Here is a 72,089-nt window from a genome sequence, read left to right as displayed (position 1 = left end):
GTTATCTCCCCACTGTGGGGTGATGTGGTAAAGCCAGGCATTGTAACGACAAGTCCTGAGTGTTTCCTATGATGGCCGTAGCTCTCTGGAAAATTTGTTCTGCTCTAGGGGGAGAGGTTCGGTTTGCTCTATACATTGCATTAAAAAATCAAAACCTTCCAAACCTAAAGAGTGATAATGTTAAGTGTAGACATGATAGTCAATTATGAAGAAATGACAAGATTTTTTTCTTATTTATACCTGTTTCGAGGTTTTTTTATAACTTCATTGGAAAAACCAATATATAAACTTTTATGCTTTTATGTACACAAGACTAACACAGTACGCACTCAAAAAAAGTAGGTAAAACGATGGAGCGTGCAAAGCGCGAGGGGACTGCGGGTGTTGATTTTTGCACACCATCCCCTTTCCCCCCAAGGTATATAAACCAGAGCTGAGAGTGTAGGATCAGTCTTACTCAGGACTTCAAAAGAGTCAGACGCAAGAAAAAAAAATGGCACAGGCGATCGTAAATTACATTGAAAATCCTAATTATGTACCACCTCAGAAAGGATATGCATTGCCAGACACACAGAATCTAACTGGATTAAAATTGGTGCTATACAACATACCAGAGCTAATCATATGGAGAAATTTTGTGCAATTTATTCATGAGATTGCTTCCACGTGATTTATTTCTCATTAATATTCATAAGATACTGAATAAACTCGAAATTCCATTTCTTTAAATTTTTATGTTAAAACCTGCAAGCCTGTTTCGTTTTGTTTTTTCTTTACGGCTCCGTCATAGTTATATGGGTAGAAATTTGTGTGAATAACAGCTGACGACTCGGGACACCGTTTTCCCGATATAAAGTAGATCACGCTGATGCAAAAAATTGCCGTTTTCAAATTAAAAAGGCAGTCGTAACTTTTCATGGAATGGTAAAACATATGTATTTTCTAAAAATAGGCTCTCTCCTGCACCTCTTAATCGGCGGAAGAACTCTGTCAAATTGTAATAAACACTTACATTTCCTCATTAAAAATGATTAAAAACACAAATTCTGTGCTCTTTCCTTCATTAAAACAATATACTCTCGCTTCGAATTTTCAATCAAAAAAGCGGTCGCAACTTGCACTTTGGTATCAACAATCTTGTCATTTCCGGTAGAAGATAATAAGAAGAATGAAACCATCGGCAGAAGAACTTTATCCGAAATAGTTAAGATATAAAAATTCGCGATTTTTTGTATTTTCTCCATATAAACCTTTATAAATTCGACCGCCATTATAGTTCCAAAATGGCCGATATGCAAAACAGCAGAATGAACACCATTTCTCCATATGTGAACAAAGAGGACCTCAGCATCTTGACCACTACTTTGGATGGAATTTTGAATAGCCTCCATGTGTTTAAACAGAAGGTCACAAGTGAATTTTGTTTGTTACGTGCGAAAATGTCCAGATTGGAGGCAAAAAGTAACTAGCATTCAGGACAGAGTGAGAGCCCCCTACAAGAAGAAAAAGAGAACACAGAATAAACAGGAGATAAGAAAAAGACCAAAGAGACGGACCCGTGCTTCATATGTAAAGAGTTGGGTCATTGGGCACCTGACTGTCCCAGAAAAAAAGCAGGAGCAGTATTACAAGTGTGGAAATATTGGACAATGGGCCAGTGACTGCCTGGATGACAGTGAGGAATTACTTAAAGAAGTGGGAAAAATAGAGAAAAAGACCAGTCTGCAGGGGAAAAAGAAAATTATTTTGAAAAATTTTCCCTACCTAACGACCCAACTTTACTTATCTTCAGTCGGGTTGGGCAAACACATTTTTAAAGATGAGATCGGTTCATAATTCAACAGAAAGGACAAAATTTCCTTGGTCTTGGTTTTGAAGTTTAGATATGACACTGGTTTATTTTACAACGAGAATCTAAATGTATTACATAGATAGCTTCTGATTTTAAGAGTTTTAATCTGACCTCAATAAAAATCATATCTGGGGTAACTTGCTGGTAACGGAAACAAAAATAAGCTTTAAAAACACTCACTTAACCACAAAATTACTAGTAATTATTCATCCCCACCATTGGAATTGCCGTGAAACACCTTGTTATTAATTGAACCAACGGAGAGTAATAGGAATATTTCTCTTTCGTTTTTCAAGGGCCATAAACAGTTAGGGAGTTGTTTCAAGAAGAAGTTTCTGTGCGTTAAAAGATGAAAGTACTGATATCATATTTATAAATCAAGCTAAAACCCGACTGGGCGTCTTCATATAGATAACGTTTATTAAAAAAAAACTTATATACAGTACCAACCAGACCCAACCTGACACCTAAGCAGTCCCAGAAAGCAGTCCCCGGGACTGCTTTGGGACTGCTCTGGGACTGCTCTGGGACCGCTGTGGGACTTCTGTGGGACTGCTCTGGGACTGCTCTAGAAAGCAGACCCAGCAGTCCCTGGGACTGCTTTCTGGGACTGCTTTGTTCACTCATGCATGAAAAAGGTTCTGAGTGACATGATAGCTCCGCCCCTTGTGTATTCTGAATTTGCAGGCTCCCTGTTGTTGTTTTATTTACTTTCAGCAGAGAGGTGTTTAAAATAAAGAATTTAAAAAAAAAAACCAAGGATTTCTTAGAAATTTTTTAATAAGTAGAGATAGATTAACATGTAATTACTAAATGTCTTCAGAATTTACACAATTGTAGTCTAGAGTTAATTTTAAAAAATGAAAGTAGTTAAAAAGGGAAGAAAGTAGTTAAAAAGGGAAGTCAGGAGACGACTTTTATTCCTTAAATTAAACTTTAATACAGGTGTCTGAAAAAAAAATCTAGGCCTATTTAATGAATTAATGCTAATTAAAACTTCAATACAGGTGTTTTGAAAAAAAAAATCTAGGTCTATTTAATTAATTGATGCTGTCAAATTATGTACTCAAGTTTTGCATTAGCACTATTTAGAAAACAAACAAACTTGTCATTACAGTAAGATATTCAGAGGGACATACTGTACTGGATTTTTTTTAAATTGAAAAGGCTAAAACCATGCTAAAAAAGAGCAGGCTATTTTTTTTTTACCGCCCTCAAATAAAACCTAATAATTTTTTAAATGACAATAAAATAAAATTATTCTACCATTCTTTAGTCATTTAAACAATGTGAACAATTATTGGGGGATTTATTTATGAATTTGTTTTTGATTTATAAACAAGTTATTAAAAGAGTAAATTTATAAAAATAAATAAATAAATAAATAAATAAATAAATAAACATTTGAAAATATTGGGAATTGTGACTTATTTCTTATTTGTTTTGTTTGTGTTTCCCTGGCCAAATAATAAAAAGCAATACAGATGTATAAAATGCTGAGGTTTCAATCGCCCATGGGCATGACTAGCAGAAAGTCAATGCATATTATTTTGGGTATCAGTGTTACACATCACTGAACACGCTGGTCAACAATGACACTATTTTCAATCTATGCACTGCAAAAAATCATTGTTTCAATAAATGTGTATAAATTTATTTCGGGATTAATTTATTTTGAACATAATCTGAGGGTTCCATTCGCGTGATTTACAGATGTACACTCGAACGTTTATATAATAAGAGTGTTATTGTTTTCTGTTACATAGAGAATCTAACGATAATAAAATTGGCAAGTCAGTGAAAATAATCATAACTGAAATATAATACTCGGCAAAATTTAACAAAGAATTTTTCAAAAGTTCCAGTACTTAAGAAAAATGCATTCAGAGTATAGTATGGGAATCGGCCTTATTCTATAATTATAAGATTTATTTAAAGCTAGTTCTGATAGAAAATAAATAACTGAAGTTTAATTTTCTATAAAAAAAATAAATAAATATGGAAACCAATATCAATCACAGAAAATTAAGAAATTGAATTATTTTGGTGAAAAATTAATATACAACATAACTGATTTTAAATATTCAGGTTATTAGTAGGTGTGAACGTCTTCTTTGTTCAATATTATTTGTTTCTATACGCCTAGTGTTATTTTTTAACAGTTCAGAAATAACTGTCGCATGAGAATTGTAAACATTTGTTGACACTGCTCAAAAAGAAATGCATCATCAATTTCAACTGCCTATTATAGTTACATTGTTTATTGGTTATCTCATTTCTGAGTAAGCTCCGCCCATTAAATCAATTAATCCCGCCCACTGGGACTGCTGGGACTGCTTTCTGGGACCGCTGGGACTGCTTTCTGGGACCGCTGGGACTGCTCTGGGACTGCTTTAGCAGTCCCAGAGCAGTCCCAGAAAGCAGTCCCCGGGACTGCTCTGAGACTGCTTTGTGTCAGGTTGGGTCTGGTTGGTACTGTACATGTAGCTATAATTTTTATTTGAAACTAAGTTATGGTCTATGTTAAAATGTTATCAATCACACTTGGCCAGACCAATGTAAACTTTACATGAAGTGGTAGTACACTGTTTTGTGATTTAAATATGTAAATACTAGGTATATTTCATAAACTTGGAAGGGTTGTAAATATAAACAAAAAAACAGCATGTGTCAAAAATAACTTTTTGGACAGCCATGGCCATAGTATAAAGGACTTTGTATAAATGTAATAATCTGAAAAGTTGTGTATTTTAAATGGCAGTTGAAATTAATTATCCAACCCAAATTCATTCAAATTCATTCACATATTAAAACTCAAGCCAAATATTACAACTCTATTGGTACATGTATTAATCTAGTGGTCTGTTTGTTTGTTTATTTCTTGTTTAACGTCCCTCTACAGAATTTTTCACTCATATGGAGACGCCACCTCTTGCCGGTGGAGAGCTACAAATTTTGATCTATACTCGGCACTTAGGGCCATTGAGCAGTGAGAGATCTTTTTCGTGCCAGCACCTACTTCGACACGGGACCTCGGTTTATACGGTCTCATCCTAAAGACCGGTCTCCACGTCCCACAGTAGGATTCGAACCCGCGACGTAAGGATCAACTCCTTACTCCGTGACTCTAAAGCGAACGCTCTAAAAAACTAATCTAGTGGTATTAATACCGTTTGCTTAATTATATGTATTACAGTTCAGAAAAAAAAAAGTATCTCAAGAAAGGGGAGTGCTTATGCTATCACATTAATGATGATTATTTTTGTATCGGTCATCTTTTTAGCTTTAAATTCAATACATTTTATTTTATTAATATTTTTTTTTTGTTTATAAGCAAATAATCTTTAAAATGACTAGAAAACCGAAAAAAATTAAATAATATATGTGAAAGTTGCGCCTGTTTTATGATATAAATCCAAACTTTAAAGCTTCCACTACACAATGTGGAAACCACCTTCAAAGCAAAAAATATGCATGTGTAAAGAAATCAGGGGAAAAAATCTATCATTTTTTACAATTTTAGTTGCGTTTAATCGATACTACATTAGTAATATACTGTATACAACAGCATGCTGGTCTAAAGATGTAAAGGAAAACCTCATTTCTTCACTTAAAAAGCAATTGTTTTCTTTCCCAAATATTATTTACTCGGATCTGGACATCATAAAATCGAATGTTTCTGTTTCTAGAGATAATAACATACATTTTTATCAAAGCCATGCAGTTAGACTAATACGATGAAGAAGAGGACTCAGATTACATAAGCTGTCAAAAGTTGCTTGACACTGCACTTCTACAAAATATAATTGATACAAATGCTATGTTACATTATTCCCCTCATGTAGTAAAACATTTTTAACAATTTATTTTATTACACTCCCACAGAAGCAGAAAGTACTTGCTAGATATATAAATAACGAACCCTACGAACTTTAAAGCCATTTTACAACCCTTGTCCAGAACAAAAATGCACGCAATATATTTTGTCAGTTGTTATATTCTCTTATTAAAATCTAACTTTGCCTTTCCACCACAAGCAATCAAAAATGAGATTGACACAAAATCCCATAGCTGCATTACGCTAATAGGAATCTACAGGACAGCTGCAGAGTTTTTGACCAGGCATAACTTTGTGAACAATACAGGACAGTCTACATCCCAAATAGTAAGGGACTTCTTTGGTACAGGTATGTAAGTCTAAATATGTATTCGAATTCCCTTACAGTGTTAAAGTTTAATTCCACTGTGGTTTTTTCAAACGGGCTTAACGATTATATTCAGAGTAAAGATTTAAGATGACAAAACATGTATTGCACAGGTATGCAAGTCTAAATATTTATTCAACAATTTTTCCGTTATTTATGAACATGCCATCGTCTGGTCACTTTAACGAGCACAGATATTTGCTTTTAATTTAATAAACTCTCTGAATTTATCATGTTTGAATAACTTTGGCAATACGTCATCACTACTGGACGAAAAAAGTGCTGAAAATCCCAAATTTTACTGATAATGTTTGATAATTACTGATACGGTGCTGTTCTTGCTGATAAATACTGATATTTACTGTTATTATTACTGTCGTTGCTGATAATTTTAGTTGTTTCTGATAAATACTGATAATTACTGTCGTCTTTACTGTTGAGTCTAATAAATACTGATAAATACTGTTGATGTGCTGTCGATGCTGAGATTTACTGATAATTACTGTGGTCTTTGTTCTTAAGCTGGGAAGGGCTAAAGAAGAACTGAGGGCTGTAAAAACCTTCAATTATTTCTTTCTTTTAATTAAAAATTATCATTACGACATTTTCATATTTCTTTAAATGTTCTGCAAAGTGACAAAAATTACGCTGATCTCATTTACTACAATACGATTGTGAAAATGTTGACAAGAAATAAATGAAACCGCGTATATTAAGCAAATGTTTTCTACCAATCTATGAAAATCGTATAATTTATCTGTAAGCAAGATAAATGGAATTTTATTAATGTACTGTAAATAAAAAGAAAATAAGGCTATCTTTTAAAAAGATTCATCGCCGCCCTCTCCCGACTCCAAGATATTTGGGTAAGGAGGTCGGTGATGTTTTTTTTTTCAATAATAAGAAATAGTTCTTAATGGATGGGAAAAAAATCGGAATAAAAAAATATTTCCTGCAGGTTAGAAAAGTTTGATTCGCACGGTTTCACTCCGTCAACTAGTCAAGAGAGGACGACATTTTCTTTTTAAAGATGACCTTTCATATAGCTATTTTTGTTTTTTCTTTCTCAAAGACATTTATTTTTTTTTATTTTGAAATGTTCGGTTTTCTGGTCTCTGTCAAGATATTTGAAAATTTGCTCGAAAATGAGAAATTTTATGCATTTTTAAATTTAATAAAGAGATGAAAACAGAGGTGAATATGTTCAATCTGGAGGCACAGATTATTTATTTATTTATTTATTTATTTATTTATTTATTTATTTATTCATTTATTTGAACGTAATATAGGCATTTTAGATTCTTCCAGAATATCTCTTCTACATCTACATGTACACGATACATACAAGTGCAACCGGCAGATTGGGGGCTGATTAAAAATTAGTGCATGGTCAGAATCCCCAGTGTCAGAGCGAGGGTACACATGTGTTTATTTTATTTTGATGTTGGTCTCTTAAAATTTCATGACACGAAAAATTTTTATTCAATAAGTTTTAAAATCTCTTTAATTTAATTTTATGGAATGTGAAATAAGAAATGGGACCTAATATAATATGTTTACTTAGTAAAGTACATGTATATGATGAAATTGATCGATTTTAATCTTGTGTGGTCAAAAATTGCATGGAATAAATTGATCTTCATTGTTCAAAAATCAAAGATCAGTCTCTGATTTGGCTGTATTGTGTACAAGTCTTCCGCCCCGGGGTAGAACGGGGTACAACTTGTATATTACTTGTAAATTGTAGTGGTCAGCGTAACAATGGGCACTAATTACCTATTGTTCCTCGTCTGCGGCCACCGGTGTACATAATAAACAAACTACCTATACTGTACATGTACTTTCTTCTTTGAGCAGGAAAATCTTTACGGTCGCACGAAAAAAAAAATTATCCTGTAATATTCAATTTGTTGACGAATAAAATTGAAAATTGAAAAAAAAAAAAAAAAAAAAAAACAAAAACAAAACTATTTAGCAAAATAGGACATTGCAGTACTAAGATAAAAAAAAGAAAGAAATGAAGTTACATGCATATACATTGTACAGATTTAATATTCAATAATTATTTTAATTCACATAAATCTATCTTTGCTCAGTATTTAATTTTATTTGTTAGTTTAATGCACATTTCCTGACATGCTTGAGATAAATTTAAAAGAAAATCCCGGAGAGGGGGCAACATGTATTTTCAATTCGGCATCTCGGTTAACGATGGTTTGGGGCCCGTGAAACGGAGACGAGAAATTGATACGGAACATTTGACTTCATCTTATAATTAAAACATTATGCAAAATGTACATATAAATTTAAAAAAAAAAGATGGTTTGGTGAAAGCAATCATTGAAATTATATTAGCATTAACTGTTCACAATTCAGAAACAGGGAATTAAACTCCACATCGCTCAGAATCCGTGAAAAAATCTTTTATGAATTTTGAATGACAGTAACATGACGTTATTTATCGCACTCAAGAATAAATGTTATAGTTCTGAATTTGATATCTTTCATTGATTCTCTAAAATAATTTGATTCATGTATATAAAAAATATGTAATAAGTAATTATAACAAGTATGACTTATTAAACATAAAACTTAAGAATCAACCTTGCGCGTATCAGTTTTAAATTAACAGTATTTCACCCCACCCCCCTTTTTGTGCTATAATAAAGCATAATCAAGTCGGTTAGCACCCAGCCTATACTGTTCGTTTATACAAAGGTCTCCGACAAGGAGAAAATGGAATTAAAAAACCATTATAATCTCTGTACAAAACTATTTCTAATTTTACAAAATTCATGTCGCTCGTACGATTCTCAAAACGAAAGTAGAACTTTTACACGTGGTTGACATGTGTGGTCCAGAAAAGCAATTTAGCTAGACGGCATTAATGGACGAAAGTAACTTCAAGTTTTGTTTTATTTTATTTTGTTTTGGTTTTTTTAACTGACTGACCGCATATAACATGTATGAGCAATTATTTATTGATCTCCGCGTACGTCCATAGACCTAACGCAGATTTATGTACTATTAACAAAGAATTAAAGAAAGACGTGTATTTCATTGATTGAAAATCACACTGCATAAGATTTATGATTTATAGTGTACTGATGGCTTAACAATAAAAAAAAAAAAAAAAACGAAAGATAGAAAGCGTCGATACTACACAATGATATCAAATTCGCATCCAGGACATAGAGAACTAGCGCGCAATGGCTATATGTATAAAAAAGAGATTATTCTACAAATTAAAGATGTTTTATTTTTATTATTTAAACCTGTCACATTCTTCAATAAAAGGACATAGTGTACACAACATAAAATCAGAATAGATTTTTTTGTGAGATATATTTAATACTGGCTAAAGTGTCATCTTAAAATGAGAGTTGTATGTAAATGGGGGGGGGGGTCTTAACTTATAGAGCTCATACATGTTCAGTTCTCCACACGAAAAAATAAATTGACAATAACAACCATTGACTATATTAAAGATGCCCTCTAAAAGCTTTTGATGACAATACAAATATACGTGGAAAAAATATGAGATGGGATTTTTTTCTAATCTTTAAAAATAAAAACTTGTTTTAAAAAGCACTTGGGGAGAAAAACCACTGCAATAACAACACAATTATTATTTACCGCAGATATTGAAAACTTTGTGAAAGGAGAAATATAAAGGTAAAGAAAAACACAAACATTCATGATCTGATTTTAACATTATGATGTAAAAATGATTATAATAAAATCAATACATGAAATATGAAAACAAATAAAATGTGACTTTTTTCTAGAATAATTTTTTTTTGTTAGAATACTGTAATGAATTTGTTGATAAAATACTTTCTTTAAAACAAATAATCATTTCTTAGGCAATTTTAGTCCTTTCCCAGATTAAAAACAATGACCACAGTAATTATCAGTAAATCTCAACATCGACAGCACATCAACAGTATTTATCAGTATTTATCAGACTCAACAGTAAAGACGACAGTAATTATCAGTATTTATTAGAAACAACTAAAATTATCAGCAACGACAGTAATAATAACAGTAAATATCAGTATTTATCAGCAAGAACAGCACCGTATCAGTAGTTATCAAACATTATCAGTAAAATTTGGGATTCTCAGCACTTTTTTCGTCCAGTAGTGCATATATACCACACACATTTTCAAAAGAAATACATCTCATAAGTAAAATGCAAATAATTTTAGCATAGCTTGCATGGTAAACTGAGACAAAAAGAGATAATTTATGAGGGAGTAATAAAATTTAATCCAATCAAGAGTTATCTCTCTTATCAGAGAATCAATAAACCTTAAGAGTCGAAAAGGTTTCTATGTTCTCCGTTTACTCCATAAGAAATGTTTGAATGAAAGAACAAGATTTTGCAATTTAAACATTTTTAAGAGATAGGCATTCATGTGAAAAAAGAGGTATATTTTCTTCTATAAAAAATGAACTCAATTTCAACACCAGATGATTTGAAAATCTAGCTTCAAAAGATATAATTGACTGTTGTTTTTGTAGATATTGCATTGCATTTGCAGATTCAAACTCATACACTGAATTTCTTCGGACAATAACTAAAATTGTTGGGATTGAAAATGACATTCAGGTTTCCCTTGGAGATGTTGCATTTTATCATGTACATGGAAAACAAATCAATCTAGGTATTTTTATTGAACTTTGAGCAAACACATCTAACTGTAAAATCTATATATTATATAATTTCAAATGTGCACACGGATATACTTACATGTATTTAATTATTTTTTTTCTTTATCAGTCGATTGTTCATTCAAATATTGTATTATACTATTGAATAATAAGTGAATAATGTAAAACGAGGAAATGAATAATAAAACAAAACAAAATTCAAAATAAGAAAACAAAAATATTTTGACAAGTATTTCTGAGATAAAGTATCTCTTATAAATATAAATTACTGTCATTATTATTTTTAATAAAGCTTTAACGATATATGTATTAATAAACTATTAATTACTTATAAAGCCCATAATTATATTCGATCACTACGGCGAATGATTCAAATCCAAGCACAGGCCTCAAACCCAAGCATCGAATTAATCCGAGAAAAGATCGGATATGCCCTTTACACACTTCAAGAGTTCTACAGCAACACAAATTGGGTGGAATTGAATGAAAACGAAATTTACAAAGAGTTTGGTATGAAAATGCACTTTATTAATTAAAATTAAAGAAATGTATTTAAGACGAACTTTTAAAATTATTATCTAAATGATTTTATGACTGCTATAATTTTAAAAATAACTTTTTTCAATGCTTAGTTAATCTATCAAAAGAAATCAAGTACCATTTCTTTACCCTTCTTTCACTTAATAACATGTAACTAGGTAGCATTTTATAAATCAGATTTATTTTGCATTCTTCTTGTCGGGAAATATTCATGTTGTAGGTCAAGAAAATGTAACTTTGAGTTGGATTGCTGGTAATGACCAAGAAACTTGTGCTGACTGTTACAAAGATGCAGAGTAAGAATTAAATCATTGTATTTGAATATATTTGAACTATTATAAAAAAAATAAAAAAAAAAAACTTGAAAATAACAATTAAAACAAAACATGGTATGGCTTTTCAACCAACCTTTTTGATAAAATAAAGACCAGGCTTGGAAACATCCCAGACAACCGCTATTCAATTAAACTGTATCTCGTCAATTTTCATATTTTGTGATTAGCGATTAATAAAAGTATTTTTTCTTTAAATGGTCACTCTGCATGATTCTACACACAAGTATTCTGGAGTTGATATTAAGAAATGCTGTTGTATTTTATTCACAATACCACTGTACATTTAGTTAAGGTCTTTCGACAACCTGTTTGAATTCTGATTGGAACGGCTACAGTTCTTAAGATGGTCTGTTTTTAGATTCTTATAATGCATATTACATTCCAAAACGTCTTACTGTAAGTTTTCAATTCAACATTTCGATAAATCGATGAATTTTAATAAATTAATAACAAATATTGTCATTCAATGTCAATTCCATCACAGTGAACTCCAAATGAAAAACACCAGATAGTCTGCCAAATATGTTTATTCTTTGATATGTTGGGCAAAAAAGATGTACAATATATTAATGCATGCTTACTTCTCCTCGACACCTGTTCCCAACCTTTGTGTTTGCATGAGTCAGTGTTTTTACCTTGCTCATATTCGTATCCTTTACTGGTTTTATTATGTTATCTTCTGCTTATGCATTTGAGTAAATTTGAATAAAAAATCTTACATGTCGGCAGGGGATGCTCACTCCTCCATGACACCTGATCCCACCTCTGATGTTTGGAGGTCCGTGTTTGCTCTGCTCCTATTTTGTATTGTTTAATGGACTTTTGAGCTTGAATACTGTTCGTTATCTCCATATATTTCATGTCAAGCGAATTGATTTTTGATATATATACAGGGTTGTTTTGAAGACACCGTGAGTACGTTCTATTTCCATTAGTGAACTCTTCAAAATTAGAGGCGCGTTTGGTCGTCTGACTGGGATAGCATGACGTTGCGGATAATACAAAGAATAAAAGAACTAAAAGACATCTGTAAGAGAGCGAGAGCCCTAAATTTATCATCCATTAATAAAAAAAAAAATACGACATTTCCGAGGCATGTGTATTGTATTTAGAGGTACCATACGATAAATAGATACATACGATCAACAATAGATATAAATTGATATCGTTGTCATTCCTACGCAAGTGAGTTAAGGCTGAGTATAGACGTTTCTATGAAAATTAACTAATTAAAACGCATAAGGGCTATACTTATTATACAGGAAAGGTTAAAACTTATTTTCTAATGCAAACTTGGTAACTGCGACAAGTGATAGCCAGTACACATTATGACGTCATATTGTGACGTCATTGCTCTCTACTACACAAAATTATAAAGAACATCAACAAAAAAGCTTCGGCGCAAGGGTAGACCCTATTTATTTTTACAAAAACAGGGTCTAATTAGAATCAGAATATTCCAAGGTATTGTGATATTGCTGCACAAATCTCGACAGATCAATTGTTTAGTTACTATTTGTAAAGTTTTGAGTTGAAATGGGGTAAAAATTCACAGTCCAGCGTAAGTTTCCTCAAATTTTTATCAAACGAGAAAGTGTATAGGATTTGTGCAGCACTTTTATTAATCTTTAGAATATTCTTCGTAGAATTATGCATTATTTACTTAAAATTAAATAGTGTATGCCCTTGCGCCAAAGCCGTTTGTTGAAGGGTTTTATTACTTTGAGTACTAAAGAACAATGACGTCATAATATGACGTCATAATGTGCATTAGCTATAACATGCCTTGGGAACTAAGTATGTATAAAAAAATGAATTTAAGCTTTCTCTGTATAATAAATACACCTTTTTTGCATTTTTATTAGCTCATTTGCATAGAAACGCCTATACCTAGCCTTAAATCACTTGCGTACTCTTGATGTGTATAAAGTTCACAACAATAAAATATTTCATTTGCATTTTCTTAGGATTTGTTCATCGACATTAAACATATTGTTTACATGTTTATGTTACGTTTGTCCCAGAAATCCCGCGAGATATGTACATTTTCCGACTTTTTCACAAAAGAGCGCACTAAAAAGTATAACTCTTCCATAGTGGAAATAGAACGTATTGCAAAAGATATATGTAGTTTTCCTTACAAAAAGGGAAAAAAAAAAGAATATGTGAATTTATAGTTGCTATCTTAACATTTCAAGAATTTGCGATGTTCTTAAATATGAGTTTTTCATCAAAGTTTACCGAAATGTTATTAGAATTTTTTTTTAACATTTAAACAATAAGCTGGATTGCTTATGTTGTCAAATTCATGACAGATTGAAATTAAAGCATAATGGTTTTAAATGTATGACATGTACCTATTTCAAGTAGCCTTTCAAATTAGAAATTATGTGGCACTTGTAATTGATACATCATAAATTTACCACTGTATTTACTTTATAGCGGCATGTACACGTGTACGGATAACACCATAACAACATTGTTAACAAGTGGCTATAAATCTGGTCAAGATATCGTAAAAATCCTCGGTAAGTATGATAACATAACATATATTATAAGAGTATATATGTTTTATTAAGAAAGTGATTTATTGGACGTCTTTAAATATTTCTTCTTTGTTGAACAAGGGGGGTTCTTACTGTTTATTACTTAAAAGTTCGACAATTGTTAATATAAAAATTAATGAATATAGAAGCAGAAAGATGCATTTCAAATGTTTGCATTATGTCCCTGTGGGGGAAGGTCGTGTACGGATGCAGTAAATAAGAAAGAAAAATTAAATAGCTGCAAAAGAAAACATTCTTCTGTAATTTTTACATTTATAAATTACTTTTCAAAAGTGTCCTGTAGAGAAAAGGTGTCCAGGTTAAATTTAAAGAATGAGTAAATGATCTTTGACGATATAATTAGATTACTAACTAGACAATGTTGTTTCAAATTTTTAAAGTAGGAATGTAGAAGGAAAGCAGACAGGATTTCGGCTTAATTCAGAATTCAATAGAAAAGGATAAAATGTTTGAGGACTTGGTCTTTTTTTTTAAGAAAATAGAAATAACATTTTTGATAATCTATGCAAGGAGACGCACAAGAGAAATGAAGCAATTAAAAAGATATAATTATGTTCAAGGAATAAACAATCTTGACTTTGGTATATGGATCGCTTTAAAACCAAAAATAGAAAAAAAAAAAATTGATGAATGATGTAGATTAAAAAAAATTCAGATTTATCAATGAAGATATTTCTCGTTGTACGTTAGAAATAGAGTTAAAGCTAGACGAATTATGTTTTAAAACCTAAAAAGTACATGTATCTTGTTATTATATTGACTTATGTGTGAAAACTTTATTTTACAATATTTTACACTCTTTAGGTTTTGATTTAAAACTATTATTTTTTCATTGTATGATAATTCCCTTAACAATTTTGCTAAGTCTGTCTACAATCTGTCTACAATCTCTCTGCATAAAGGATAAATATTAATATCGTTTAACACCTTTAACATTAAAATGGCATAAACATGTACAATGTATCTCCCGAAAAATGCTGCTCATGCGCACTTTAAATGATGGAGAATCCTGTTAATATACGTTGAAGTAGATCCTCGTATGATAAATGTTGTAATATATTAACATACATTTGAAGTATATTCTTCAATAGAGGAGAAAAGGGTGAAGAAAGACTAAAGAGTTTGTTTGTTTTTGTTTTTTTTTTAAATTCTAGCACATGCTTTTAGATCAAAGACAAAATGCGAACACTAAATGAAAATACCGGTATTATTTTTTTTTAAAAATCCTTTCCTTTTTTTCTCTGAAAATTGCTTTTTGATATGCTGATTAAAGAGTTTGCTTTTAAATTGTTATTAATATTTTCAGGAAAAGGAAAATGTAGTATAGGTACATCTAATGACGAAAGTAGAAATATTCGAGCAAAAGGAGGTATCTACAAGGGACGTAGTACAAAAGAGGGGGCTCCTCATTATTATCTTCACACACAAGCAGTTGAGGCGGCAATAAGAGCAACTACGTATTTTTTGATAAATGAAGGTAATACTTTTGAGAGCAACGATTTTCCATACCTTGCTTAAACAATAGTGGTATTGCTTAAGCAATTTTCAACTCAAAATATATCACTCATTTTGCTTGAAATTTCCATTACTGATTTCACTTAATCACAAGACATTGTTTCTTTTAACTTCAATTGTCCACACGTTTTTTCCTACCTAATACAGATAATAGTCTTTATCATAGTATTTTCCTATGAGTAAGTATCTAAACCATATATAATTTTCATGTTTTAATCTTTCTTTTTTCAGATGTTGGCATTATTAATGATCTTGGAAGAGAACTTTTTCAGGATGTGTTTCACCTGAAAACCAAGGAATCTGTTGTAGACACGTCATTGACTTTTGTGATCGATGTCACTGGATCTATGGGCGGTGACATAGCTACAGTTATCAAATCTCTAAAGACAATCGTTCAAAATTCACGAACATCGAATTTCCTACCGTCGAAATATGTCTTAGTCACGTTCAGTGATCCTGTTTAAGTAACAAAAAATTGTATTTTTTTCTTAATTTGTGAAACATGGATATTTATTAGACAAGACTAAACAAATAATATACACACAGTATATGATATTTACAGAGTCACTAACGAATGGAAGGGAAACTACCGATTGGTTGGAGATGATTCAGTGGATAGAAGATATAAGTGTTAGTGGTGGAGGTGATTGTCCGGAATTTGCTCTGTCTGGCATGCTTAAAGGTATGCTGTTCGCCTTTGTATATCTATATTGAGATCTATTGGTCAACGATGCCCTTTTGTCTTTCATTCACATTTCCTAAGCGGAAAACTAATAATTGCACATAAAAATGTTCATAGGGATAGAATTGTCGAGTCGAAACTCAAAAATATATCTCTGCACGGATGCAAGTGCCAAAGATTCGGACAAAACATTTGAAGTTATAAGTGGTCTTCAAACAAAATCCATCAGTCCTATTCTTTTACTGACTGGTAATTGCGGGTCTATTTTGGGAAAGAGAAAAAGAGATACATTAGGTAAGATATTTAAAAAAAACAGAAAAGGAAAATAATTATGAATGTACATCCAAATGAACAAATCCATAAAGAAACACTGAAACATTTTCGGATAGTTACATATTATTTCCATTTAAAGTGGCAATTGAAAAAATCACGAATTTTTTTCTTTACAAAAAACTCAAGCGTTTCCTGGCCTAAGATATTCTAACGTATTTGAAAGAATTGCGGAAGAAACCGCCGGAACACTTTATTACACAAATAGTGCAGAAATGGAAGAAATCATCGTTGAAGAGATTGAGGTATGCTTTTAAAAAAGCAGCAATTCAAATACTTATATACTTAGATATGCACATAAAAAGTTATTATCGAAAAAGTTCTCGCTTAATTTCAAAAAATTAAACTAAAGAGATTTAAGGAGATAATATTTTTTACAGGATACGTTTCCATCGTCTACTGTCTCAGTAAAGTGGTTTGATTTGGATCCTGCAAATTCGCAAAAAAACTTCACTGAAATTGTCGTTGACAATACCATAACCTTCCTACAGATTGAGATACAAGGCATACTTTCACTTAGTGACATTTCTGTTCTTATGCCAAACGGTATGACATCTAAAGAAAGATGTTTGTTTTTTTATAATACATTTGCTGTCTTCAGGTCTTTGAATAATTGAATTCAATCTTTGATAAACTTCATTGGAGATCTGAAGCCACTCAAAAAGAAATTATGAAACTAAATTTTAACTCGAATTATTTTTACAATGTAGATTTATTTTAAGATTGCATATGTGTTTGAGCTTAATTTGATTGCAGGCACGGAATCAACAACTTCAACCATTAAAGACAAAACAGTCAGAGTCTCAACATTGGTAATGCATTAGAAGAATGGTTTTAAAAATGCCTTTCTGTCAATATGATTTCAAATTCTGAAAAGTATTTCCATTCTTTTAACATTTCTCAACGATAGAATCCAAGCACTGGTGTGTGGAAAATCATCAACCTAGGGGGCACAAATTTGTTTGTTAACGTCACTGCACAGAGCCAATTAGACTTTGATGTAGTTCTGTTAGAGACATCTGAAGATGGAACCTCTCATCAGATTACTGGAAATCCAATATCAGGTTTGGCTTGAGTAACTAATTGAAAATAATAATAATAATAATAATAATAAAAACTATTCATATTACTTTGACAAGAAATTAAACTTGCTTCGAAAATATCTGACATTAGAAGTAACAATTTTTCACATTTTAATGTATGATATCAACAAATGCTCTCCAACACTCAATGGTGATTTTTAAGAAAGACTTGAAATATTTGATTTTTATTCCGACGCTGTAATAACCCGTAATTGCTTTTCTTCACAAGGTGGACTGCGTTTGTTTTTCTGTTTGATTTCTTGCCTTTTATTTCAATTCTTTTTTTCTCTGGTAATTTGTGTTTTTGTATAATATTTACAATTTCTTGCCAATCATGTGTGTATAGATAAATAATTTCAATATATCTTATGACGCGGAATGTAATTTTTGCTGCATATACTATAATTTGAGCAATCGAGTCATTTAAAATTGTATCCTTTTTTAAAGTTTTAGAGTTTAAAACATCTTAAATATAGATAAAACAGCATTGAAAGTAAAGTTATGGAATCGTTAAATGCAAGAGCTTTTACGAAGGTTAATCCAAAAGCAATGTCATAATTGATATAAAATCTTTAATAATGAAATGTTATTAACAAAATATTACTTACTTATACCTCTGTCTATTTTGAATTTTGCCTTAAATTTTCAAAAAGTTATTTTTTAATTTTTTTTTAAATATTAAGATAAACATAACGTTAAGTCTAGCGCCGCATGGCAAGATTATTACCGGCGTCGTCATGACGTTACTTTTTGACGCTCATTTTCAGTTTATCCACAACTCTTTTCATCCTTTCACATGATTAGTCTATACTTTAATTTCACTATAAAGCATCTTGTTTTGAGTTGTATTAAAATTGTTTGTACGCTGTCTAAATGTTATTCCTAAATTCATTTCTTTTTGCATAGATCTTAGTTGGGAATTAAGTGTGCTGAACATTTTTGAGTGCCGAAGATTAACGTCATAACGACCTCAGCACATTTTTGACATTTTTTGAGCGATAGACGAGACCCAACGTTGTCTTCATTGTTATATTTTCAAAAGTACTGCATATATCTGAATGAAATTTTGAGGCAAATTTAAAATAGTTAGGGGTATTGGTTTATAAAATTTTGTTGATGACCTTCGATTACTAAAGTCGACTTTATAGCAGTTGTGTTAATTTTGGATCAACCCTGGTATCAGCTTATGAATGCTCACAATTTTTGATAGTTCTACTTCAAAATTAAGGTTAGAAATAAGAACTCGGGCAAAATAGGATTAATGATTTGAGAATTTATCTAGATCTATAGCATGATATACATGTACACTTGAAATTGCATTATTGCATAATTATTTTACTTCAGGTCATAATTATACGGTAGCTCTTGACATTCAGAATTTACACGATAATTCGACATGTGATTCAGTTATGTTACTGAACGAGAATGGATCCATGATTTATCAACTGCATGTTGAAGGCCTCAAAATAGAAGACATCTGGCGCTTTTATGCTCCTCTCAGCATGGTTCTTTCGCCGGTAAGACATATATGAGAACAGTGAGTTATACAGACTGTGTATATTTGGTCTTAATTTATAAAAAAAAAAAAAAAAAAGAAAGAAAAGGACACAACAGACTAAACAGTAATCATCTAGATATTTCTTTGTAGATATATTCTGTGCTGATAACTGGCCGTGATTCGCAAGGAAATAAATTTATACGTACGAGACAGTTTATTATAAGGCCTGTTGGGATAAAACTCGATTTTAGTCCCTTCATAGGTAAGAATTTGTTTTCAAAAATATCCTTTCTTTGCTATTATATTAAATAAATTTTTTTGTTAAAAATATTCCTAAAATTAAGAGTTACTATATATCAATTGCTATTTGTAAAGGAAACTGATTCTTTTTATTATTTTAACCAATACTTCTATTTCTACGGTAACTTCATTTTATCATTTGATATGAAATGAAATAAAATAAAGGATTATGTTTCATTTACTGTTTTTCATCGTATTTGAACAGGAGATTTGCCATACAATGCCACAGAAATATTTGTCTACAAGGTTCTTAATTATGGTGAATCAAGTTCTGAAATTGTGGTCACAGTGTCTGATGATCAAGGTTTTGTTTTGGATCCAGCCTCTGTGATTTTTGCACTTAAGTCAAGAGAACAAGGAAATGGCAATTTTACAATCCAAGCAAACAAATATCCGAGCATTGTGTATGTTATTTTGTTAAAGAAATCAGATGCTTCTTTCGTTATACAGGTTGATAAATTTGTCACCTGTTTGCCATGAAATTGAGATTAAAAATTGCTTTGTATTTTTAGCAAGATAAACATAACCGTGACAGATTTTCATTCCGGTGAGATGCTGCAGATCCATACAAGGTCATACTCTGTAAGTTTGTAATGATGGTTCACCAAGGTATTGTATATGTATATAACATGTTTCTCACTATATAAAAACTTTAGAATGACCTTATCAAATTGAATTTGAGCTAGCGAATCTAAAGACGTCTTTTTAGTCAAATGGGCTTGAAGACGTGTAATGCGAAGGCATTTTCCGCGTTACATTGTCGATGTTTAAACCTACAAAATACATTGCTATTTACAGCGTGGTTTTATAGAAGACAAAAATTATTTTCATTTTTTAATATATCTTAGTGAAGATTTAGATTGCAATAAATCATATAATGCTCTTTCTATCGAAATGTTGTGTTCAGAATGACAAGGATCACTCTTAACATATATATCTTTCACTTCCAGATGTCTTCTATACGTACATGTATTAGACAATGTTACGTAATTTATCATGAAACATGTCTTTAATTTAGATTGTTTTTAAAACCTTATACTTTATGACAATGTAATATAATACAGGTTTCAGATATAAGGAGACCGATTTGTACCTCACTTGGATCGAATTCACCGTTCTGTCCACCAGAAGCTATGAATACTGTTAACTGTTCCCTATACGGCTGGAATGTTACATCTTCATTGGATTTTTCCGGTGTAAAGCTTTCGGTTATTGAAGTGTCAAATAAAGAGGTAGATATTATCCATGATGATATCACGGGAGTAGAAAGGGGACCCATCAATATCATATTAAGGTCTGCAATAAAGATATTGTCTTCTTATCTAAAAATGTTGACATGTCAAAAAAGGAGCAATATGAGCGATATAAAATAAATACTCCTTGCAAAGTATATTAACCAAAATAAGTAAGCATAAAAGAAAAAAACATAAAACATTGATGGTAACAGTAACCAAAGACATACTCTATGCAATGAACTGTTAACAATGCTCTAACCTTTTTGCATTTGCATTAAATTTCTACTTACAATTTTCCTAATTAATTCAGTGGTCAGTGCTGTTACGAAAAAGTAGTCTTGAGTGCAACTGACGAAAATGGATTTCCTGCAAGATGTGTTTACGTGTTGTCCAATGAACCAATGAAAGATATGCAAGACTTTGTTACAGGGCAAAATACACCTAGTGAGGTAAGAAAAAATGTATTTTAAATAATTATTAAGCTTATTGGTATACATATTTTGTATTTCAACTCGAGATCTTTGGGATATGTTACATGGAAAAGATGAGATTTCCTTCATTAATGATTTTTTATCATATCTGTTTTTTCTTACTGTTTGTCTTCACTACTGTAATTTTATAAGAGGGTTGTAAAAACAACATTTTTTTCTCCTTGTCAACTTGCTTCGGATATTACTTCTTGATCACAGACATATCAAAGATACTTCCCCATAGATACTATCGATGTATATGTATTTGGTATTTAATTCGAGAAAAAATATAAAAAATATATAGCTTTTATTGATGAGTTTTAACATGCATTTTATCATGTTATCAAATAAAAGGTAGACAAAATGTAAATACTGAGATTTTGAAGTGAGTTAATGTTTATTGTTATTTAAATAGGTGATTATCACTCATTTAAATCAAATTATAAATTGTGACGATTCAGTAAAAAAAACGACTTCCTAACGGTCACGGTAGCTTAGCTAGGCATAGAGTGTTTGCGTTCGAATCTTCATTTCCCCCGCCGTGTCAAAACTAAGAGTCTGAAGTAAGCATAGGTACTGAGTAGTGCCGAGTATGGGCTTAAATTTGAAGCCCTTCATCAATATTTGGTTATGTCTTAATATTAGTGAAAAAATCTCGAACGGAATCAAAACAACGTACAATCAATCAAGCATTTAATCTGGCTTCAATTGTACTTTAGTTGGGTCTAGTATATTTTGTCAATTTCCCAAGAATGTAAAAAGGTATTTGTATACTATATCACTGTGTAAAAAATATGAACCAAAGTTGATCGTTACCTTTAATAAACAAGCTTCATCCGATTTTTTTTTTCCTTAATTTTAGCAAACTTATGACTGGGCTTGGATTTTTACCTTCACCATCTTAGGGATAATCTGTGTGACAATAATATTCGCAGTCATTGCTTTAGTGTATATGAGAAATGCACAGAAGAAGAGTGAAAATTTTACAGGGAAGATCGAAGGTCATTATAATCTGGAGTACTCGTTTGAACACAGTCCAGCACAAATGTAGTCCACTGTAACAGAGTGATGTCCTTATAAACACGACATATACTTTAATATGAACGTGATTGTTCTGTGATACATATGATTTTTTTTTTGTATTTAAAAAAAATAGGCTTCAAATGTAAAGATTTTCATTTTTGCATGCATTATTTAGATATTTTGGCCTAGAAAAATTATCGTTATTAATTTGTTTGTAACATTTCAAAATATTCCAGAGACAGAATAAAACTTACATTGGTAAATCAATATTTCATTTGTTTTATATAATTGATCAAATAAACAGTTGTCAAAATTATCCTTCCTTATCGGACTCACATTTCTATAAAAAAAAAGTGATTGATGACTCATTATCTTTGTAATGGTTTAGAATAATTTTCAGATTTTTTATTTTATCAGACAAAGGATGGACATTATTGAACATAGAAAAGCATTAAAGATTTGGATGTCTCACCAAATGGTTACAATTTGTGTTTCTTATTATATTTCAAGATTAATGAGTTTTCTTTTACCATTAATCTTCGATAAGACATTGTCGCCCGCGTGGCGCAGTGGTTAGAGCGTCTGCTTTAGAGTCGCGTAGTAAGGAGATGATCCTTGCGTCGCGGGTTCGAATCCCACTGTGGGACGTGGAGGCCAGTCCTTCGGATAAGACCGTATAAACCGAGGTCCCGTGTCGTAGTAGGTGCTGGCACGAAAAAGATCCCTCACTGCTCAATGGCCGTAAGTGCCGAGTATAGGACAAAATTTGCAGCTCTCCACCGGCAATGGTGGCGTCTCCATATGATTGAGAAATTCTCGAGAGGGACGTTAAACAACATATAATCAATCGATAAGACATTGGGAAAAAATCGGAAAATCCACATAATCCCCCCCCCCCCCCCTTTTAAGCAGAAAAATGCTAAACGTAGTATCACTGCTGCAGAATTCAATCTAGCATAGCATGAACACTATTTTTTCAGCAAAGTATTTGATATATAATTATGTTTCTATTTTCAATGTGATGCGCTTGGTGACCCTACCTTTTCACTTGAGCAATTTAAAATCTACATAACCTTAGAAGACTTATATATTAATTTGTCTAGTCATGGTTTTGTTATTCTTTGGAAGAAGATTTGATAGCAAATATTCTATTCTCTAATAAAATTTTGCGGCTATATCCCTGATACCACGATTTGTATAAACTTGAATCTAAAGTAGTCATGTGTCCATAAGCAACAAAAAATCGTGAAATAGCAATATAAGAAATTTGCAAACCATAAATCACGAAAAATTAACTATGATGAACAAAAATAATAACTTTAGGATAAAACGTATTTATTATTGATAATTATTTATTTAAAAAAATATTCAATTCCATATGAAGACCTACAGATTACTTCATTTTGTAATATATATACAATGTACATAAAATATTGGAATAATAAACAGTAATCAAACTCAAAAGTGCATTGAAGAACATACAAAATCGGAGCAGAGCAAAAACGGACCTCTGAATAACATCAGATTTGGAATCAGGTGCCATTGGGGAGTAAGCATCCCATGTCGACCCCTCACACCGCCGCGTGCTCATTGTCATGATCGGGCAAACGAAAAAGTCCGAGACAATTCAGTGTTTAAATGATGGCTTAACAATAAATATGAAAAAAAAAGTCAGTCAACATTCGACTTAATAACAGATTGTATTTGGTTTTTGTGTCGACCATCGAAATTTCGAAATGATGACGTTAAACGAGACTGTTGATATCTTTGTATATTCAACTTATTTGTCAATAGCATAAAACTCTTTAAACAATATGGTTATGGGAATGGATTTATCGATTTTTTCAACATTACTAAAAGGAAAACATTTTAAAAGTTTCCTCTTAACAAATGAAATGGGATCTACTTTGAGTATTCCGAATATACATATAGCTGACTCTTCACTATTTTTTTTTTTTTTTTTTGGGGGGGGGGGGGGTCTGAATTCGTTGTTTTAAAATCAGGATCAATGTTTTTGCTGCTTTTTGTATTAAATCTTAGCTTCTATTACTACAACAAATTATATTCAATACATTTAAATGTTATGTTGTTTATGTTCACAAATGTGGCCCGAAACAAATGCTATGGTCTAATTTAATGTTCATTCAATTTCTTGATTTTTTTTCTTATTCTGATTTTTTTTTTTCATCTTATCGAAATTGCTGTAAACTAAGCAATACAGAATCTAGTTAGAAACCAGGAAAACGAATAAACACAGGATGAAATTACACCATTCAGTTGACGGAATGTTAACTCAATGGCCACTGAGTGGCCACTGAAAGGTCACTGAAAAGATCCTTTCCCGTGACTTTTCCGTTTTCTTTCAGTTACCATTCAGTCGACTGAATGGCAGATAAATTTCAGTGGCCTTTCAGTTATCTTTCAGTTGTATCTTTTTATTAAATAATCGGCTTATTTTTAATCTTAGAAATTTTACTTCACGTTTTCTTATTATGATGGTATTAAATTAATCTATTTCCGAATAAAAAAAAAAAAAGGAAAAAAAAGTTAATATAAGAAAAAAAAATCTTGCAGAAAGCAGGGGTCGAACCGCGGCATCCCGCTTGATAGTCTTGTTGAATAACATGTGATTTAAAATCAATATATTTGTAGAAATGGAATTGGGGCAACCAGTTCACCTATAGTATCGAGGAGCTGGGAATGTGTATATATCTTGTATACATTTTGTATATTCTATGTTAATTGTGCGGATTTTTTGGGACTGACTAATTAATTACACATCTCTTATCGGCATGGTGACAATTATCGGCGATGGTCACCTGTTTTTTGTTGTTGTTTTTTTTTTCCAAAGAGATCTTCACCTCGGAAAATGTTGTAAATTCTTAAAATGATATCTTTTAACGTGCTATATTATCGTGCGATTTTAAAATCAAGAAACAAAATTTACAATTAAGGTTCTTCAACAAGAGACATAAATTATTAATTCTGTTTATGTAAAATAATTTTTAAACGATATCTTTTAAAAGCTAAAATATTATGCGATTTTAATGATTAAGAAAGAAATTTTACAGTATTAAAGTTTCTTCCAGAAAAGGCATAAATAATTCTGTGTCGTCCTTCATAAACATATATTTCCTGGAAACCGCATTATACACTGTGTTAGATGGATATAAAAATAATGAAAAACAATTTTAAAGCTGAAAAAAAAAGATTTTTTTTTCTTTATTTTAAGAGCATTTTGACCCATATTCTCGATCTTTTTTTTTTCAGATTGACTGTCTGTTTATTCATTTAACAACTTATCAAATTGAATGAGCTTGGGAAAATATTCATCACATATTTAGAGGTTTTACAGTAAGAAACAATAAGACAATTTTATTCCCGTTAATTAAATTCTGATACGAATATTATTTATCATCAATTGAATATTTTTTTTCTGAATCAATTTTCATGAAACAAATTAGAAATTCGAAAATCATTTTGAATTTTATGATTCCACAGTTGAATTGTAATCTTTAATGTTAATAAAATTATAATTAGACATAAATATTATAGTTAATAATCACAATTTAACATTTTAGTAAACAATTTAAAGACAATTGAACATCTAACCATTACCAGTACTACGTATCTGAATTTTATCACAATAAGAAAATAAAAACACATTTAAAAATTTGAATAATTTTATTTAAAAAACTTTTAAGGAATAATTACTAATAAAACTAATAAAAGCCAATGAAAAGGTCGTTGAATTACGATGGAAAGGTCACTGAAAGACGACGGAAAGGTCACTGAAATGCGACTAAAAGACGACGGAAAGGTCACTGAAAGATAACTGAAATGTGTCCGCTGAATGGTGACTGAAAGATACATGAATTGTGGCTGAAAGGTAACTGAAAGTCACTGAAATGTACCTGCCATTCAGTGACTGAATGGCCACTGAAAAGTCACTGAAAGCCGCCTTTCAGTTTAAACTGAAAGGTCTCGTTTCTTCCTGTGAAAATTACAATGCAGCGACTACTATAACTACGAAATAAAAATCATTTCTTAATCCCCTCTAAGGATCCTCAATTTCTAAAAATCTTTGAAAATCTTATAGTAAAGACAATGGAAGAATTTCATGATTATCTGTTAAGGGACTTTGTTCATCGTTGCCCAAAAGAATCATTGCACAACCCTATCAAAGGACAATGCATACATTGCATTACTCACTCTCTCTCTCTCTCTCTCTCTCTCTCTCTAATCTTGCAGGCATTGAAACTCTTTAAGGCCAGTCAAGGCAATTTGAATTCTCACACAAGGGCCAATGCAGGCATTGCACGACTCTCTCAATACCCAGAACAGGCATTGGGGGATTGTAAAGAGACAATGCTGACACTGAGAGGCTCTAAAGGGCCGATACAGGCTTTTAAATACTTTTTTAAGATCTAATGCAGGCATTAAGAGACTCTCTCAAGAGGCAATGCAAGAATTGTACGTCCCATTGTATACGCATCTGAAGCAGAAGAAATACCCCTTTTTAACTTATGTAAGTATTCTATTCTTTTCACAAATATATGCTAATTTTGTCAAAAATATTTAATGCAGATTTCCAGAAATCATTTTATGATGGGAATCCTTATTAATCCATTCTAACCTTATTTACAGTGATTCCCTGCAAGATTATCTTATTAGTCCCCTACCAGTGAAACTGGAGGGGACTATAGGTTTCTTCTTGGTTCGTCAGTCCGTCCGTCCGTCCGTCTGTTTGTCTAGCTGTCCCTCTGTCTGCCTGTCAGTCTGTCCCACTTGGTTTTCCGCACTTTGTTCCGAAACGCTTGCACATATTGAGCTGATTTTTGGTATGTGAGTGTATCTTGATGAGTTACAGATAAAGTTTGCATGTCGTTCCGCTTCATTGATTTTTGACGGAATTACGACCTCTTCATTTTTTAAGGGTTTTCCGCAATTTTCTTCTAAACGCTTGCAGATATTGAGCTGATTTTTGGTATGTGACTTCACTTTGATGAGTCATAGATCATGCTTGCAGTTCGTTCCGCTTCATTGATTTTTGACAAAATTAATATATTTTCAATTTTTAACGGGAACCAGATTACACTTGGCGGTGGGGGATTAGGATTGCTAATGCAATACTCTCAGAATGCTTGCTTTTATATAAACGAAGAACAAGCAAAAACCAAGCTTCTTTGAGGCGATGTTTTAGGAAAGGTTTATAAAATATAGCCTTGGACATTCTCATTACATGTACACTATCAGAACATTGCCTTTCTGATTCCCACTCTATTTACAGTAGATTTATGTGTGCGGTTCTCAATGTTTCTCCTTGAAAAATGAATTCTAAGCCCAAAGTAAATCTCATTTACGGCATTATGTACAATATCAAATGATTACATTTCATTATCTAGTCTCAACATAATGTATGAAGCAATATTTATGTTGTTCATGAAATGTCATGTATACATTCCTATCAAAAATGCTTCTGGAAAAAGTTTTCAATTTAACGTATTTTCCTGACTCGGTAAAGAATACATTTGATAATAACACATATTTGAGAAAGCTATACAGCAAGTATTAAATATTCTTAATTTTAAATAAAACTTGAAATTAACAGAAAGCAATCAGATGACGGATAATTCACAATATTGAATTTAAATAAAAACTTAAGGAGCTTAAATGGTATGCTATAGTATGTCATCATGCGAACAGAAGTTGCCTCTTCTCTCAGATTCATCGTTGTTCAGTGTAACCATAGATTCCATTTGCGATTCATTTATTTATACATTGAACTGTCTACGGATTTCTCCGTTTTTACCCGATCATGACAAGGAACACACGGCGGGTGTGACCGGTCGACAGAGGACGCTCTTTCCTCCGTGGCACCTGATCCCACTTCTAAAATTTGAGGTCCGTGTTTGCTCTGCTTCAAATTTGTATAGTTCATTGGACTTTCGAGATTGAATACTGTTCGTTATCTTCATATTTCATTCATCACTTTTTCATCTGTTAAGAAAATAACATACATGTATTTAAGAATCCTTAGATATACCAGCCTTTGTTGTTGAGAAATGCCTGATTTGTTTGACTTAACATTGACTTGGCGGCCATAGCCTGTATTGGCAGACTGGAGTTGGGCAATGTCTGTATTGATAAACCATGGAGTCGGCCTATAAGTGCAATCCCTGCATTGAAGAAATGTAAATTGTGTATATTCTGCATTTGCATACAATTGTGCAATTTATATAGCATCGCAACAATGCAGATTAGACAACTCAAAATAGCAAAATATTTTCAATAAAAACCTCTCAATCTGGAATTTCATTTTAATTGTTTCACCAAATTAGCTTCGTCCCGCTTAAATTTAAAAAGTAGTATTTTATCATTTCAATTTTGCGCTAAATGAAAGTTGTTTTTTTTAGTGGAAGAATGAGCAATTAATAACCCAACCCTAAGAAGACGAGGCAATGTATTTGACTTAAGAAATAGTCTTGGCAAATAAAAAATCTCATATTCTATAATATCAAAAAATAACTGATATGAGGTTGGACATCACATGTAATTTTCCAAACTTTGTTTTCTACCACTGATGGTTTTCGACCTTTTTAGGTCCCCATATTCAGGAGGAAGAGAATTCGAAAGACAGTAACTGCTTCATCAAACACTCAGGACAGTTCCATAATTTTATAAAGTATACCAAATGGCTCACAAAATAGCGCATTTACAAACATCCAAAATATTCGATTTTTTATCATATTAAGTAAATCTAGGTATAAACAAATACAAATTATACCAGTACCTGGCAAAAAATAGGGATAATTATCTCAAATAAGATCAATGAAATTTATAGAATTTGTATAGGATATATAAAGAACTATCGACTGAGCTTTCAAAAACGTAAGATTTTTGTATTTGAAAAACTTAATCCAGATACATCTTGAAGGGGTTGTATTCTTTTAATATCATAGTATACTCTATTATTAAAATCATTTTGGTTGCACTTGGTCTTCTTTTTAAAAATTGATTATATTACTCAGTTATACTATTTTCCTAAAGATTCTAAAAGCTATATATACATGAAAGACTGTAAACGTGATTTATTCAAGTCGTGTACGCTGAATTTTTTTTTTTTTTTTTTTTTTTTTTTTTTGCTTGAGGCCTCCGGTTCAAGCCCCCGAATGTTTGCATGAATGATAGTTATTAGTACATATTTAACCCTCTTTCTCTCTCTCCTGTTTTTTTTTTTTATTGCTTAAGCTGGTTAATTTTTAATTATTATATTTTCCACATACTTTACACATCAGAAACAAATATTATTGTTCAAGCCTGCCTGCTTACCATGTACATAATAATTTAAAGTTACTTTGCTTAATATAATAAGGGATTTCCACTATTTTGGAAAGAAATAATTTATAAAGAAAAAGTGGATTCGTTGACGACGTAAACGTACTTATGATGCAGCAGTAGTACCCGAAACGAAAAGTGATAGACTTATCATGATTAAAATCTCCTAAACAGTCAAGAAAAAATCTTAATGCATAATTCTCTAAATAGTCAAACAAATCAAAAATATTAAACTCATAAAAAATACTTGATTTGATTATAGTGATGGATTCGTATGTGCAGATTGACTGGTTCTGAAGTTATCAAAGTGAAATATCTCGCATATAGTGTTTCTCGTGAATTTATAGCCCGAATCAGAGCACAAGTTTACGGGTTAATTTTTAAATGATTTAAAAGTAGTTACGAATATTTATTTCATAAAGAGCAGGAGCAACTTAGGGCCTGTTTTGGCCCTGAGAATTTATGAAAAATCGAAACAGCTCAATTTTGGTTGAAAATGCAGTATTTATAACTTGGAGCCTTGGTGACCGTGTATCTATTGAACATGACGTAATTTTCTCTCTAGTCAATGCATTATGACGTCATAAAATGCGTTATTTTCCCCATATTCTGTAAATTCCCTTCAAAATGGCCAAAAGTTGAGGTATTTTTTCAATATTTCATATAGAACAGAACCTCTGATCCAAAATATGCAATTACGTAATGAAAGGTCTGTTTCTGAAGATCATAAAACATGTTTTAATTTTTGGATCGTGGGCTGTACTCATATTTTATTTCTTTGCTGAAGGTAGTCAAATACGCATGTTTTCTGCAAAATTCAAGAACATTGCATATTCCCAAAGCCTGTTTTCCAATACCTAGATTCTCAAAAAGAAATTTTGTTATAGGAAATGAAAGCACTAAGTCTCTTCTTTATTTTGACATATGAAATGAGACAGAAGGTGATAGTCAATTAATTGATATAAGGACAGGGCCATTTTATGCATAAAGTGAACCTAGCTCTTTGGTTTCCTAAGCCAATGCGCCGAGTAAATCTATTTCTAGTATCAGGTACTTTCATTTAAATCTGGTAGTTTCTTGTTTGTTTGTTTTTGAACATCCCTATCGAGAATGTTTTACTCATATGGAGACGCCACCACTTGGCGGTGGAGAGTTGCAAATTTTTTGCCTATTCTCGGCACCTAGGGCCATTGAGCAGTGAAGGATCTTTTTCCTGCCAGCACCTACTGGGACATGGAACCTCGGTTTATACGGTCTCGTTCGAAGGACCGGTCTTTAGTCCCACAATGGGATTTGAACCCACGACGTAAGGAAAACTCCTTACTCCGCGACTCTAGAGCAGACGCTCTAACCACTGTACCACGCGGGCGACTAAACCTGATAGTAGGCGAAATACCGGGAAAGGCCCCGCTATACCTCTTTAATATCTGTTATACATGTATTTTTTCCAAAAATACAAACACTTAACATACAATGTGCTGTTTAACAATGCATCAAAACATTTGGACAATTTAGGAAAAACAAAACAATATCATTACAACTATGCATATTTCATATTTATAACTCGAAGCTTTATGATATAGTAGAAAATGTGATTTTGATAACTAGTGCATTTTCCTCCGAAAAACTCCGTAACGTTGACGTTTGCGTATTTAATCTACGATTTGTATTGTTTAATGGACTTATGAGCTTGAATAGTTTTCGTTATCTCCATTTATTTCATCTATATTCAGCAAAGTCCCAGGAGACGTGTAAAGGATAGAGAATGTCTCTGTCCTTATTCCTGCATTTGATAAAATTCAGCATTAATAATGAAACTCATTAAAACGTATATGTACACATCAACATTTAGATATTGTTTTTATATATTTGGACAAACATTTTTTAAATGAAGAATTGGAATTATACTTATTTCAATGTTTTGAAATTTTGGCCTTTAAGCACTCTTTCATAGGAAATACATGTACATGAATGTTCAGATTAAAGTTTCAACATTATACATACAATACCTTCTACTTCTTCTGAGGACATTTCATCTTTTGTCTGCAAAATGCAGCACTGATTCCATGACTGTCATTATATTTACACTGTTCAAGCATTAAACTTTTACAGGCGAGAATACAATACATGTATGGTGCAGTGTATTATCAAATCTGTCAAGTATCAGTGGAGGTAAAAGATAGCAAATGTTTTTACCAAACCCCTTTGGAAAAACAACCATTGTGTTATTTTGTTGAAAAATACCGTCTTTGTTCGTCCTTGAATTCAAAATTGAAATGAAATTTCTCTTTAAGTTCGTTATAAAAAAATTCAGTGAAATTTGCGCGTCCTGTCATTACAAAACTAACAGCTATCTGAAGTCTTTGATTATTTATAGCAACTAGATGAAATCCCGCGCAAGCGCGGGGAATTGAATTTATAACACTACCGACAGAAAAACGCCATTAATATATTTTGTAGTTTCTACTCACAGCTACGAAAGCCTATTAAGATCATTCTATGGAGAAAAAAAATTAAAAGGCTCAATAACGCCTTTTGGAAAGGCGTTATTTCGCCTTTTAAATTTTTTTTCTCCATAGATTGATCCTAATAGGCTTTCGTAGAAAATTACCTTCTTCATTAATTTTCCGTTTTATGTTAGCAAATTTCTTACGAAGTACGAATTGTACTCCGGTTTCGTTGCCACTATGCTCTCCGTTAGGAATAAACAAATTTTACCAATAAATTTATTAGGAGAACCTATAATAGTCTTTCGATATATAATTATATTCACAACTTATAGTGTTATCAATGATTTACCATTATTTCAATGACCATGCACACAAAAGCCTTTTTTAATGTTCATTCAGCTATAATCGCATCGGGCTCGATGCTATATGATGTTCTAGAAGTTTCTGTCAATATTAAATTCGGTGAATGACAAAAATAATTTGCATCTTTCCCTTTTTAATCGGTTATCACAACTTATTTCATTTATGTGATTTAAATCAAGTTTTGATTAAATAATTCAGTGATGACGTTTAATGAAATAAATAAATAATTGCTTGTTGTCAGTTTCATTAAAAATTGCCAGTAACTTAGATTCGCCAACCGGAACCCCCACCGTACTCACGTTTTTGCTATTTCATGGCTGTTTATAGGAAATGAAAGTAGACTTTTTAATTTAATGTACGATACTTATTATGCGAGTGAAATTTGAATATATTTTACGGACTTCATCTTGTATCTAGTGTATTCACAAAGGAGTAAGTAAAAACTCTGGTGCACCCGTTTCGGAGTTTATTTGCAAAATTTATTAATTTATAAGTATAGATATGACAAAAAAATAAATGAAAGTGTTTGGTGTATTTTCTCTAAAAAATGTTTTTATGGTGTTTAGAAAATAAATGAAAGTCGAAGAGAAGAGTTGTCAATCTTTATTTTGAACAAAATCGAAAAAAATATGTTTGTTTACGTTATCAACAGGTGTTTTCTACTTTCCATATAATTATATATCACTTGACCTTTTAGCGAGATCTCGTTAGTAGGTCAACATGGCTGTCGAATAGCAGAAAATTCAAAACAAATAAGTTTATAGGTCTGTAGAGACGATTATAAAAGGTTAAGAGGTGGATAAAATATACAGGTTTGTAAAAGAATATCTCTAGAATTAGGGAATAAATGGTAGCGGATTTAACCATGCTAGATAGTGGAGATATACACATGTATATCCTCAATCAAGCGCAGAAAATCTTGCGCCTTAAATTGCACTATATTTGCATTACGGGATCTGTATCGTTATGGTCAAAGACTAAAATATAAACCATAACGCTACAGTTATGCAGCTAATACTGGACTTTGACAAAAACTTTGACAAAATTGCTATTTTTGTTTGAAAACTCATCCAAAGCTTTCGGATATTACTAACAAGAGGCCCAGGGGACATATCGCTCACCTGAGCACTTTGACTAGGAAATAGCAGAAATCAGTTCAGTCTTGAAAAGTTTAAATATAAAAGTGGTTGGGGGATACGATTTGAACTTTCTTGAATCTACTCTGCCTAAGGATGCCTTTGAATTGATATGACACAAAATGGCTGTTGCTGATTGTTCCTATGTATTCTTGTGTAAAACTTTGATCTCTCATTGTTGCCCCATCCTTCTCCCAGGGGTCATGATTTGAGCAAGCTTGAATCTACTATACTTTAGGATGCTTGCATATAAATATCACCGATCATGGCTTTGCTGTTTTTGAGAAGAAGATTTTTGAAGATCTTTCCTATGTTTTCCTATGTAAAACATTGATCACCCATTGCCGCCCTACCCTACCCCAGCGGGTCACGATTTGAACAAACTTGAATCTACACTACCTATATATAAATATATAAATATGACCAATCATGGCTTTGCTGTTCTGAAGAAATGGGTTTTTTTTTGTTTTTGTTTTTTTTTTTTTTTAAATATTCTTAATATGTATTCCTGTGTAAAACTTTGATCGCCTATTGTGACCCCATCCTATCCCCAGGGCTTATGAATTGAACAAACTTGAATCTATACTACCTCACATTGATTCTATATGAGTTTCATATTTTCAAGCACAGTGGTTCTTGAGGATAAGATTTTTAAATGATGCCATTAATTTTTCACGAATTCAAAATTATCTCCTCTTGAAAGAAGGCATGGCCCTTCATTTGAACAAACTTGAATCCCCGGTACCCAAGAATGCTTTGTGGCAAGTCTGATTGAAATTGGCCCAGTGGTTCTTGAGAAGATCAAAATGTGAAAAGTTTTCAACGCCAACAACGACGACGACAAAAACGACAGAAAACGGACAAATTTTGATCAAAAGAGCTCATTTGAGCCTTCGGCTCAGATAAGCTAATAATTTACAAAAAAAAATGTTTGTTTTTTTAACAGGGTATGGTGTCTATGAGAATAGAACAGGGTATGGTGTCTATGAGAATAGCAGAGACTTTTGATTTGGCTGTTGATTTTTATATTTTTGAATAACTGAAAATCCTTAATTTTTCTTTTATATTTTTTTTTTCATATTTAAATTACCTTCCCTTTTTAGTTAAAAATAAGAATTTGTTACTCTAAATGGAAATATTTTGATTAATTATGAAAAGTAGATGGTTGAGCTGTATTTTAATGAGAAATAAACATAACTCTGATTTCTTTGTTTATTTTCTTTTTATTTCAGTTCAATATTGTCTATTTTTAGAGGAAACTTTAGCCAAATCATGCCGAAAACAGTGTTTCTGTTGTCATGGAAACCAAAATTAATATATTTTATTTGTGGAAGAAACTAAGCATACTATATCAACACACGAAGTTTAAAAAAAAATCTTAAACAACTCGTGTGCCTCACCCTGCCTGATTCTTGCGATGAATAGTATCTAAAACTTCATAATTTATCTACTAAGAACACGTTTTATGCAAAAACAGAATTATACGCTGATTTCTGCAATAGATATGAGCTCTGTCTACGGATATTTGGGACAAAACTCATATTTATTAAACTCAAACATACATTCTGCTTGATATCAAAGGGTCAAGAGAATTTTAAAAAGCACCTTATACTCTATACTTGACCGACCTTTAGGCAATACCCAGGACCCAGGGTTATTAATTCTACAAACTTGTTGTCCGGACGATTTCCAAATATGGAAGTCAAGAACGATAACTGATAGTTGCTTTAAATATACTTCATGTATTTTCTGCCCAACAAGAAAACAACATTTTCACAAACTCAACCACAGACTTTATTGGAACAAAAAGAAAATATGTGCCTTTTTTCCTCTCAAAAAGATTTTTGCGTTAAAAAATCTTCAGAAGTAAAATAAAAAAGTTTTGAAGAATAAGGTATTCCACATATGTTTATCGTGAACAAACTTGATATATAACGTTTAGAATGAAAAAAAAAAATACATTAATTTATGTATGAAACGAAATGCGCTCGTTTGAGAAAGAATAGATCACGACGTCAAAATACATGTAATACAATTACTTGTTCCAAAAAAATGCTTTATGTTGTGAAATATATAATTCTTGCCTAGCCGATATCGTGAAGTTTTCATGCGTTTAATGCGTATAGATTTACTGCACGAAAGTATTCACAGTAAAGCCTAGTATTGAACATAAGGGCCAGTAACATACTTTGCTTGATTTTTACGTCATCACTACACACACAAAAACACACACACACACCCTCACACACACATATATATATAAGGAATGGAAAAGGGAACCAACGTCAGTCCAAATTTACACGGGGTCGATCTCAAAAAATACTAAACGCAAAAATGTTTGCGTTTAAACGCAATAATATTGCAATTAAACGCAATACTTTTGCGATTCAATGCAACAATTTTTGCGTTTAAACGTAATAATCTTTATGTTTAACGACAATCATTTGTATCCAACCTGGCAAAATACGATGGACCCACGCAAACTGATATCTTTTATTTTTTCTGTTTTTTACCTTTTAAGAAATTGTGTGTTGTCTAGCTTTATAGAATCATATTCCTCCAAGCAAACGCTCTCTGAAAGGAAATATTACTGATTTTAATTTATAGAGAAGAGAAAAAATTTGGGTTGTATAATCAAAGACAACCTAAGAACGAGACACGTCCTAAACCTATTAGAACGCTATATTCTTAATAAAGATTTGGTCAGTTGCCTACAATCACAAATCATTTTTCTGCTTTGAAGTAATTTCTGCAAACAATTGGAATGAATCTTCTAAATTAAACGACAAAAGAAGAAAAAATGGTTTTAAAAAAAACTGCCCTCCACGTTGCACTCACGAAATTTAACCCATGTGAATAGGGGTTCAGGAAAGGACTGATGAAATGTTGGAATTACGTACAACATGATAAAGTATTTGGAATAAAATGTATATTCATAACCTTTCCTTTTGGTTGCACACAGTAAACACAAGAACATAGGTGATGGAATCATAAGAAATCAAAATCAAAAGAAGAGAGATTGATCGATGTGTACTAACAAATTGACAACATTTTATCATTACCACTGAAACGTTCTTAAATGAATTTAATTAGTTGTGATACGTAAGCAATTGATCAAAGGCTTCATTCAGAGTGTTGGGTTCTAATACGTTTAAGACATTCTGGTTGTTAAGATGCCATTGTTTAACTACAATTTTCAAAAACTGGAAAAATTTGAAAGAAGACACAGAACCAAACGGTTTTTCTTTGAAGTGCCGGGTTCTTATAAGCTTTGGCTTATTAAGGTCTGATTTTGAAATTCCAGTATCATTATGTTTAAACGCAAAACGGATCCTTAAAAGGAAGGATTATTCAGTTTAAACGTAAAGGTTATTGTGTTTAAATGCAAAAATTATTGCGTTTAAACGCAAAAATTAATGAGTTTAAACGCAAAAATAATATTGCGTTTAAAGGCAAAACGTATTGGATTTAATCACAAATTTATAACGTTTAAACGCAAAAGTTTGCTTTTAATCGCTATTCTGTGACTGAACGTAAAATGTTTTACATTTAATTAAACGCAATATACATTGCGATTAAACGCAATCTTTTGCATTTAAACGCAGCATAAAATATTTCTTTCTCTGAACTGGCCTTAACGGGCTTCCGTAGCAAGGAGAGGTGGCTCGAGTAATTTTTTCAAAGCAAAAAATACATTTTATCATATAACAGAATTTTATTCACAGATATATTTGATAGATCATTAATACATTTTTTTAAAATTGTTTTTAATGCCATCCTTTGGTTATTATTGAGAAAAGGTACTGAATTAATTTTGTTTCATAATATGTGTTACATTTTGAATGTAAATTTTGACAAACACAAGGAAGAGATTCAGACAAATGTTTTCATCATTCTGATGCATGTATCCATTAGATTCATTTTGTACAATTACCAACTAAAATATTAAACTGTAGCGGAAAACTCGAAACTTTAATGAAAAATAGCGAAACTTCTAAATTGTGTCATTTTTGTTACGTTGAATTCTGCAACGTCAAAGCTCACTTAACGCATAATCAAAATGATTTCTGCCTATTTCAACTGAAGGAGAAAGTCTTGATTTTTTTTTATAAAGGTGTCACACATTTTTACTAAGACATTTCTCATCTTAGGTTTTAAGTTTCTTTCGAAAGCATTCAGTGTCTGGGGTTTAGGGTTTTAGACCCTGTTCTTAGGAATCTTCAAAGAAAAAAGCACAGAGAATGAGATCTACTGAATGCAGGAGTCAAGCCCTTTCCTCAGGGTGTTGCATTTATGAGAATTTGTAAGTTGATTACTTCATTTATTCATATTTCAGAGTTCAATGTACTCTGTAAATGCTGATATTGCCAGCATTAATTTCTTAAGACATCTTCCTGACATTTCTTTTAGAAGTTTGCTAAACTTTAAAGAGCCTCCAGATCACTCATAAAATCTGTTGTTAATTCCTTTTTCTATTTTTTTTTCCGGGGGGGGGGGGGTGTTATCATTTCATTTATCGCATGTTGCAAGTCTCTGTTCTTTAACCTTGTTAATAGCCTTCTGACTAGCATTCAAGAGAGCTCCCATTCTTTTGGAATATTTTCCTTGCGATTTATATTTAAAAAAAAAAAAAAACAAACAACTTTACTTTTCGGCAAAATGTTTTTAAGTTTTGTCCATTTCCAAAAATATTCATATTATGACATTGGCGTTGATGTCACAGTTAAACATTCAAATACCAAGATTTCTTTGACTTTTTAACATGGAATAAAAGTGCAGGATTCGATGTATAAAATGAAACATGGTTTGTATTATAAATATGATAGGTAAGAAAAACATTTAGTTTTAAAAATGTAACATATATTATAAAACACCCTACCATGTTTTCATGTACAGGGTTTGCATGCTTGATATACTTCTATGCATTTCGTGTGCCGTGAGAGGCGGATCAAGTATTTCTTTCACATTGAAAAATGTACATGTATTTTATTATTCAACAGAATGCTATTCACAGATTTTAAAAATATTTTTAATACCAATGTGTCACCTTTGTTTAATGCCTTTATTTATTAAATGTATTTATTATTTTACAGAGTAAGTATTGAATGAATTCCATGGGAACCAATTGCGCCCCCTTATTAGCAGACCTTTCTTTGTATTCATATGAAGCAGAATTTATTCAAAAACTTCTACATGAGAAGAAGAAAACACTTGCTGTGGCTTTCAATTCGACATTTCGATATATCGACGACATATTATCAATTAACAATGGTTACTTTCATTCATATGTCGACTCGATATATCCCAGTGAGCTTGAAATAAAAGATACCACAGAGTCTGACACATCTGTTTCATATTTAGATATTTTACTAGAAAAAGACGTTAATCGTAACCTAAAAACAAAGCTTTATGATAAACGTGATGACTTCAACTTTTCAACCGTCAACTTCCCTTACTTATGTAGCAGTATACCCTTATCACCTGCATATGCGGTTTATGTCTCTCTATTGATTCGATAAGCAAGAGCATTCTCTACGAATGAACAATTTCTAAAACGAGGCAAGCTATTGGCAAACAAGTTGATGAAACAAGGATATCAACAGTCTCGTTTGAAATAATCTTTTCGCAAGTTTTGCGGTCGATACAATGACCTTGTCAACACATACAACCTATCATTGAGTCAAATGCTGACTGACGTTTTTCATACTAATTGTTAGGTCATTGTTTATGCACTGAACTGCCTACGGATTTCTCCTTTATTACATGTACCCGATCATGACAAGGAGCACACGGTGGGCGTGACCGTTCGACAGGGGATGCTCACTCCTCCATGTGTTATTACCCGATCATAACAAGGAGCACACGGTGGGCGTGACCGGTCGACAGGGGATGCTCACTCCTCCATGTGTTATTACCCGATCATGACAAGGAGCACACGGCGGGTGTGACTGGTCTGCAGGGGATGCTCACTCGTCCATGGCACCTGATCCCACCTCTAAATTTTGAGGTCCGTGTTTGCTCTGCGTATCGTTTCATTGAACTTTCGAGATTGAATACTGTTCGTTATTTTCATATTTCATTCCATCTTGTTTCACGTATAGGTTGGTATGTTTTAAATTGCCTTTTACGCTCAAAGGCATACACTCATGAGATCTTGACAATTTTTTAAATGTTGATAAATGAAACATTCCTTGACGCTAAAAGTGCTGCTGCAATATAAAATCCTTCGCGGAGGTCACACATATTTCAACTTGAGCAAAATTTCCTGAAAATTCAAACTAATAAAAAGAAAACTGCTTTTAATTAAAAGCAGCAACACTTACCAGAACCTACAAAATATGTAGAACTAATGTTTGGTTTAGATTTTTAATTTGAATAAGGGTATGCCCTCGCGATACTGATATTTCTTTGTGACTTTTGATTGTGCACATTGTATGCATTTATCACGTGACTGTCCAATCAGGAGACCTTACTCAATTTAATACCGTGAGGCTGGGATTCACTTATATGTTATTTCAATAAATATTAAAGTTTTGTGATTTAATTACAGCTTTGCAAAAATAAATTCAGTTTAATTAGGTGTCTATATTTGTAGACTTCTCTGGATTCCGCTGATTTCTTAACAGTGCTGAGAATTCACAGTGTTTACTTCTCTCTAACCCTTAAAAGTGTACATGTATATCAAAATCCGTTCAAATCGGTTCCTCTTAGCTGAAAATGTTTTCTAATTGTATGTATGACAAATTAATGAGGACCGATAACGTATGACGAGTATGAAAGACGTCGAGAAAAAGATAGCAGTAATTCAACAGAATGGATTGGGTAAGTGCAGAGCTAAAGCTTCGACGCTTTTGAAGACTTAATGGACATGAATGCTTTAGCAAGCAAAATCAACTCATTTACGATTTTCTTTTATGTTTTGCATATTTTTATATGGCAATATTTACATTTCCAATGTCTTTGTCCGAGATAAATTACAAATAGTAAAAATACTTTATTTCTACATAAATCTACTGGTTCATCGATAGGCGTGGTTAAAAAAAAATCACGTGCGGGGCGGGACAGACAGAGACAGAAGCGGGGCTTGTAGCACGTGAATTTGCGGAATCAAGAGCATGTAAATATAAGGAATAACTGTCTTATTTTTTGGTTTCATGACGATGATCAATCGATTGGCTTGCGTGATAATTTTATGCATAAACGCCTTCGACGTTTCTGCAAATTATCACGCAAGCCACTCGATTGATCACATCATGAAACCAAAAAATAAGACAGTTATTCCTTAATTAAGTTATTTTAAAACAAACATACTGTATTTACTTTTTGTACAATCATCAGCTCTGAGTATTAAATAATTAATAGTGCAATGGAAATACAAAAAAAGTTATATAACATGTTTCTTTTAAAGCATCGTTGTCATTCTTTCAGATATTACAAAACAGGCAAATGGTTTAGATCCTTGATACTTTAGTTGAGAATCATAAGTTAATGCTTTTAGGCGTCTCGCCGCTGCATTGTTGTTTCATTATCCAAACCATGCATGCTTACTTTGGAATTAAAGCGCTTAGGCCTGAAATACAATTAAAACTACTGAAAACTTTAACTACCTTAAAAAAAATTGAGAAAATACAAATGTAATAATTGAGTTGATACTTTACCTCGCACTCTTGAATTTCCAAATTATAAGACCGGATACCAAAATAATAGCAACTGTTACGCCAATGACAATCCCAGTAATTGCCCCGGTACCCAAACCAGAAGCACTTTCCGAGACAACTCTACATTCTGAAACAATGCGTGTTGTTAAATGTCACTCATTTTAAACTCGATGTGTTTATTTGAACTCAAAAGTCTCAGAAACATTTGTGTTTCCAAATTTCTTAACAGAGTTGTTTGTAGCTTTCTAACTCAATAACACACACTTTCACAACATAAAGCTGTACTAGTTAAATACAAAAATGTTAATACCTGTAGTTGTAAGTAAAGAAAAATATTTTTATTAAATTTTGAATGCACTATCTCTTTAAAAATTTCTTTGAGGAGGGATATATTAGTAGATCAAAACCAATATACTTTTATCTGTTACCTGGATCTGCGCTTCGTGACCACTCATTTAAGGATATTTCGGGTGAACACACTCGACAAAAGTCAGAGGAAGACTTTGTTCCGTCCAGATATGGATCACCGTCAATAAAGCAAAACCCTCTCTTCGAAAAAAAATAAATATGAAAAAAGTAATCTCTTAATTACTGCCGCCCACGTTGTTTTTAACATTTGTTCAAAGAATGGCGATCAAATATAGAATTGCTAATCGGTTAAAATATTCCGACCGATTAAGCGGTTATCCACATCAAAGTACACATTTTCTTGACATTATCTTTTCAAAGTAAGCTCAGAAGACTAAAACAGGTGTAAGTAATATTTTGTTCATATTTGTCAGAACACTATAACATCTTTTTCTATTTCAATAGACAAGAAAAGAATAGAAAACCATAAAACGTTCCTGGTATATCAGAGACATATATTTTTAGACCTGATGTCACACAAGTTTATTCTGCATCATCACGATAACGAGATATACATGTAAGTCTTAACTATGATCGCTTAATTCATCATATTTGTTGATTAAGATAACTTGATGGATAGACGGGATAAGGTACATATCATAATTATTTAACAGTACTCAACGGGATTTAATTAATATCGTTAAAGCAAAACTAGTAAAGGACTGGCTTAGTTTTGATGTGATGTTTAAATAGTAATTAAGGCATCACAAACTGACCAATTACCCCATGATCTCATTCGGAGAATTTAATTAACGCCAAATCAGATTCAGTTGGCATGAGAAAACATTACCTGAATTATCATTTGCAAAGTTAGGAGATTTTTTTTTAAATCGAGTTTTAAAGAAATTATGTTTTATATATCGCTTTACATATTTTGATTTTTTTTTTTCTTTTTTGACTAACAAATTACAGGTTCTCCAACCGATTAGCATCGTATCTTAACACTGAGTAACCGGTTAACCAGTTACGAATGGCAATCCCTATATTACATGTATTCATTGCATTTACCAAGACCTGAAGAAAGTTACTTGTACTTATGAACAGAACTACCTTGAGAGTAAACTGGAATTTCCCGTCCACAACTGAAAATTCTTGGTATGTTGAGTTGAAAATGAACATGTCCTCTTCGTCCCCGAAATTCACCCCATCATTACTCACAGATATTCTATATCCGGTAATAAATGGGAACTCTTGTATTGATTTTTTAACTTTGGTCACATTACCACTAATAGGACAAAACATAGTCATTAATGTGCTAGGATCTCCTTTGCGATCTGTAGACTGGTTTTCTATTTGCAATGACCCGTTTAGGCTTATCTACAATAAACAAATGATATTAAAACAACAGAATGTTTGTTTCTGAAAATGTATTTGAAGAGAAGCTTTCAAATAAAACACAATTACTTGAAATTTCTTAATTCTACAATTTGGATTTCCTTCGCTAGTAAAGCCATCCCCTTCAAGATTTGCTTCCGTACAAGGCACCAAACTTATGTCACATAATCCACTGTCAATCATACCGTAAATGATGGGCGGAATGGATAAGACTATCCCACAATCACCCCCGCCATAACCGTCGTCACAAACACAGCTTCCTGTTTAAATCATGAATTATAACATTACCTCAATCGACAAGCTACCTTAAAATATCAAAGATTTCCCGAAAATATTATTTGGAGCAATGACTTTTTTAATATATACATCCTGAGGTGAAGTGCATTATTAAATCCTTGCATGCAATGCAGTGCAGCTAATCTGAAAATTTACTTACGATAGCTTGCATGTTTTTTTTTAATCAGCAAATGAATATGTTTGTGTAATTATATAATAAAGAAACCCCCTGTTTACAAATTTCAGATTAAAAATCAGTTTATATGAAGTTCTTACAGTTATTTTACTCAATGTAACCTAATGGTTTATTGATACAGAGTATCTGTATCATAGAACAAATTGCAGAAGTGTTTAAGATGATTAATTGATCAAACAAATCTATTTAAATACCGTATTCACAGCGGCCCCGTTCAAGACAATCATTAATGCAGCTAGCATTTTTTACTATTTCAGCGATGGAAGCTCCTCCACTTTCAGTCTCATTTTGCAATGTCGCATTTACTCTAACTTCCGCTAAGCATTTGCCCTTGATACCTTCTCTAGCATTTATCATCCACTGAGTAGAATTTGTTAGCTTTAATATAAAATTACAATTTCTTATTGAACATATAAGTGAATTAATGTCTTAATTAAGCAAGGTAGAACATGAGATTAAATTGATTATGTAAGTGAACAGCCCGCGTGCATGAAATGTATAGTATGTTGTTGAAATGAATAACAAAATCTAGACTTACATTTTGATTACAAGTAGAACATAATTTTACCCAAAAATAAACTACGAAACTTTAGGAATGAATCTACAATATCAAGGTTTTGAGAAAGGCTTACCAGGATATCTAGAACACAAGTGTTGATTGCTATGGTAGGATCAACGTTTGGAATTTCTTTGCACATTTTGAAAGATTCTGATTTATCCATAAACAATCTGCATTGTTCTATCGCTTCAGCTTCCGTCCATACTATCGACTTACCAAGATCTCTTGACTGAAATGTACAAGGCATTGATAGTATGCTCGTGGTTAATTGATCTAGTAATTTATCAAGATATCCATGGAAAGGTAAACTAAGCATTGAAAAAAAACAAAGTATTTCTGAGGATTTATAGAAATGTGATATGTGTAGAATAAACACAGGGGTAAGTTATGTAGTATTTTTAATATGAGTTTTAATAGTGCAAGACAGTTTTGATCAATGTGTGCAAACATTTCTTTCAAGCGATCCTTTGAATTCAACTAGTGTATTGATAAAAAAATCAAAAGTCTACGGGGGAGGGGGGGGGGGGTTAATTTATTAACCGGGGGTTAATTAATTATTGAAATGGACGCCAGTTGAGAAATGGTCAGTCATAATTCTGTCTATAATAACTTAATACATATTCAATACAATACAAAATGACAGGTCATTTTAATGTTCAGTTTTTATTTTCCTTCAAGACAATTAACACTCATTGGCTACCGTTTTTCTTTTTTTTTTTTTTTTTTAAAGGAAGACAATCCATTAGACCTCTGAGGAGAATCAAAACAGGCAAAGCTACTGAACTTTTTTCTAAAAACATGACGTTGCATTTTAAGAGAGAATAGAAATATTCCATTCATTAATTTCCAACTCTATTTATGAAAAAAGAGTGTAAAAAAAAAAAGAAAAAAGATAATCAAATCTGATATAAAATTGCTTTTAATTAATCGCTTTATTACATTTTTGGGATACTTTTCATAAAATAATTGATTTATGAAACTGCGTTACCCCTCAATATATAGAACTAATTTCGTTCAACCATAATTAAACTTTCCTATCCCCCATTAGAAAAAGAATAATGGTATCAATATCCCTTGTCAAAATATCTTCCGATATGAAATAAAGACCAGATCAAATAAAAAAAGAAATTATGTATCACTGATTTAATCAGATGTGACTAAAACAGTGCATGAAATATGGACCGATAGACTATGTAAATCTAAAGTAAAACTTTGGATTCTTTTTCATTCAACTTCCCTGAAAGTTATTTTAATGTAAAAGATATATAAGAAGAAATGATTTGAGTTCAATTTTACTTGGAAGAAGTTAGCAAATATATTGATTAAGAGCGTATTATTTAATTGTGCGATTAAAGGCATTCTACTTGATATACTGTAAGATCATTTCTTTTCGTGGGATCATATTTTCGTGGTTCGAGGACAAAGTATTGGTTTCTGGGGATTTATTCATTTGTTTATCTTGAAATAAAATTCGTGGAGGATCGATTTGAAACCCCCACGAAAATTAGTGATTTCATAAAAGATAAGTACTGTTTTATACGGAGATCTTTTTGTCCTTGATTTTTGTATGAAGGGAGCCGACCACGTCCTTTGAAAGAGTGAGCTGCATGTCTGTGGAGTTTTCACTTCCTCTTCTCTGTTGCAAGTAACGACAGAACTTGACGAACAATCTATATACTCATCTCCGTCCACAACACTATTGTCTTTTCGACATATACAAATCTGCTTGTTGGCAGCCCAGTGATTTCCATCAAATGTAGGTTCGTCCTTAAAAAGATTATTCCCTTCATCGGCTCTGATAGAAAAAAAAATGGAGTAAAGAAACATTTAAAAGCCAAGGGATACATTTAGACTTCAATCGTAAAATTCACAGCTTTAAAAAAGATATCACATTTTTCTACCTCCATGAATATGAAAATTCATCCGGACGAAATTTATAATCTGTCAATCCAAGTGTGTTACATTCTCTTGCTGTATCACCATTCGTAAAAGTTGTTCCATCCGATTTAAGGAAGTCGTCTTTACAATCATCAGTAAGAGTACCACATAATCCCTTAGTTCTACCAACATCACGAAGGGATGGGAAAATCTGGACCGTCATAAATGTCTCCCCGTAAAGTAAGGATACTATACGTGTCCCCAGAGGTGTATACATCTAAGAAAATTTCAATTGAAAAATTAATATGATACAGAATATTCAAAAGCTAGTAAAAAAAAATGATTGTCATTACTGAAAGAAAAAAAAAAAAAAAAACTGATGAAGGTTTTACGTTTGAATGGTATAATTTGAATGAACAAATGAACATGTCTTTGAAATTCAGAGATAACAAGAATTTACATTCCTAACCGATGATATACTTTATGTAATGTGCTTAGGGGAAAAAAGAGAATTATATTCTATTATATAACATTACATATAATATATGTTCTACGATATACATGTAACTACATATTATATGCATGGATAAAAAATGGCAATATGGTAAATGAAATTGGTGATATCATTTTGTATCTGATGTTCAGGTAGGAAAAATTAAAACAATGATTTTCATTGCGTTAAAGTTCATACCTATATACATGTATATATACTACAGCATTCAACCGATATATTAAATTAATGGCTTTATTGCGTTTAGGATTGGGATTAAGAACTCTCTCTCTCTCTCTCTCTCTCTCTCTCTCTCTCTCTCTCTCCGTGTGTGTGTGTGGCAAGTAAAGAATAGATTACTTAACATCAGCATTGACCTATAAGCATCAGAAATCGACGAGTTATTTTTTCGTAGAAAAATATTGAAAATATATTTAAAAAAAATAGTTCAAAATATTAATGTAATAAAACATAAAGAAAGAATTATTATTTGAAGCATTTTCAATGCTGAAATGAAACTAGTTCTAATTGTAACGGAAACCGTTACATGTGTTCCCCAAACGCTCCTGTTATTCCCTATTCGTACCCCATTCCCTATAACCTTCATTAAATTAGGCAAAATTTTTGTATTATAGACTTCGACAACTTAGTTTCCAAAGTATTTTGGCGAACTTGCAGTGCACATATAGTAAAATAGGTGCAAGCAAATTGGATTTAAGTACACATACATGCACGTCATTTAGAAAATGTCCATATACATGATCTCATAGCATGCCATAAAAATTAGTTACTTTTAGATTTCAAAGAATTTCACCAAAACGTAGAAAGTTAAAGCAACCTGAATATTAACCAATCAGAATTCAGCACACATGTATGCATTTCATAAATTTCATGAATTTCTAAGTACTTTATTGAAAAGTGAGAAGATGCAGCCTTTAAAGTATTAACAAATCAGATTTCGGCACATGCATATCCTTACATTCAATTTTGATAGTAGCATAATATAGGAACCCATAATACCTACATGTATCTATATTCTACATTTCATCCCCTTTTGTTGAAAGCTAAGGACGTTATAGCCATTTAAAGTTTTAGCCAATCAAATTCAAACACGTTTATGCACGTGCTATCAAGATTTTCCGTATATAACATATTGTGGAGCCTTATACTATATGCCTATGTTTTTAATATCAAAGTATTTTGTCAAAAACAAGAAAGATATGGAGATTTTTGTTTCAACCAATCAGAGTGAAGCGCACGTGCATACGCGTGAGTTCATGCTCATTTGGCCATATTATCTTGTTTAGACTACTTATATATCTTAATATTTTGAGTTTCAAGGCATTTAATAAAAAAATATATAAAAGGTACAGCTATATCAAGTATATAAGTCATTTCACTCATTGCACGATCCCGCGTGCAAAATTACCTTCGTCCAGCAAATCTACCTAATGCCTATTAGCCCTAAAAAGGTTTCATCTCAATCGGAGGAGTAGACTCCGAGAACACTCACGGACAAAAAAAAAAAATACTTAGGAAGAAGAAAAAAAAAGAAAATAACTAGAGCAAAGCTCGTTGCAATGCAACGAGTAAGTCTTCCCTCCGATTTTGAGTATCACTTCCCGTCGGTAGGGTTTTCGAAAAAATGCTTTTCGGCGATGATTGATGTCAGTCTGTCTAAGCAGATTTTAATCCTTAAATCCTACGCCTATATGTATGAAATTCATCAATTTATGATTACTTCCAGTTTGACCAGAAGTGACATCAATCGACGAAAAAAAGGTCAGAAATCTTCTGTGATGTTAATCATTCACTTCTATGCCGATATCTGCAAAATTGAGCGATTTTTGACTACTTCCAGTTTTACTAGAAGCGATCAAAAGAGCCGATACGCGAAAAAAAAGAGATCGGATGTCTTCTGTGACATTCGATATTTCAGTTCAAAGCCAATAATCTGTAAACATGACCGATTTTTTTTACTACTTCCTTTTTGGTGGGAAGTGAGGTCATTCGAAGTTTTTTGTCTCATTAGCTAGCACTTGTCGTTTTGAACATCATTGCTTCTATAAATGCTCAATAGTTTTTGAGATATTAAGGAAAAACCTTTAGGTCCCTCTAGATCCCTAGTTTTAGGGGCTTGCCACTTTTTCTGATACCAATCCAAAGACCGTTAAATTTTTAACAACCTTTATTCTTCATGTTTTTACCGGAAAAAATAAAAAATGACATAATGGAGAAAACGTCTCAAAAAGTTTGAAATTTTCGATATGCCTTTTTTTCGTGCCATAGCTATCGTCAACGTTTGACACTTCCGATGGAAGTGAATTATGTACTTCACATCTACATATGTTGCTCTATCATTGCTGAGAATTTCACGTTCCTATGTAAAGTGGGTTTTTTTTTTTTTTTTAGAAAATTTGCGGACAAACTGACCTTAAAAAATCACTTAATCGCGGAAATCTTCGGACCGGAGGTGACGTTATCAAAATAAAAATATTTTTCTAGTTATTTTGAAGTTCCATTTGACCTGTAAGTTTTATGAAAATCGGGCAAGCCGTTTCCGAGACTTCGCGTGCACAAAATCGGTAAAAAAAAAATAATTGAAACAGCGGAAAAGAAACCTAAGAATAACAAGAAGGTCTTCCGCCTTTAATTAGAGCAAAGCTTGTTGCATAGCAACGAGTGGGTCTTTTGTCCAGTTTTCATTATCACTACATATAGGCATTATTTATTACCCTAAGCTATTAATTATGAAAAATTCCATACGGTCAAAAATGGTGTCATATGTTTTTGGTAAGTTTTGATAATTGAAATGTATGCTGAGAAATGTGAATTTGAGCATTTATGACTACTTCCGGTGTTGAACGGGTTATGTCAATTGACAAAAATAGGTTGGATATCTTTGGTAATTTAATTATCCACGTTAACAGCAATATCTGCAAAAATAAGCCATTATTGACTACTTCCATTTTGGCTGGAAGTAGTCGAAAGTGACGATACACGATGAAAAATAAGGTTAGAAGTCCTCGCTGACATTTCTCATTCAATTCAGGCCAATATCAGAAAAAAAGTAATTCTTTTTAGTACTTCCGGTTTGCCCGGAGATGAGGTCAATTGACGAATTTTGATGAACTAGCTTCTACTTGTAATTTTTAAAAACTTTGCTACTCTTGTTCCACAAATCTTTAATAGTTTTGGTATATTTAGAAAAATATTTTCCCCATTAGATCCCTTATTTTAGGGTCAGTCCTTCTTTGTTGACATCACATAAGTCGTCACGTCATTGTGCACAACTTTTATTGTATATGTCATAACAAAATATTTACAGGTAAAAAGATATTATAGAAAAACCGTTTAAAATTTTAAAATTTCTTATTATGTCTTTTTTCGGGCCATAATGAACGTTGACTTTGGCACTTCCTGTGAAAGTGAACTACCTAGTTAAAGATCTGAACTACAACTGATATCAACCACAGACCTAAATATGCCCTTTTGGGACAGCGTGCTTCTACATTTCTATCCAACTATTTTTTAACGTCACGGTAAATCAGTCGGTAGAGAGCTTGCTCCGTGATCGGAAGGTCGTGCGTTCGAATCACGGCCGCGACTGACCTAAGTCGATAAAAAATAGCAACTGTTCCTTCGCCAAGCGCTCGGCACTTTGAAGTGAAAGTTCCTGGTACTTCGGATGAGACCTTAAAAACCGGGGGCCCTTTTCACGGTAGGCGTTGGCACAATAAAGAACCCTCACTGCTCAATGGCCCTGAGTGCCGAGTAAAGGTCTAAATTTGAAGCCCTTCACCGGTATATGGTGACGTTTCTATATGAGTGAAAAATTCTCGAAGGGGACGTAAAACAACATACATTCAATCCAACTATTTTTGCATATTATTCTAAGGATTTATATAGCGTAAGCATTCTATGCCGAAATAGTGCACGGCTTCTTATTCTGAAAATAATCCGACAGCACCCACGCCAGAGGTTGAACTCACGATCGCGAGATCGTCAGTCCGACTCGCTACAGATTACGCCACAGAAGCTTGATGCAGTGAAGTTGAATGTATATAACTTTGACACTTAAATGAAAAATACTATAATTCTGTTGGAACCGCATGTATATGTATATTATACACAACTGCATGAAACACATGCAAACAAATACGACGTAGCACAAGATGGCGTCATAATAGGTGTGTACTAAAATGTTTGAGAACCAAAAAAAAAAAAGAATCACTTTAAGGGGTGAGGAAACAGTCGTAATGGAAAAATATTTAAATAAATTTCGTACTTAATATTATAACACTTTTACAGATCATTACGCAAACTGAGTCCCGAGAATAATGAAAACTCTTGTTCGTATAACTTAAGCTTGATTAGTTAATGTACAGAGATTTGACCTCTGCACATGGAAATTTATTTAAATTGTAGTTTTCATACAACAGTCAGCATAATAATAAAGATAGCGTTCTGCTTTGCATCTACTATGCCAAAATAGTAGTCAGGGTTTGATACATAGAGCACTCACCTCTGGCTCGCCCACCATGTGTTAAAACCTGACTACTATTTAGGCATAGTACATGCAAAGCGCAATACTGTTCTATAGATATAAAATTATTAAATTCACAATTACATGCACTTACAACGTATTTCACATTTGTTTCCTTGTGAACACTTAGCTTTCCATCAAGACAGGAAGTATACTTAATTTTCCTGGAATATGTTGATCCACATCTGTCAATAACAAAAACGTCACCGCCAACTCGTACGGCAACACCACAGGTGCAAAAAGCATTGTTGCGTCCACAAGACTCTTGTCTGACTTGTACCTATCATACAAAGGTTATAAAACAATAGAAAAGCTCTTCAACATATTTTATTACATTACTTTTCGATTCACTTCATAAATATATTTCCAAATATAAAATTAAATGTTCTCCTCGTGGTCTTTTAGAATACTTTACATTTAATTAACTTTTTTTGAAATTATAAGACTTTTTACAACTGCATAAACTATTGTATTTCGATAACTCTATTCCTACCTCAATTGCTTCTGTAGTATGTCTGTACATTGTGTAAACCCCAGAATCGTGAAAATCAAATGGACTAAAATAAAAATTTTATTTTCCTTCTAAACTTAAAAGAAAATTTCTAAATCTAAAAAAGAAAAATCAATACTTTCAACATTTTCAAATAAGCAAAAATAAAATAAAATTCAACAAAACTTTCTAAAATACCGTTTGTCAAACGTTAAATAATGGGGATCGTCTTGTGCCTGGCAATATTTTCTTGACCAGTGTGTTTCGGAGGCCTCCTCGATTTGTACCTAACAAAATGATAATGAATTAACGTAAATTCACAATTGAAGGACACATCCCGCCTACAAAATTAAATACTATGACACAAGTCTTACAATTATGTCAGGTAGTCTGTAATCTTCCCATATACGATGATGTGCATGTTTATCAGTAATTAGTTCCACCGCGTATGTGGCAGAATAATAGTGGAACTCCTCCTCTCGAGCCTGAATAATTATACTATGGTTTTTACTCCACTCAGATGCTAGAATTCCTTTAGAACATCTTTCCTGATCGACAATATCATTATCCACTCCTACATTAGCTGAACATTTGTTTGCATCAAAGTTAACCATCCGAACACTCAACTTGCACCAGTCAACATTTCCATTCGAGTGAAGACAACCTATTCCAACTGTTGGTCGAATTCTTATTTCTCCTGTTCTTCCTCTTTTGAATTTAACGATAGGAGTAAGCACCTATAATATTAATGGTTTCTTTCATACATTTTCAATGCTATGGGCCTATTGTTTACGTATATTGACATGCAATCCAAAAATAAAATTAAAAAGGTACAGATATTTCCTACGAACACATCCAAGATCATGCTTAATATATTTATATGAGAGAGAGAAAGAGAGAGAGAGAGAGCGAGAGAGAGAGTATATGTGTGACTCAAGGTAGATGTGTTTGTCAATTTTGCTATAAAGCAAACAAGTAGTTTAATAAAGACATTTTTATTTTTGGTTTGTTGGATGTCAAGGGTGAAAGAAGAGGTCAATCTAAAAATATTTTAAAGAAAAAATGCTTTATATAAAATAATCGAGTAAGCCCTAGAAAACAAAGATACATAATTTTCCTACAGGACCCCTTGCCTTGTACACTCGAATAATTAAAAAAAAATTTCGAACAACAAGAGACAAAAAAGTCCAATCCTGTGATGTGAATCAATGATCCGGGGGTGGGGGGGGGCATGATCTTCAAGTCCTGGTTTCTTCACAAATTGTATGCTAGAATATCTAGGAATAAGGATCAGGACATTGCAAGACAAAGTCCATTATAGAGCTGATAGTTGTACAGATGTATACTGTGAAATCACTAATTTTCGTGGGGGTTTAGTTTTCGCTGTTTCCGAGGTATGGAGAAACCCACAAATTCACGACCACCACGAAATGTAAAATGTCATATGCATTACTACTCAACCCTTCTCCATTCACGAAATAAAATCCCCACAAGCCAATATTTTTTTCTCAAACCTCTGAAATTTGTCCCCACGAAAATATGTGATTTTACAGTAGACGACATCGATTTTCAGAGTTGTGCGGCCCAATCTCTCAAATTTCTTTGGGATAATCTTAACTTATGTTACGTTTCACCATAAAAAAATAACAATACAATGTACCAACTAGACACATCCTTACATGAAACAGACGCTTCGTCTGCTCTCTGGGGTCTTCCTTTAAAACCACACTAGCCATCCCATATGGGTTGTAAGATGCAGAAGCAATACTTAGGGAAAAAAATTACATTCATCTGAATAGGACATATTCCTAATGTTTTTTAATGTTTATTCTGTCTGAATCGTTAAAAGTACGGTTTAAGAATAAAGAAAAATAGCAAAAAAGACTTTTCACAATAAAGGTCTACAATTATAAACACATTTTACTTCTTTATCAAAAGAGTTGATTTGATTTGAACATATTTTATTATGTAGTGAAACATAAATGGATTGGGCAGCAGGCACTGTCTATATAAGCCATTTCCACAGGTACAAGGTTCATTTAAATTATTCATAATACTAAAATAAATAATTGGAAATATTATATATAAAAAGATTGTTTTCATAATTTTCATTGACTGAAAGGATGTCACGTGATATTCGTACTTTTGTGATTTAGAGGTGAAAGCGCGTCCGCGGAATATGATATCGCACGACTCACCGTTTGGCTCCACCAAAGTTACGTAGAATGTGATATAGTATAAAAATAGAGGATAATCAATGTTTTGTAGTTGGATATGGAATATGGGATAGGATTTTTCGATATTTTCAAGAGTGCGAAGCACGAGTAAAAATATCAAAAATCCTGTCTCAAGAGTGAAATAAATTCCATATCCAACTGCAAAATATTGAATTTTCTGTTTATTACATTTTCTTTGATTTTCCCTTTGCCTATGATTTTCTTAACAAAGTGTCATATTCTGTGACGTCATAGTTGAGCGGTTGAGACGTCAAAGCGTAGGGATTGTTCATGTAAAATTGAAATCATTGGATTTAAGCAACCTATTCGGGAAGACATTTGTAGTTTTTTGTCTCTATCAGGATGGTTTAATTACTATCTCTATCTTATGACAGGTCATACAGTGTTTTTACAACACTCTTATTGAAGGTAAGTTTTGTTGCACTTTTGATATTCTCTCACACTGTGACAGAATATCACTTTGATATCCTTTCACTCTGTGACCAAATATCACTTTTATTTAATAAATAAATCACAGTCTTTTCACTGCTGAAAATGTAATAAGCATGATTTACCATTGTAACGTAATTACAGCCAGTCTGTTCAGTTAGGACTGTGTCAGATTATTCATTTTAAGTGATTATATAACTATTATGGACTTCAGTTAACTATCAATATGTAGTTATAAGTACGCATGTCATATGATATTGACCTCAGACACAGAAAATGACAGAGACCTCGAAAGCTCGGTCTCTATCATTTTCTGTGCCTAATGTCAAAACAGTGTATCACTTGACATGGTCAGAGCGTTTTTTCTAGAGTCGCGGAGTATGGAGTTGATCCTTACATCGCGTGTTTGAATCCTACTTGGAGACCAGTCTATTTTTTACAAGACCGTTTATAAGACTTCAAAGACCCTTGAATCATATCAAAATAGTATTAAGATGCATGAAATGAAATTGTTGCACAAAAAATGTTTAATTTCAAGAAATGATTTTTTGAGAATATCTATTAGATTCAACTTGATATCATTTATTGTCTAAAACAACGATATATAGAAGTTATGATAAAAAAAAAAACTTTCCCAAATTTTTGAGTATCATATGACTTTAAGATGGGTAAAAATAATTAGGGGGATTTTTTTTCATTCTTTGTTGAAAAGATACGATCAAATTATCTAAAAACAAGATCATTTGGAAATCAAGTAAACGCCAATTGTCAACACATTTACAGCTATTCTAGGAGTGAAGTTTTTTTTATGTTGTTTTGATTTCTAATTTGGACTCAAGTTACTTCATCAAATTCTTTAAGTTTGATCTATAAGGTTTTTAAGTTATCAAACCACAAATTACAATTACAATATAAACAATATAAATTTGTTGGCTAGTTTTAAAGAATAGATTAATCAAAATGATTGTATAAAATACCTTTTTGAATGGTGGCATATTTCTACCACTACTTGTTAGATGTTTATGTCGACTTGTCAGATGTTAATGTTGATTTGTCAGATATTTATGTCAAATTGTCAGATAATTATGTCAACTTGTCAAATAAAAATTATCACGACCAGGCAATCGGTATCTTGTTATGACAGCTTGTTAAAGTCACTAAATGATATCTACTTGTCATCATTTGACAAGTCGAGATAATTTTCTGACAAATTAATATATTTTTCTGACAAGTCGACATCATTATCTGATATGTTGAAATAATTTTCTGACAAGTCGGCATGTCAAATGTTATTTCGACTTGTCAGATAATGATGTTGACTTGTAGAATATTATGTCGACTTGTCAGAAAATTATGTTGACTTGTAAGACAAGATATCGACCCGTCAGATCTTTATGTTGACTTGTAAGATCCCTATGTCGACTTGTCAGAAAATTATGTTGTCAACTGATGGCCTAAACTGGGCAAGGACACATTTTCATGTTGAATTTTTAAACACCTGAATAAGTGACAAGTTAACAAAATGATCTTACAAGTCGACATAATTATCTGACAAGACAACAAAAAGATCTAACAAGTCGGCATAATTATCTTACAAGTGTGTGTGTGTGGGGGGGGGGGGGGCATACATATGCCACCATATTTTTGGCTTTTTGAATGGAATACCGTCACTAAAATCATAAGGTCTATGACTTGAATACCTCTATCCCGACAAAAATTGCTTCACTCTTTCCCTCTCTTCCAGGAGGGCCCATGTCTACGGTTTTTGCTACCACAGAACAGGATACCTGTGCAAAAAAAATATTCTCTCAAATTTCCATAAAGAACGTAATGAACGCACGTCAATTTATATTTTCAACCACCTTACCATTTTCCCAAGTGATCTGATGTTTGTTTTATCGAGAATTATATTCGAACTTGCTCTATCACTGTACGAGACTGTGTTTGTAGACAAGCCAAATTCATTGTCAAAAAGCCAAGTAACTTGATAAAGTAAAACGTCAGGGTTCAGTTGATCATCCTGAAAACTGCATTTGGCAACCAATACCCCAGAAATTCCTTGACTATTGTCTAATTCAACGGTAACCGTCACACTTTGAGGCGTATAATTTGGCCTTGTACCTGAGGATGTATATATTATATTTATTGTCTTCTAGACTAAGTAGTTTAAATCACTAAGAGGTAAAACATTGTAGAATATGTTTGCAAGATAATCGGTAATATATTGACTCACCTGCAACGCCTTCACCTGAAAAATTGACATGTGAATAAAGAAAATTAAAATATATTTTAAAAGGCAATCATGTTTCTATTTGCAATTTAGAAATCATCTCCAGGGTGACACTAAAAGAAGTTTTTAAAAAACGCCCATAAGCGATTTTTATAAACAAAAAGCTGATAAAGATTCTTACCGAAGCAGTAAGCGCTGTCGTGTCCGGGAGATGCTAACAGTTTGTATACATAATACCCTCCGCAGTTTTTAACAGAAACATACTGTACAAAAGAACAAGGTCCGTCCACGCCATTTTGGCAAACTCTTTTCATGCCTTCTTCAATGCCTGGATTTACTGGCAGGGAATTTATTTTACGAGATCATTAGGTATGGTATACAATTGATATATTTATATCGGTAAGAATGCATTAACAAAAGATTGAAATGGAATACACACCATCAAACCACATGGGGAATACCGTGCCACATGAAAATATAGAAGGGGGATTTGTAGGCATTGTCTCATCTCCCGCCCTGTACCATCCCTCTGGAAGTTCTCGATCTCCTAGAACTGGATCACCGTCTCCGGGACTAATAACATTATTTACATACCTTGATCCTGCAAAGGGTATTTGTCTGTACACTGAGGCATCGCAGGGATCTGTGTATCCACAGGGCAGATACACTGTTCATGAAAGAATAAATTGTACATATTGACAATTTTAAAAAAAAATTCTCATAATTAGGAAACCAAATTGAATACTTTACATAATATCAGCCAAACTTTGAAACACAGAGGATGGTGCATGTCCACTAATTGCTTGAAATATGATGTTCCAATGCAAATATTTAACGTATTTATACAAAGAAGACGATCAAGAATAAATCTGTCAGAAACTCCTCACTTAGGATACTGGCATATTTGTTTCTATCTTGAAGATTAAGGTCGGGAATCCAATGCTGTAAATTATATATTGAACGGAAATTTATGAATATATTTTTAAAGAATATGTATACTTAAGCTTACTTGAACAGAGGATAAATTTAAGGAAAATAAAAAATTCTTGGACTACCACATGCAGAAACAAGGGATAAACTGGCAAATAAACACTAATTCGATATATGCATTGTAAACCGTTTTATATCTCATCCATTAAAGATCTCAAGAGATAAAATAAAGACCAATTTATAATCTTTACATTTGCTGTGTTTTCCTACTAAGCCAACTGTGAAATTGAATTGAATGTCATGTTCGTGTATACACACGCGTAGAAATATGCATGGAGAAACTGAAAGTGACGTCACAATTAGGCTACAGAGACGTTAATAAAAATGTAACGATATAGGGCAGCGAATGATTCAAATATTGATTATATTTTTGGTACTTTTGTACATGTAAAATGTAAAGATAAGGAATGTTTTTAAGTTTAGTGTAAATTATTGGTGTGTGGATCACACAGACTTGCAAGCAGGCATATTTTTCATGAAGAGCTAGCGCGCTTCATGAAATATGCCTACGTGACAAATCTGTGTGATTTACCCACCAATAACTCACACAAAACTTAAAAACATTCCTAAATAAATTTTCTCATTTCAAATTGACTATGTCATTTTCGTCAGGTATAATTTTGAAATGACTCAGCATAAATCTTAAAGTTTTAAGGAATAGTAGATCGTCACTGATACACTACACCTTTTTCCTTTTTTTCACATCCTACCAAAAGCGACTTTAAAAATCATTAGACTAAGTGTCAAAATATTAGTAATATATGTTTCGAAAGATACGCATGTTACCAGATTGAATAAACTTATTGACGATTCCTTAAAGAAAATCTCTAGCGGAAGTTTTCTGATGCAGAACTTAACAAAACAATACTCTAGTAAACTTTAGTTTACTACAGTGAACTATAGTTCAATAAATTATTAAAGTTTTAACTAAAGTGATCAAAGTTTTAACTATAGCAAATCAATTTTTTCTATGGCTAATCAAAGTATTTTAAATATGAATTTCGAATTGTTCAATTTTATTTTCTACAAGCTTGACATGCAATTTTTTATATTAAAAATAAGTATTATTTTATATTTAAATATTATTTAAATGTACAAATATTGATGTGAAATAAAATAGATATTTTGGCCCTCAAAGTCATAAAAAAAATTCTAGAGTAGAGTCTCAAAGTAAATCAGTCTCAGAAGATTTACTGCAGTTATCTATAGTAAACTATAGTATTTTTGTAAAGGAACTGATATAATCGAAAAAATAAAAATCATTTCAGCACACATCTTCGCTGAATTTGTAAATTGAATTTAACGATTTCTTTTTTATATATGAGAAAAACTTTTGACTTAATCGACACTATAGACATGACCTAAACTTTCGAAGTTTAAAAGTTTAAGAGCTCATAAATCGAATACAATTCTTTCCTTTTAACCTTAATACATGGTATAAATTCAGTTTGTCATTATCAATATTTACCGATTTAACTGATTGACAATAAATAACAAGGTGTCATAAATGAATAAAACACTCCAGTCACACCACAATGTCGACATTCGACATGCATTCACGAGCAATACTGTTTATCTTTGTTATCGTTATACCAGATGAAATCCTGTCTTACACCGGTAAGTTTTTTAATATTACACATATCGTAAAAATTGAAATGTTGATTTTTTTTTTTTTTTTTGGGGGGGGGGGGGGATATAATTTTTCAAGATATCTTTGCTGTAAAACAAAAAAGAAGTTTAAGTTTAAAAATTTACTTTATCTGTCACAGAATATCAAATGAACAAGATATCATATTTACCAGCTTGCAAATCGCACTTAGTTTCATACATGTTCATAAACCTAGTTGGAAAATTACATGCTGACAAGGAAGGTTATGTGGTTGTATAAATATTATTTATAAAGGGCATGATATATTGCCATGTCCGACTTTCTCACTTTTCGCAAGCCTAGGTATTGCTTACTATCGCTAAACCAAATCGTATCCTCAAAATAAATGTCAAGGTTATGCATGTAAATGATAATCATTTTGAATGATAATAATTTTGTGATGTTGAAACGACCCTACATTTTATGGATTGAAGTTTTTTTAGTGTTGTGTTTAAAGAAATTGCTAACTGGGTATTCCTCTTCTAAAACTTTGAATTTCCTGCATATGGTTAAGTAATTAATTCACTTGGTTGAGACTTGATTTTGCCTAAAATATAATATATTGGAATCATTTCAGTTATTCATAGCATGTCTTCGGTATTTTGGACCATTTTTTATATTTGTTTTAAGTTTACCTGCATATTTGTCTATCAATATGAATAAGTATTAAGAACCCAGCGACTCTTGTAAAGATATATATTAAATTCCTATATTACAGTAAAATGGGATACATATGGTGTTTTTTTTATTTTTTTTACTATATGTGCAATTAAAGATTTTCCCTGAACATTAAGCCATCATGAGTATTGTAGACATATCAAATTTAAGCATTGTCATGCACCTTGAATTCTCTCCTCCCCTTCCTTTATATCGAAATCATTCGATATTATTAGGAAACTGGAGAATAAATTAACGTGATGCGTTTGTAATAAATCCCCTAACTCTATTTGTTTTTTGTTTGTTTGTTTGTTTGTATTTTTTTTCCAAAAATAATTTCTAAAATAATGACAGCTTCAGTAACATAAAATTAAAACCACTGTGAAATGTTCCAGCATTCAAATTTTCATGATTGTTCAAGGAGTCTGGTTACCCCCTTAATTTTTTTGACGTGATTTTCGTGAAAACTATCACTTTAAGTTTTCAAATATTGCTTCGACATCGAATTATGCTTGCTCAGCAATTGGTTAGGAACGGTCTTTGCAACCTTTCCATTTTGTGTATGTTTTTATGTTTGAATAACTTACACTAATAGATTTTGTTTGCCGCCGATATCGAAATATGTTTATCAATAAATGGTTAATATCGCTTTCGTGGCTGTATTTATTCATACAGCATCCGTGCCTATGTACTTTTCGTTTACTAAGTTTATCTTACTGTCGATATCGTCGAAATCGTTGATGTTTCATCGATATTGAATCATGATTGTTCAATACATAATGTTTATACCTCTTGGAAAGCTGTTTCTTTCATCATCTAACTCTCGCCCTTACCCTTACAAAAAAAAAAAAAAAAAAAAAAAAAAAAAAACTCTTCCTTACCCTAACCCCAACCATGACACTAGGCCTACATCTTAATCAAAACGATAACCCTCAGTATAACTCTGTGTTCATCCTTATTTGTTTACATATTCATTCAATAATGATTTAATGTCGACATCGCTTTTGGTCTAATATAATTATGTGGGAATTTACATAATTACAAATTTGATAAATATGATATTATCGATAGCACTCAGGCTTGAACATGGAATCCTGTATTTCCAATTTCATGGCACTGATCATAATTGATACGATTTTGACATCGAATATGTTCTTGGACATATATGTTTTGTGACCCTACCCTACACTCCTCGAGAGCCACGATTTGGAATAATTTTAAATTCAAAGTACCGAAGGATGATCATCTATTTATGTGACAGATCATACATGGCTTTAATGTTCTGTATAAGGAGTTTATAAAGATATTTTCCAAAAAATATCCCTTTATAAAACTGATTTCAAGGAATCATGATTTAAATTTAAATTTGCTCTATCTGAGATTAAAACCATAATCATTTATTTCACTAATCATGGACCTGTTGTTCTAAAAAGAAACTTTTAAAGATTTTCCTAGATTTTATATCTAAATGTAAAATTCTGGTTCTTTGTTGTGGGCAATCTTTATTGGGCAATGGTTTAATGAATCTTAAGTCTACACATGCCAGGAGGCAATCACATACGTTTGATCTTTCTTTGCGTCTTGAGCACATCTTTGTATAAGGCTAAATAAGGCTTCTTGCACATTAAAATGACTACTAAAGAAAAATCGCCCGCGTGGCACAGTGATTAGAGCGTTTGCTCTAGAGTTTCGGAGTTAGGAGTTGATCCTTTCGTCGTGGGTTCAAATTCCACTACCGTTGGACGTGAAGATCGGCCCATCGGATGAGACCGTATAAATCGAGACCCATGTCGCAATAATTGCTGGCACGAAAAAGTTCCCTCACTCCTAAATTGCCCTGAGTGCCGAATATAGGTCTAAATTTTGCAGCCCTCCACCGGCAAGTGGTGACATCTTAACGAGGCATAATCTAGTTGGAAATTATGAAAACGGACCGGCAAATATTTTTGAATTTTAGATGTGTGTTTGTATCTACCATGCTTAGAAAATTTAAATTTAAACTTTGTTACCTTGCCTTGTTCATAGTGGAATGGGGGAAATTTCAAAATATGGATTTTTATGGTAGTTCTACACATAATTATATGCTAAAACTATCTTATACACAATGGAATTGACAAATTAAAACAAAGAAATGGTGATTTTTTTTTTTTTTTTTTTTTTTTTTTTTTTTTTTTGCTTTTCACACATATTATGAAATATTCATTCCTCATTTAAAAAAGAAATTAAAGAAAATTGGGGTAACCTTTATTCTAGTGAAAAGGGGGCGTATCAAAACACAAAAATAGGACTTAAAATTATATCTAAATATCTAAGATACTTTCTATATCGCAGTAGGCTTACATAATATCAACAAATGATTGTTGTATTGTATATGTTTCTCAAAATTAAATACCTCTTACATTATGATAGCATTTTCTCTCCATTCTTTATCTTGTTTTGCACAAAACGTTCTTTTACGTGGAAAAAGAAGAGGGGGTGGGGGGTTAAAAGGCAATTAAATTATAAAGTTTATCAAAAAGTAGGAAACTAAAATATTTCTTCTTGGTTGCATTTAAATGACTCGTAGATTTATTTTTAAATCAATCTACTGTAAGCAAATTTAAGTTTTCAACAAAACTGGTAAATAAACATTTTCAGGGACAAAGACTACGTGTGCTTACTTTTGGTTGCAGTAGTTTTTCAAGCTCAAAAATAAAATAAGATATACTTATAATTTACATTGACATTGAGAATATTTCAAAAATAAATTATGTTACAAAGTTCTTATTAATTAAAACATTCATTTATTAAAACACAAGAATTGATTAAAATGAGCTTTCAACATGCACAGTCAAGATCTAGAAGGCATGCACGAATAGCGAAATATTTTAGCGCAATTTGACGTCATTTTAACTGTGACGTTATATTCAATTGTGACGGCAATCAACGGAACTGTGACGTGTCTGAAACAACGCTGCGTGAAAACGTATGTTCAGAACAATTAGGTTGGGCCTCGTTAATATGAGTGAAAAATTCCTTAAAAAACGTTAAACACACAAACAAACACAAACAATAAAACTAAAAAAAAATTCCCTTATTGATTTATTAATGTTGTCTTTTTTAATTCTCAAATTAATCTGAGTAATCATTTTATTACTGCTTAAGAAGATTCTTTTATATCCCCTTGTAAAGCTCTGACTTTGATTCCGTTTTATAGTAGCCTCACTTAACCCTCTGGGCTATCATTAAAACATGCTTAACCTGCACTAACTGTGGAAGTCTTCATACAGCACTTGAAATAATACGCCTTTTTTCATTCACATTCACTGTAAAAAAAGTATATAATTCTAAATTCTAAATTACTGGCATTTGATATAATGAGCTGGTCGGTGAAACTTACGAAATTACCTTAATTCTGAAAAATCTTAAGTCTATGTCATCATTTGGGCTCAATATGTAAGTTGTACATGTTTTATTCCTAAAAGATTCAAATTCCTTAAGTACCTAGAACAAGCTATTGCTACAAGTGGAGAGAATTTCAAATTTTCCAATACACATTTTACAAACAGCTCAACACTAAGGAAAACAGCCAAACGTTTTGATTGCCAAAAAAACTGTCCTCTGCCACCTGTAAGACATATAATGATATATAATAGTCATTGCCAAATGACACTAGGGGCTCTTGTTTATTATATCAGTAAGTAATTTAAATGTTTCATATTGCCAATTAAAAACATCAGGTGCATAGGATGAGTAAGCATCACTTGTTGCATGACTGGTCACACCCACCGTGATCCCTATGTATTGATCAAATGTACGGAGTACTCCCTAGTCAAATATAGTATTAAAACAATGACCTAACAATGGGTATGAAACACTTCAGACAGAACACGACCTAACGATAGGCTGTATTTATAACAAAGTCATTATACACACCGTATATGTAGAATTTGCAAAAAGCTGCCTTAACATGTAAACGGGGTCGTTGACATCCTTGCAACATCAACTACTTTGTCAGTAGTTTCAGTTGGGAGACATAAACACCATATACAGCTGATGTTTGAATATTTCTACGTAAATAAGGGAAGTTAACGATTGGAAAGCTAATATTATGATGTATTGGTATTGATACATGTAACAAAGTTGTACATTTTCAATTGCATCATGTGAGCAAATAAACATTTCATAATTTCATAATTATTGATGTTGGATACATGTATCTCATAAAAAGTTTACGTACTTTCTAGATCCTTGCAATGAAGGCAATCACGGTACTCTCTATAGAGAAAAATATAGGGGCACTCTATGTCCACATCGGATAGGTAAAACGACAACTGATAGGGATATTACAGAGCAGTGGTACAAGGTAAATGGTGTCGATGGTCCTTTGACAATGCCTACAGGCCCAGTACCTATTTTCCAATGCAGCACTGTATTTCCTGGATGGATGTATGGTATAATTCAATTACTCTCTCTCTCTCTCTCTCTCTCTCTCTCTCTCTCTCTCTCTCTCAATATAATTCATAATTATGTTCGCTAGATTATATAAACCAATTTAGAGAAACACTGGAACAGAAAACGTATACCATGCTAGTGAAGTTAATTAAAAATTACTCTGTAAAGTTATAAGAACTTTTCTGAGGAATTGATTTTTTCCTGTGGTTGATAACCATTTCAAAACGATGTAGATGAAAGGCTGAAACAAAAAGTGAACATAAAAAATAAGGTGGTCAGCATAAAACAATAACAGGCACATTACACTCCCCCAAGCCTTGAATATAGAACGTAGAAGTGTTTAGAATGATTTAACAATGACATAGAGTGTGAACTTTAATTACATGTACAACAAAGCTTGTCAGATACAATCAAATATAGTATTCATTTGCAATGTCTTTCGGCTGCAGAAAAAAAATAACTTTCACAGTACAAGAAGTCATCATCAAAACAATGCCTTTAATTTATTTTTTTTTTCAATTTGGATATATTTTCATAATATTGTCTTGTATTTTTCGGTATTATATGAAAAAAAAAATGTTTGCAAATATCTTTGTTTCATTGAATTGAGGCAAACGTCTTATCTCGATGTCATATAACGTTTATGTATATGATTAAATATTTTATAAATTTCCTACTTAATGTTTTACATCCTTCACAATGCAAATACGTCATATACATTTCACAATATATGCCAAATTAATGTTTGTTATATCCCTACAGGTCAACATCCTACCGTTGAGGAAGGAGAGGCTAATAGAACAGTTTGCTTTTCTTCACACGTAGAGGAATGCTTCGCATCTATAAACATATCTGTAAAAAATTGCACTGGATACTATGTGTATTACCTTAAACGAAGCACAAGTAACAGTGAAGGATATTGTTTCGGTGTGTATTTAAAGTTAACTTTTATTTGTGAAATAATTATATTAACTTATTTGTATTTATTTCTTTTGAAATGTACGCAGTATATATATATATATATATATATATATATATATATATATATATATATATATATATATATATATATATATATATATATATATATATATATATATATATATATAAACATTGAATAAGAATAATTAATGAAAATATTACTTGTTAACTATTCTGTAGTTTTATTTAACCAATAGTCGGAGTAGAGGCGTTAAATATGATTAATATGTAAATAATGGAAAATCAAGAAAATTATACTGTTATAAAAATCTATGAAAATTTCCTTTGAACAGCAAACTTATTATGTTTTCTTTATATAGGAACAAATGTGACATGCCCACCTTTAGGTAAGTAAATGTTTTATTAAATGTCCGCTTTCTTAGCTCATCTGAAGTGAGCTTTTCTGGTCACTTTTTTTCTCGTTATTTCTCGTTGTTGTCGTTGGCGTCGTCGTCGTTAACTTTTCACATGCTCGACTTCTTTTCAAGACTGGGCCAATTTCAACCAAACATGTCACAAAGCATCCTTGCGTGAAGGAAATTCAAATTTATTCAAATGAAGGGCCACCCCCTTTTCAAGGGAGATAATTACGAAAATTAAACGGCATCTTTTAAAAATCTTCTACTCAAGAACCACTGGGCCAGAAATGATGGAACGTATGTGAAAGCTTGTTTACATAGTGTAGACTCAAGTTTGTTGAAATCATGAGACCCTTGGGTAGGATGGGACCACAATGGGCTTGCAAGGTTTAAAGAAGGAATACTTAGAAAAAAATCTTTAAAATTTTCTTCTTAAGAATAGCAAAGCCATGATTAGTCATATTGATATGGAAACATCCTTGGGTACTATAATTCAACTTTGTTCAAATCATTAGCCCCGGGGATGGGTAGGGGCCACTATAGACTATCAAAGTTTCACGTAGAAATACACAAGGAAATTTATAAAACTCTTTTCAAGAACAGCATATGAAAGGGATATTAAGGTCAGACGACACGTTCCTCAAAAATATATAATTTTTCCCAAGAATTTGTCTTTGAAGTCTAGGTACTTAAACAAGTTTCCTCACAAAAAATTAGGGTACCTTACCAGGCATTTGGACAAGATACCACAGGGTGATATTTCTTATATATCCCTTATGGGTAATCTTCTGAATGGCCTATATCACAATTTTTAGTGTACTCATAATTAAAAACATATTGAAAACAATGTAGAAATCAAAAGAGAATGACAATTATGCATAATTTTTATATAATACCAGGAAATACACAACATATTTTTGAGGAACGTGTCGTCTGACCTTAAGGGGGAAAGCTACTGCTGAAGAACAACAGGGTCAGAGTGACCCAGGTGAGCATTGAAGCCCATAGGCCACTTGTTTTATTTAGTTGAATAACTTTCTTGGTAGTTAGCAATTCCGTTTACTGTGTATTTCTCTATTATTTCTGCTTTTTTAAGACCCTTGTGAGGATATGGACAGAGAGGACGATATAATTGATGACGGTTTTCGTTCTCCATATTGTAAAAGAGATGGGTTTAATTTATGTGACAATACTACCTCTGGTTGGCGCAGGATTCTTGCAGCAGACAAATCAAAAATATTAGCAATGCCACAATTTTGCCCACAACACGGTCATTGTGGAGCAGAGAATCCAGTTTGGTTAAACGGTATTGGTTATTTTTTTTTTTTTATCTTTTCTGATTTTTTAGAATCAAATATTCATTGAGATTAACAAGTTTTTCTCCTTGAACTAAAAAATATTCAATTACAATTACAAAGTATTTCTAAAAATACAATTAATTTTATTCTATTTGATAGATTTTGTATAAGAAAGTTTTTAACAGATTTTCATTGGCTGATAGAGAGGTATTCGAGATTTGTCAGATTTCCTATATTGCCACGAATAAAAGCGCATCCGCGGTATATACCACACATATTACCGTTTCTACGGTAAACAAAAATGACTACAAAAATTCGAAAGGATTCTCGTCCAGTGAGAAAAAATTTAAAAACATTATGAAGATTATGACAATAAAAATAAAGATAAATGAAAAAAGCACTCATTTTTAGAGGGAATATTTAGATTCCAATAATGTTACAGATGTAAATGTGCTTATATTAAATAACTATTATCGGATCGGTTAAAAGGCAGAATGTGATGATAAATGAATCACAATGAAGGAATTTAGGCAATTTTGTATGGGGTAAATCAGTTTTTAGAATACAGTAATAAAGTGTAAAAAGTAATTTAAAAATTGCAGTATTATCTAAGGAATATGGATTTTTATCAATTAATGAAATAACAAGTTATATATATTTATAGCCAAAACTGCTTCATTTCATTATTTTCCATTTGTAGAAGTACATATATTTTGTGATGAAAATATTCTAGGATAGTTCTGCATTCAATAGTGTGTTTTAGAAAGATATATACGTGAAACAAGATGATAAGATTAAAGATTAAAGCCCTAGAGCTGAAAAAGACGAAAGTAAAATATACCGACACATGAGCTGAATAAACCATTTTGTTAGGTGACAGTAATCATTTAGTACTAAATTTTTAAAGGAAAATGTAAGAAATAAGTGGGACAAATTTGGGTTCAACAAAAATCTGACATATTTTGAAATTAAACTTTTTATATTCAAATTTAATAGCTTTGAACACTGTATACGGTAAGTTTTGTTTTGGTTATGTATAAATTATACCAATAATGTGTAATGATAGAGTCATATCCTGAGAAGGAGGATGGAATTGTAACAAGAATCGTATGCATCAGATCAGCCATCTCTTGCTGTGAATCAAGTTTTACCATTCAAATGAAGAACTGCACATCCTACATAATCTTCAATTTGACGGGCATAACTGAATGTTCTCAGCGATATTGCTTTGGTAATCCAAACTGTATACAATTTCTTCACTAGAAAGAATTTTTAACAATGTACAAAGTGATTTGGTAATCTAAACTATACAATTTCTTCATTAGAAAGAATTTTTAACAATGTACAAAGTGATTTGGTAATCCAAACTGTATACAATTTCTTCACTAAAAAGAATTTTTTACAATGTACAAAGTGATTGGTAGTCAAGACTGTATACAATTTCTTCACTAGAAAGAATTTTTAACAATGAGCAAAGTGATTTTTGTCTGTATTTAGTATGTTGTCCCCAAACAGGTAACTCCTTAATCCCTAAAAAATACATAAGCATTTTTTTAAACATTTCAGGAGACTACCGTTGTGATATATCAACTTCGTCAATGGAATCTACAAGCACGGGTTTAATTCAATCAACTAACAGAAATGAGGGAGTAACCGGTATCTATTGAATTGTCTAGTATCTACAAACAATATGTATAATTTATGTAAAAGAATTTGTTATATCTTTAAAGGCAAACCATATCATTTAATTTTTTAAAAATTCTTTTTTACATGTAACAGTGTTAAAACAAAAAAGCAGCATATCGGAGGAAATAGCGATCCCATTGGCTGTTGGAATCGCAATTGTTGTTGCTGGTATTATTGGCGTAGTTCTATTTTATCGATACAGTCGTTATAAAAGGTAATAGGAAAAAATTGACATTTTACACATAATACTTTGATTAATTTGAATTTAAACCATTTAAATATACCAAATGGAAATTTGTTCCTTCTGATTGATGAAAAAATTACTATTTAAAATCAAATATTTATTTAGAAATCATATTGTCAGTGGAGAATTTTGATAGGATGTTAAGAAGTCATAGATAAGTGTAGGATTTTATTCTGCACTCACTACAACAGCTAAAGATGAATCATAAAATTTTAATCTCAACAAAACTTAACGAATTCATTTGTTAAAGTGCTTATTAGTAAAGATCTGCGAGAAAATTGTTTTCACGTCAATATAAATGGAACCTATGTTACTAAAAATCACACAAATTACATGGCCATAACATACACCTATTTCGATTATTCCATTCTAAGAATATATTCTATTAAGTAAACAGGTATGTGCCATTTGTACAAAAGTTGAACTCTGTTGAAAATTAAAAGCAAATTTGTTTCAAACTTTCATTGCATGTAAATATATATTCGGGATGTTTCATTAGTTGTAAACTTGGATATGTCATAGAAAATAAAATGATTCTTCTTGTAGGAGAGCAAGGAGTGTATCAGACATTCAACTAGTCAAAGGATAGCGTTTTCCAGGGTTAGACATTTTATGAAGGGCTTAGCTGCATATAGTAAATCAAAAAGTAACTTGAGTGGTTGTCAAATATATGTTTTCATTGTTTTGTTTTGTTTTTTCTACCATTTTAAAAGATTTTGTTTAGGTTTTCATAGTATGTGATTTTTGTTTTATATTTATCACTATATTTGAAATCAATAAAAATGGTTTCTTGAATAGAATTCGTGATTTTTAACTTATTGTGATTCTTTATTGGCCTACTTGTTTTTAATATTCTTATGAAGCTGAATTTATTCCAAGACTTTGGCATGTATAAAAAGAAAAAAATCTTGCTGTGGCTTTAAACGCAACATTTCGATAATTGTACTACTGACGTTTCATCAACTAACAATAGTTTGAAAAGCGGAGGATAAGAAGCGATGGGGATGTACGTCCGTAACACTTGGGGTACCCATCTCATATCCACAGCTCCTCCTATAAAACTGAATTAAATTTTATATTTTATTCAAACATTATTGCGGCTTTCCCTTCTATAGCAAAACATGGACACTACCTTTCCATCATCTATGACATTATATTTAGGGGTACCCATCTCTTATCCGAACCTCCTCATACTGTTGAATCATTGAAATACGTGAGAGGCAATTTTTGTGGATTGTTAAAATTTTACAAGTTCATGGGGACTTTATTTCGTGTATTATCTTATACCTACAGAAGGAAATATGACTCCATAGCCATAGTTTATTAATTCGTGGAGGATGTTAATTCGTGGATGAGAGGAACCCACGAATTTCACGAAAATTGAGCCACACGAAATCTAATGATTCCAGAGTAAACTAATGAATAAAATTATTGAGACGTTTACAGAATCTTTATTACATAGTGCCATTGTGCAACTCTTATTTTACGTTTCGATCGGACAGACAATAGCAAGACACTGCCATTCTTTCTATAAAATTGAAATACCCATTTCTTATTCTCCTACCACTGAATAAAATTTAATAAAATTTTCACAGAATCTTTTTTAGAGAAATTGTGCACCTCTTATTTTATGTTCTGGTTTGGACAGAGTTTTGTGGTTTCCCATAGCAAAAACAAGAAAAAAAAAAGAAAAAAAAGGACTTTGCCATTATACTCATTGGGGAGCGGGAGTATCATTTTGTGAGTTTAGTTCTTACAGAACTTCAATTTTTTTTTTTCAGATTTCAACTCGATAATTCACAGTGAACTTGTGATTAAAAACACAAAAAATGCTGCCAAATCTGAATCATACTAAGATACCTTATTGACTACAGAAGTTTATGGAAACCTGAAAACTAATCTGAATGACAAACTACACTAAATGACAAACGAGATGACTTCACTTTGCCATCGTAAACTATCCCTATGTAGTAAAATACTCCATCACCTGCAGATGGTATGAATGTCTTCCAACTGATTTGATACTCATTCTGCGAACGATAATTTTTTTTTTTATGCGAGAAAGGTTACTGAAAAGTAAGTTGATTTGACAAAGTTTTCAAAAATCTCGTTTAAGTCAAGATTTTGCGAATTCTTGGGTTGTTATGACTATGTTTGCAAATACAACCTATTTAGTATTTTGACTGACATGTTCCCACCAACTGTTAAGGGGGACTGATGTCCGAAAGTCTCTGTGTGAAAATATTGAAACATTGACATTATCTTCACTCGTAAATATTAAGTTATAAAAATATACCTTTATATGATAATTTCTCTACCGCAACAAGTGCAAGAAAATGCTAAGAAACTACCATTTTTTAAATCATCAATTTTGCAAAAAAGAAATGCATAAAAATTGTGTTGAAATTATAAATCGAATTTAAAATCAATATTCACCGGTATTGAAATCAATATAATTACAACTGCAAAATGATAGCAAATTTACTAGATTTTCTACAGCATTTTTTTTTTTTCGAGAGCACAAAAGAATTATTCCATTTTACCTGCATTATTTTTTTGTAATTTAGTCATGTTTTATGGAGAATATTGAAAAAATCAATGTGGGACACTGTTGTAATTAATATATTTAATTAAAAAAACCTGTCCTATGAGGAGTTAGATAAAGAAAAAACAGGCCTTTGTACGCAAAAAATGAGAAATATTTAGTTTTATTTTGATTTCTGAAATAAATAGGCCTTTCTTCACTAACAGCAAGTTAACATTGATGAGTACATAATTGTACAAAATATAAAATAAAAATTATGAGGAAAAAGGATTCTTTTATTTAAGAACTATTTATACGGATTTGCTTCATTCTACCTGATTTCACACATTTGGTTTACGCTCTTCCCCAGTCGACATACACACGCATAAGGAATTGTATGACAATTTACCTATGTATTGTGTGCAAGTATTTTTTTTTCATTTCATATGCTGTTTAGAGCAGTTTTATTGTGTAATTGTCCATATCTTTATGAGCTTAGTCGCTTAATTTTAGCTCCTTATTATGACTGATCTTGCTCTGAACCAATGTCAATATTTTTTTTTCTTCTATGAAATTGTTAAATAGTATATTATTCAACCAACAAGAGACAATAAAAAAATCTACTTTCAATGGTTATGGTATTTTTTTTTCTCATTCTCGAAAGTGGATTTATACTAGAATGGGAATTATGTATAAAAATATACAAAATATAATTTTGGACAAATCTCCGAATTTGTTATACATGCATACCTGTTGCTATAGGTACATACATGTAGCTACTAACATACAATTACATGTATGCACATCAGGACAAACATCAACTGCAAACCCTTTTATGGAGTAAAAAGTCTCGCTTCTATTTTGACGTCAAAAGTCGTTGTTCTGACGTCGAATGACATAGGTCTTCCCTTAAACCATTGTTTTTATACTACTTTGAC

The 72,089-nt window shown here is 32.0% G+C and overlaps 2 protein-coding genes across 2 annotated transcripts; one reads left to right on the top strand and one right to left on the bottom strand.

Annotated features, from left to right (window-relative positions):
- The first annotated feature begins 20,133 nt into the window (after positions 1-20,133).
- On the top strand, positions 20,134-34,637 carry LOC133195011 (uncharacterized). The gene is made up of 4 exons (XM_061330899.1): positions 20,134-20,165; positions 20,648-20,877; positions 21,129-21,267; positions 34,545-34,637. Exons 1-4 carry the CDS (start codon positions 20,136-20,138, stop codon positions 34,635-34,637), a joined length of 492 nt encoding a protein of 163 aa, XP_061186883.1. The 5' UTR covers positions 20,134-20,135.
- Positions 34,638-42,981: 8,344 nt separating this feature from the next.
- Positions 42,982-50,941, bottom strand: LOC133195010 (uncharacterized). Its single transcript, XM_061330898.1, has 6 exons — positions 50,924-50,941; positions 45,932-46,185; positions 45,561-45,825; positions 44,104-44,259; positions 43,666-43,849; positions 42,982-43,259 (listed from the first exon to the last, which is right to left on the bottom strand). The coding sequence occupies exons 1-6, from the start codon at positions 50,939-50,941 to the stop codon at positions 42,982-42,984; spliced, it is 1,155 nt and encodes a 384-aa protein (XP_061186882.1).
- Between the last annotated feature and the right edge of the window lie 21,148 nt (positions 50,942-72,089).

This window comes from Saccostrea echinata, unplaced genomic scaffold (genome assembly GCF_033153115.1).
Source record: "Saccostrea echinata isolate AGI-Se365-2 ecotype Australia unplaced genomic scaffold, CSIRO_AGI_Sech_v1 ptg000029l, whole genome shotgun sequence".
NCBI lineage: Eukaryota > Metazoa > Mollusca > Bivalvia > Ostreida > Ostreidae > Saccostrea > Saccostrea echinata.
This window is presented reverse-complemented; position numbering and strand designations above follow the sequence as displayed.

Coding starts and splice junctions, on each gene's coding strand:
- LOC133195010 (XM_061330898.1), bottom strand. Junction 45,826..45,931: donor GAATTTTCATATTCATGGAG/GTAGAAAAATGT, acceptor TTTTTCTATCAG/AGCCGATGAAGGGAATAATC. Junction 43,260..43,665: donor ACGGGGCCGCTGTGAATACG/GTATTTAAATAG, acceptor TGATTTAAACAG/GAAGCTGTGTTTGTGACGAC.
- LOC133195011 (XM_061330899.1), top strand. CDS start 20,136: ATGCTGCAGATCCATACAAGGTCATACTCT. Junction 20,166..20,647: donor TCCATACAAGGTCATACTCT/GTAAGTTTGTAA, acceptor AATATAATACAG/GTTTCAGATATAAGGAGACC. Junction 20,878..21,128: donor CCCATCAATATCATATTAAG/GTCTGCAATAAA, acceptor TAATTAATTCAG/TGGTCAGTGCTGTTACGAAA.